General features: G+C 39.1%; 3 protein-coding genes across 5 annotated transcripts; 2 read left to right on the top strand and 1 right to left on the bottom strand.

The window, feature by feature from the left end:
* Nucleotides 1–10,355: 10,355 nt before the first annotated feature.
* On the top strand, nucleotides 10,356–47,436 carry LOC108675852 (serine palmitoyltransferase 2). 2 transcript variants are annotated; one of them, XM_018163896.2, is made up of 12 exons: nucleotides 10,356–10,480; nucleotides 11,904–12,045; nucleotides 17,674–17,846; nucleotides 33,220–33,374; nucleotides 33,906–34,051; nucleotides 34,374–34,576; nucleotides 34,861–35,040; nucleotides 35,434–35,595; nucleotides 36,258–36,384; nucleotides 41,233–41,368; nucleotides 42,348–42,477; nucleotides 43,120–47,436. In XM_018163896.2, exons 1-12 carry the CDS (start codon nucleotides 10,451–10,453, stop codon nucleotides 43,207–43,209), a joined length of 1,674 nt encoding a protein of 557 aa, XP_018019385.1. In that variant the 5' UTR covers nucleotides 10,356–10,450; the 3' UTR covers nucleotides 43,210–47,436. The 2 variants fall into 2 exon arrangements, with proteins under 2 accessions (XP_018019385.1, XP_018019384.1); XM_018163895.2 differs by lacking the exon at nucleotides 41,233–41,368 and adding an exon at nucleotides 39,101–39,236.
* A 2,605-nt stretch (nucleotides 47,437–50,041) lies between these two features.
* Nucleotides 50,042–61,264, top strand: LOC108675857 (5'-nucleotidase domain-containing protein 3). The gene is made up of 8 exons (XM_018163905.2): nucleotides 50,042–50,441; nucleotides 55,025–55,200; nucleotides 55,486–55,707; nucleotides 57,769–57,897; nucleotides 58,212–58,559; nucleotides 59,280–59,420; nucleotides 59,958–60,109; nucleotides 60,484–61,264. Exons 1-8 carry the CDS (start codon nucleotides 50,237–50,239, stop codon nucleotides 60,686–60,688), a joined length of 1,578 nt encoding a protein of 525 aa, XP_018019394.1. The 5' UTR covers nucleotides 50,042–50,236; the 3' UTR covers nucleotides 60,689–61,264.
* A 1,625-nt stretch (nucleotides 61,265–62,889) lies between these two features.
* On the bottom strand, nucleotides 62,890–64,972 carry LOC108675858 (transmembrane protein 222). 2 transcript variants are annotated; one of them, XR_007156663.1, is made up of 5 exons: nucleotides 64,690–64,972; nucleotides 64,171–64,381; nucleotides 63,741–63,871; nucleotides 63,366–63,552; nucleotides 62,890–63,038 (listed from the first exon to the last, which is right to left on the bottom strand). XR_007156663.1 is itself a non-coding variant. In XM_018163906.2 (4 exons), exons 1-4 carry the CDS (start codon nucleotides 64,848–64,850, stop codon nucleotides 63,474–63,476), a joined length of 582 nt encoding a protein of 193 aa, XP_018019395.1. In that variant the 5' UTR covers nucleotides 64,851–64,972; the 3' UTR covers nucleotides 62,890–63,473. The 2 variants fall into 2 exon arrangements, 1 of the variants encoding a protein (XP_018019395.1); XM_018163906.2 differs by having other exon boundaries at nucleotides 62,890–63,552.
* Between the last annotated feature and the right edge of the window lie 633 nt (nucleotides 64,973–65,605).

Here is a 65,605-nt window from a genome sequence, read left to right as displayed (position 1 = left end):
CGTCGTCTTTAAAATCAGAGGCTTCGTCCATGATTTGATCTTCACCATGCTTACCTGCTTGAACGAAGTCATGCACGCCAGACCCAGTACCCTCCATAACGTTTCTGATAGGATCCGTGACGCTAGTTGCAAACGAAGCTATGTTCAGCTGATCAACGTCTACCTTCTCAAAATCGTCAGAATTCAATGAATCACGATTATAGTCAGTGATATTGCGTGTTGAGTTATCGTCTGCCAAATTGCTTTCAAAATGGGAACCTTGCTGAGACATAGTATTTCACTAAATCTGAGGAAACACCAGACGCGCACACTCTCTACCAATGTAAAACGTACGTACACAACAGTCCAGCTACCTTCACAGCCAGTGTGATTATGTGAGAGTTCGGCTCGCTAGCCTCTCACCCACTCCGGTTTAACGGTAACACAGACATAGCTATCTCGCCATCATGTAGTGAAACTCTAACCTAGCCATCTAGTGGCCAAAATTTCATAACTTGAATCGGTTTCTTATGCTCGAAGATTTTCACAAAGAGCACTTAATAATTTTTGTTCTATCGCATTTTGCACGATATATTATATTTCAACTCAGATTAAAAGTGAAAAGGTAATTAGCTTTGGGAAATAATGTTAACATGAAACCGTTCGGGGTGAGCTGACGTTACTGCGTGTGCCTTTTTCACTCCCAGTCCCAGTAAATCCAACAAACGGATCGTAACCCTTCGTTTCCTATGAAACTCGATAAATTCTCTGATACGGCAAAAATATCTTTATTTGTATTTATTTTCATATACCTCATATTTTGTAGGCAAACTCATAGAAATTTCACTACGCAAACATTAGTAAACTTAAGACTATCACTGCAATATGCTAGATTTAATCTCCTTGCGTAGTAGAATGTACAGCAATGGCAATGATACACAGTCAATGAACACTGAACAACCCTAAAATTTCTCTTGTATTTGGATCCATGCGCTCAAATATTATGTTTAGTAAATCCTATTTGGCATCCTTGCCACTCCCTAAACGCAACAGACATTTTGAGAAGCAATTCAAAGCAAATTGGAGATATTATGATAACATCATATTAAATTTTATGTTTCTCTTTGCTAATATAATTACTATACATTATTTGAAAATATTCTAAACATATACGATGAGAATCTGTCTCTGCTCAGTATTCCAGTGTTAGCCCAATAATACAATTCTCTAAATATTCGAACAAAAAAACTATTAAACCATAAACTCTAATATTTCTTCCTCTGATCTCGCCCATCCATCCTTCTGCATGTCTCTCGGGCTCACCTGACATTCATAGGCGAGTTGAACAATGCATGTGAAATTTGTAAACAAACCTGAAATTCCAAATCTTATTTGATGAGAGTGCATTACAGCAACATTTTTAATTTGAACATATTAAATATGCGTCTGGGTAATGAAGTTAATATACATTTTTCTATCAAGTTTCATTGCCAGTTGCATTTATTTCATAAATAAAACGAATAATGAAGTGGATTTAAATAATATTTTAGAAAAGTTTTTGATTACCACTATGAGTGTTAAAATAAGAAATACAGTAGACCATCATTTTCATTATTAGTTCGTACCTGAAGTTAAAATTACTCATCGATAATGGTCTGCTATTGTGATTCCTGATATTCTGCATTAATCATTAGGCTCTTCATCGATCACGTAATTCGGAATAAACTTTTTATGCTGAGCTTAATTTAAAGCGAATGTTATTTATTTTTATCTGTGAGAGATTTCGCAGTTTCGCCTAATTTAACAACACTTCTCTTTAACTTCACATCTTGTCTGTCTGTCTGTCTGTCTGCTACAAATCTTGTAATCGAAATTTAACACACTTCTACTTATCCTATCGATCTGAAATTTTGCACACTTGTGTAAAGTTGGAGACAATGCATGAATCAAATGTCAAAATAAAAGATTTTAAGAATTAAAAAAAAATTTTTTTTTCAATATTAAAAAAAATGAAAAAATAATTTTGTCAGCTACAAATCTTATAACTGATATCTGACACACTTTTACCTGTCTGATTGATCTGAAATTTTGCACACTTGTGTGAAGTCAGAGGCAATGCATGAATCAATTAATAGAATAAATAATTTAGGCAGCATCTATAGGCAGCATTTCAACTAAATTTGCTTATTTAAGACTGATGGCCTCTGATGGGAGTCACAAATGTTCCTCAGAAATGAGGCCTCTGATGATCCACTAAAATTTTTTGTATTATAGCGGCGTTGAGAAATCCAAATGATCTTCTAGTCAGACCCAGAATTCTGATTGCCTTTTAAACCTGGATTTCAATGTGCTTCAAAATTCTCCGCTCGCCGTCAGTGATCACACCTAAATCCTAAAGCTCCGAATCCTTCAAAACGGTTACGATGTTTGAGCAATGCTCTCCCACTTCATAAGTTTACCTGCCTCTCTTGTCTCAAATTCGAAGCACATGAAGTGGTGTATACTCTTTTGAAGTGGTGTACTCCTGATGTAATCGGCCCGCCCAGTCCACTAATCTGTGTTAATCCTTCTGAAGTACGATCGACTGGTCGATCTAAAACCCCGTATACCTCAGTGTCATAGGCGTGCATTTTTTAATGAAGGCAATCGAGACTACCTCTGGGAGGTCATTAACAAACATAAGCAACGAACAAGATGGGGCAAAGAACGATTCGTTGCGACACGCACCATTATAAACTAGCGACGCCAAATCCGATTGACTGCCTTCTACGCATACTCGCTGCCGTCGTACAATTAAAGATTCCTTGTCTACGGCAAAACTCTGCCCCTGATATAGAGGGCTTCTAACTTGCCAAGAAATCGCCCGTGCGGCACTGAGTCAAACGATGTGGCCATTACCAAGTTTACTGCATCGACGTCCTATCCAGTGTAAGGGGATGCAATGTTCTTGTAATATTATATTAGTATTTCTCATTTAGGTTTTTGTCACCTCTGACGGGTCCTATGCAGGAATCCGTATAATTAAAAGTCATTCTGATTTGTGGTTCCACCACAGAGGTACGTGTTTGTTTTTGTAATCACTATTATAGGCCCGTATGCTAAATAGGGCACTAGCACTACAAAGTAGCACTATGCACTACGAAGTGTCCTGTTGGTATGCTAAATACGTCACAGATACTAAGCACTTCGAAGTAGCTCTACAATGTTTAGTGTCGCTTAGTGTCGCACTACTGATTGGTATGCAGAAAGACTTTGAAGTGCTACTTCGCTGTTAGAGTACTTTTATAGTGCCGCACTACGCTATGAGTCTATTGAAGAATGGTAGTTAAGTACTAAAGTAATTAATTATTCCCTAAGAAATTCTCATTCTTTGCAGAAGATTGATGTAAATGTCTACTTGTGATGGTAATGGTACTAGTGAAAATTGTGATGGTGAGCTGAAATTCGAAATGCGTCTGCGCACCTTTCCCATCATATATTCAAAGTCCACGCTTACCAAAGACATCGAACAAAAGAGAGAAGCATGGAAAGTTCTTGCAGAAGAATTCAAAATGACTTCAGAAAAAAAAAGAAAATTCAAAACATGGTATCAAAAACAAGAAAAGTATTTTTCACTTCTACGCTGTTCATCTGTTTCGCCAAGGAAAATGTCAGCCATAAGAATAACATGTTGTTCACTGAAGCGGTACACTTTTTTATATTCATGGCATGTTGTTCCTGAGGTTTTTACGCGATGATGCCTTTGCTGTAAGCCAAACAGATCCATAGCTGACGAAGTAAACAAGGTTAAATATACCGTACTGTCGTCGTGAAGTGCGGTGTGTAGGACACTTCAGATTTTTGTAGTGCGCGTTATGCTTTTGGCCCTATTTAGCATACCAACCGTATATAGAGTTCCATGCCGCACTATGGCTTGTAGCGCGTAGTGCTACTTCAAAGTGCTAGTGCCCTATTTAGCATGCCAACCGTAGTGTTCCATGTCGCACTATGGCTTGTAGTGCGTAGTGCTACTTCATAGTGCTAGTGCCCTATTTAGCATGCCAACCGTAGTGTTCCATGTCGCACTAGTACCGCACTACGGCTTGTAGTGCGTAGTGCTACTTCGCAGTGCTAGTGTCCCATTTAGCATACGGCCATTTATGTGTTACTCGTGCTCGTGTTGATTAGTGATTGCGGATATTCTTAGTAAAACTATTTCTATATTGTCATATGGGATCCGTACTATAGTTTTGCTTGGATTTGTTTATTTATTTCGTTAATTTTTTTTTAATAAGGCCTCCCACACTCACCATTCCAACAAAAAGGAATTAATTTTATTAATAAAAAACAGGGAATGTGCGTTTTCGTTTTGTGGGTGCAGAAAGGCTTCTAAATAAGGACTTGAACAGATCATCATAAGAAGTTGATAGTTGGCCTTAAGAAAACGCGCGATTCTAATTTAGGTTTTTGTACATAAGTTTTGCTTGTTTCAATTATATTTTTTTATTTATTCAGTTTTATTTATACTTCTTTGACACCAAGATTTTTACCATACAATAATATGTCAATCTCTGGGGCCACTATATAGGATTTATTTTCATACTGTACTTTTTATTTATTTAATTGGCCCTGACACGATCATCCAAAGCTTTAGTCCACTACTCAAGACAAGCCAATAAGTTTAATAAACAGGATCGGCTAGGAACAAATCCATGATGACAGTCCGACTAAAGATTGTTTGTTTGCAGGTGCTCCCCACTAATTATTAAGGGATCGATGATTCAAATAATTTACAATCAACAATCGTTTGTAAAATTAACAAAATTACGAAATAGCAAACAAAATTACGAAATCATGAAACAAATTACAAAATTACGGTCATGTCAGTCTTAACATTATTATTTTTGTTTAACGCTGTATGTTTTGTGAACTCAGTTTATAAAAGTTGTCTAGTGTTTTTGTTGACATGATTCGGTACATAACATAAACTTATTTATTAACCTCTATTTATGACGCATACATGATAACTGCAGTTATATATTGTACGAACGTCCGGTAAGATAACAAGAAAGATAGCGAGTAGGCTCCAATTAACCCCCGTGCTACAAAAGCGGCGGGTTACGTTTGGTGGTACAACTATAGTGACTACCATCAATGCCTTCCCAAACCCTCATCACAACATTCAGTAGAACGCGTGCAAGGGATGAGAGATACATAGGCCAGACATGCTGATAAATGCACGATTGCCGTTTTCACTTTTGACTATTGAAAAGTAACCATGTATTCTCCTAGCTAGAGTAAACTGCATCACTCCGCCTGGAACATTAAACATTACTTGCAGCTTCACTTAGAGAGTTGCAGTTCTGCAGCCTCCATGGAGTTGCCGCAAAGTTTCTGCATCTCTAGTATCTCTTTGGGATTTCCAGGGCGAAAAAATCCTCCCGACGATTTCCAAGACGAAAAAACCACAGACCCATTAAGCAAAAAAGTCCGTCAGTAGCAAAAACTCATCCCACTCCACGACTTTTGTGATTAATTAACTTCGGTTGATGTTAAACGGTCTCAAGAAGACCGAGTCCAGATTTCAGAACAGGACTTCCATCAACAAATTCATAATTTAAAAACTGAAATTATTTCTAAAATAAACGGTTTTTGAAAGAAAAATGTATTGTGAAAATATTCCTGTACATGAACCCAAACGAAATAATGTTGGGTCAATCATGTCCCAGTCGTCCTATACTTCATGCATGCTTCAATAGTCGCTTGAATTCCGACGCTATTACTCCACTATTGTTTGCAGTTTTTTAGTAATCGAAAAGACTCGTAGGTTTCATAGAGTTTGTTCATGAGTTTGATACACGACCCAGCAAACACTCGTGGTCTATTCAAGCCCCTATCACTGCACCACCCGAATATGGTGGATATTAATCATATTATTAAATGATTATATATTATCATATTTTTACCTAATTTTTTATAATATTTAAAGCAATTTAATTATGAAACATTGTGAAGCGAAGCTTGAATTAACGTATAAGTTGAATATAATATATTCTTTGATTTATTAATAATTCACATGATATATGAAGGATCGTAACTTCCAATTGCGGAGCGCGTTTGAATGTGAGGTTCTCCGCATAAGAGGGCAGGAGGCGTGTTTATACACGCAACGTTCTTTAATTATTGAATTAATTTAACGATGAAAGTATCATTTGATAAGGGTAATCTCAAAACTCAAAGATTTACTATTAGGAGATATACCGTAGATAATTGCCAGTGGGAAATAAACTCATAAGACGATTTATTAAACTAGAGGATACCGGGCATTTATAGGCCCGGTATTGCCTCTGAATTTATGTTGCTTATGAGCACCTGTTTCCATTGATTCAAACATCAAAAACTCTGCGTCAATCTAACGCTGCCGAATACATTTTCCCTGATGATTGTAGGATATTTACAACCTATTCGAAAACCGAGGAAACAAACACGGTCTTTACAGAGATTCATAGAACCATCGGTCATCGGAATGTTTCGAATAGAGTTATATTAGCGCACTAGGCAAAAATAATCATTCAAATACAGATATGGGCATGCATATTTCTTTCCTCTATGTTATCAATCCCTATAATAGCGAGCGTATAGCCCGAGGTCGCACTCGACACGCAAATTAATTGCTCATAAAAAAATATGTAGCCATCACATCTACCGGCATGGGTCTTCCCAGCTCTTGCTCCGGCTGGGTTTGTCCAGCGAGTTTTTCTACAAGACGAGGTGCAAATTACGGCCACCGAAAACGATCCTCCGTATAAAACCCTTTTCAAACATTCCATAAAAAGTATTGTTAAAATGATAGCTTTGTCATCTTACTGTGATCATTTTTTACTCAAATTTAATCTTGACTCAAAAACATGGAAGATGATGTATTTAAATTTTATGTTTCCCAACGTGTCGGCCGAAGTTCGATTATTTCGGTAATGATCGGAATCAGTATTACGACAGAAGAGCTAAATTATTTTTCATTGCCAAATTGTCTACAAGGCGTACTTTTGTAGCAAGTTAAGTTTTTAAATTACAAGCCGCAGCGCTGTTGCCGCGTTGTAAGCATGAGTTGGAGTTAGAAGCGTTATACGCATCAATTTTTGGAAGCTGCGGACGCCATGAGGAACCATCTACTTAGGTGATTTAAAAATGCCTCCACCATATAGAGAATTCCGTGAAATGCGAAGTGCTTGCGTTTCAATGTGTTTCAATATTCAAATCAGTTTACATTCACCGCAAGATCAGTATGTATGGTGATAACATTAAAATGGGTTAGGGCCATTATAGATGGCCGCACATACATTCATGATGAGAAATAAATGTTATTTGGGCGGAACGGAGGAAATATCTACTCTGTGTTCCTATCTAAATCCTGTACATAATTATAAATTGTTTTATATTTTAAAGAAATTCATTTTCAAAGTTATAGGCGCCCTTGAATCAACGAAGCAAACACCCAGAGCACTTGTGTATATCTTACGCTGTGCCGTTTTTAGTTTTATTTCTTAAGGCAAGGGTATATCGATGCTGATTTTGACTTACATGTTATTTTGACTTACATACAAGCATACAGGTATTGGCAGCAGAAAATTGAATCTAGGCAACCATGATGGGTCAATTTCATTCTAAGTTTACGAAATATGGTGTGACAACCATAAAAAAATGTGAAAAGCCATACAAATATTCGATTATTGCAGTTACTGGGCAGAAGTTGTTATATAATGAAGGTTTTGTTGAAGACCAGCGAGTGATTTTTATTAACCCTATGGCTGGTGAAAACTGAAACTCGTTTATTTGAAGTACTCTTTAGTCTTAAAATAATGATATAATTATTTTGGATAAAGAATAATTCACCTAAATTACTGATTGACACAATTCTGTATAATTTAATATTCATGCGCAAATAAAGTTGTCTTGGTTAGACATCATGAACGTCTCCGAAATTCTATCGATTTATCATCTACAAACGGCAGCGGGAGGAAAGACCTCTTATTTTTATTGTCCGTAACTCATAAAAGTTACGATTGATTTTATAGTAAAATTGATATTCATATATTCAGTTACATATTCCACATTTTTTTTAGGTTTGGTCAATCGAAGCAAGCAACAATCAAAATAATTTTTAATGAATATCTTTTTCCCAGAGTGTATTGGCGCTGCGTCCTGCATCAATGAAAAAAATATAACTCATTATTCACTGCAGTGAGTGACAGAGAGCGCATTTTCTCGTCGATGATAACGTGGATTCACGGACGGACAGACAGACGTGCAGACGGACGGACGGACAGACGGACATGGCGAGCGCAATAGTGCATTTTTTCTATAAATGAGAAAATGTGCTAAAAATTAATTCGCCAAATATTATCACAATAGGTACACAATTCCTAACAATATTAAACATTTATTTTAGTAAATTTTTGTGACGTGGTAACCGAATTAGAGGCCCTATACGCCGGGAGCGCTGAACAACTCAGAATATTCACACCTTGTAGCGATCAAACTCTCAAGCCGAGGATATATTTTCCATGCCTCCACCACCATTGAACAGCATGCAGGTCTGCCCTCTCTTTGTTACTCATTGAACACGATTGTATCAATTAATATCACTCTTCGTATATAGAAGTTACGTCAAGATCTTGTCAACTTCTGGCAAATTTTCTTATAGGCGATCTCATATATACTTTGATTCAATGGAACCATGAACTGCCAAGCCAAAAGAAACTCAAATTAATTTTGCGAACATTACATCACTCCTGCACGGTCCCACTCAGCTGTGTGAATTTCATAAATTTATAAGTTGACACAACAAAGCCACCTGCGATTACTTCTACGATTCATTCTACTTGCACAAATTTCTATTCACAGTAAATTACTTCAGAGTGAGGTTAAAATATTAAATGAAACATTATCAACAAAATTAGGTTTGAGTTGCTTTGTCTTGAACATTGAAGAGCTCGTCGTTGATGCCCATTGAAGGAATAACTTGCGAGTAACTTTTGCGCGTTGTTACGGCAGCGCAGCGCCTGCCCTCGATCGCCCGCGGAATTTGCGAGTCTCAGTGCTAATAACCCAACTGATAAGTAATAAATATCTCACATGCTGATTTAAATGAACAGCAGGATGAGTTCCGCTCCATATCTTCAGTTAATCATTCGTAATAAAATAATAAATAAGACTGAAAACAACGAATTGCCCTGACCGTACCATCGAAATCTTAAATATTGTTTAAAAACGGTGAATAAATCGATGTTATGAAAAAAAACAATGGCTATACATTTTAATTTACCGCAGTATTCTGAAATTCAGTTATTAATTAGTTCTCAGTTATATTCAGTATATTTTGTCGTCATACTGACTAGACTGAGCGTCCTGATAGGTAACTGAGATATAGTCTCAGTTAGCTGGCTTACGGAGGTGAGAAGCTTGCACCAGGACTGGCATGCTTCAGCGAGCTGAGATCGGGAGGTTATAACACAATAATTGAAGATGATGCTACAGTCTACAGATCTCGTTAGCACTCGTGAAATGATTTCAAAGATTCATTTTCATTGTCATCTAACTTTTAATTCTATTGAATTGCATCGATGCATCGTTGAAATAATATACAGCTAGATAATATTAATATAGACCAACCCAGGTCTTCTGTCATAATAAAGCACCGTTCGTTGAAGCGAGAGAAAAAAAAATTAACAAGCCATTCCTAACCACAACTGCTACACATGCGCAATTGTACGCATGCTTCCTATACGACCTTCAAAAATTTTAACCAATTTCCTGTACAATAACAGTGACTTGTTCCAGATACAAATGAAGATCATTCGAAACGTTCGACAAAAGCTTCTCGACGAAGGATTCTTTCAGAATTCGCCATTTAAGCAGAATAATCCACTAAAAATACGGTAAAAATGAAGAAGAATATCTAATTTTCTGGCAATGTGAACTATATGCTGTAAACACTAAACAAGCATACCCGAGCGAGCAACAAATTATCAACTTTGTGGGTCATGGAAGCACATGCAACCATTTAAATGTTAGAGCTAATTGCATTTGTTGTAAAATATTTCTCCATCGTTTTTTTTTCGGAACAAATAAAAATTAATGCACGATACAGTATACTCGGCTTATTAGCTTCAAGATTGAAAATCGTAAATGATACTCAATGTATTCAACTCCGTAACTATCGAAAGTTGCGCAATTATTTTTGTATAATCTGTTACCCAGTCGGGAAAATAAGTAAAAAAATCCGGTTAGTTCCTCTACAGTCTGTTATATTGATGGGGTTCTCCGGCTTCAGAAAGTCCAAGTCCAGGTTTTAGTAACCCGTAAACGGATCTATAGTCTCAGTTGACATCCAACATCAGTGGCTTGCTGACGGTTGGAGAGTGTGGTGGTAGTGTCTGTTAGCGCGCTTCTTTACCGCCTGCTAGGTACCGTTCACTTCTTGTGTTTCAACATGAAGGCGGAAGATATTATCAACCGAATTGTAAGTATTACTAAAAATATATAATAACGATTTTATATTTTTGTCAAATCTGGTAATCATATCAATGATAACGTTTTGGTCGGTGAAGAATTGACCGGACGGCGAACGTCACGACTCACGTGACAACGTGTCTACTGCATGAGTTGTAGACTTGTACTACCGTAGTCCTGTTCCTGTAGGCTGTAGACATACAGATCCGAACAAATTATTGCAAGAATAATTAGCAGCTGTTATTTTTTATGGTTAGTTCACAACTAATGATAACCAAATTCCTGTAATCATTCATGCCTATTTCATGGCTTATTGAAACAGATATTTCTTGAATTATACCAAGGTCAATTGCTGCTCTCATTTAAACAACAATAAACATCATTTATACTAGCATGAAAATATTTGAAGGTAATGTATGTGAATCCATTTTCTAAGCCACAAATCAATTTTCTCATGTGTAACTGTGAGTCAGTGAGTGTGAGATGGTTTACAAAGCAGTTTATATTCCTTCAACACTTCTTGTTTTCCCTACCTACAATATACAATACAAATTGTATATTGATCTTGAATCTGCTTTGACATTTATTTTCACACCAGGTTCATAAATTATCATTCATTACTGTACTAATCTCTTCATTCTCTTGTTAATGAAACTGGAGACATTTATCTGTGACATTTGTGCCAAAGAATTTTCCCTAATTTTCCATAGTCAAGATGCAAATTGCAGTTAATGAATATAAAAATTCTGGTTGTTATCCCTAGTGAGGCTAGTACCTACTGTAGTACATTTGAAATTATGTAGAGTTGAACACGCAACTGAAAGAGGATACTACGTATCTTACTTCAATTTGATTCTATATAATTAAGAATAAGATATTGACATTTATTGAAGAGACATTGTTTCTTTTATGATTTAAGAAAAGAGAAGAAATGGGCATTTAAATTTCTTAGCACCCAAATGTTTTTAAGGCCTGTTATGTAAAAATGCAGTTCTCTTATGGTTCAGTATCAATGTCAGATATGTAACAATTAGATTTATTTGATGAACTGGAAATATATGAATACATTTGAAACAATTTGTTGCTCATCATTGTTAAGATCATAGTTTTTTCTGATTGGAATATAAGTAGGTAAGATCTAACCAATCATAATTTTTAACCAGGCTCAAAGAATGCATGTCTGGTATACAGTTTAAGAATAATTCTCATACCTTAGACAGCATTTCCTGTGCCATCATATACCATATTTAATTTGAATTTTTGATTGATTTCATAATAGTTTTAGGTTATGTTAGAGAATTCATACCTTTAAGGCTCTAGGTTGCACCCCTAATCCCAGTTTTTTGTTTAATGTCATATACCTATGGTATAAACTAAGAATTTTTATGAGGTTATATTCTGCAATGTTTTGATTTAATTTTCATTTGTTTCAGAATTTAATTGAAAAGAAAGCCCCACTCAATGGCTGCCTCCTGCCTCACAACAAAACTAAATTCACTCCATCAGGCCCCAAACATAACTCCACCTCAAACTCCTTCATTTCCAGTGTTAAGCCTGATTGCTCCAAGTTGAAAGGTAAATACTTTTTGTATGTTAAGTGTTAAACCAGTCTGCTCCAAGTTGACAGGTAACAACTTAACTCTTTAAGTAAGTGATATCATAAATGATGATACTAACTCTAGCTAGTGTGTTGAAGTTAAATAATTAGACTTTGGTGCCTCCAATGACAAAATAATAATCATATAGTATTGCATTTTACATCACTTATAATGCAATATTTTTGCTATGCACTAGATTAAGTTTCATGCAAATTTTCATTGATGGACAATTTAATAATTTTGCAAGTATTTTGAAAGTTCCTAGCTGGCAATGGGGCCAATCATTTGATCATTCACATGAGACCTTTATTGCACAAGTTTAAATTTGCTTGTTGAAAGAGTCTGCAGTGTTTGGCCCTGGTCTTTAGTGGAGTTTTGTGATGAAATTTCATAATAGTTCAATAATGATGCCTCTAATTCTTCAGGCAATTTGTAAAAATTTGCAAATTTATAAGCGCATTTTTGTGCCTTTTTATTTGAATGGAAACAGTATAAATATTATTTGTATAATCAAAGTTGTGATGGTGCGATTCATTCTGCCTAATGAACCGATGGCGCCATTCTTTGTGCCAGTAAAAGGTATAAAATACTAGGTACTGATGTTCAAGTTCATAAAAGATTAACAGAAGGTCAAGCAGGTTTTAGCTCCATGTTAAATTTGTCTCATCGTTCCTGTTTATAGGTACTACTTTTACTTGAAAGATTCTTGCTATATTTTGTTACTACAGCCCTATACTTGGCCTAATTTTTAATGGAGGTCTTTATTGTACGTTATTGCTGTATATACATTTTGCCATGATTATTCTAGACAACATTCAATGGTAGATTAGTGGTGTTCACTAATCAAGCACCATATTCATTGTGCATTGTGCCAGCCTGTCAAAATAATGCGTCGCTGCCAGCAGTTGTAGTATTGGACGCAACCAGCGCGTCACGAGGCCCCGGCATGCGGCACACGTGCCTGAAACCTGAACGCCACCGACCAAAGGCCCTTGCACTGCAGTCGGTCCTTCAGCGTAGAGTTTTTTGCGCTCGAGTTTAGGAATCCCGAGCTCTGGGCGCTGGGATTTCCAAAGATTTAAGCGCGCACAGCAGTCACAGCTGCGACTAAGCCGCTTTTAGGCTCCGTTCAAGAGAAGATGATGCTCGAAACTTAGCTTTGCTAACATACGCGAATGCTGCAAAGTAGCGGCATTTTGGATTGATGCAACACTTATTCCCGTGCTCCATGCCGCTTCTTGAGCTGCAGTCTATTTCGGCGAGAAAACTCGCTTGCCCAGCTTCTAAGTAAGCTCGCTTATCCTGATTTGTACTTGCCAAGTTTTTCATGATTACGCAATGAATACTTTTTACATAAAAACGCGTGTATGATGTTATTTGCCCCGTCTGAGAGCAGTCTGAAGGTTTCGGTTGGTATTAGAGACAAAAGCTTGGTTATTTTCAACGTGCTTACAATAATACAATTCCTCGCAGCTATTTAGTTAAGAAAAACTTTTCATTAGTACATTGTATGAGGCATTCGTGTTAACTGAAAATGACAGATAAAAACATTGTATGAAATTTATTGAAAGCTTAGATCGCTATTTTAGTGTAAGGTGTTTTCATTACTGCACGTATGATTCAGTATTTACTATCATGGAACCATTGACAGGAGTGCACCGTTGCTTTTTATTCACTTATGGGTCTACACTGATGGCCCGTTAATCTGAAAGAAGTACCAGCGGGCTGCCAGCGTATGTTACATAAGGGAATAAAATGGGTTACCTTCAGAACATTTTACAGTTTCGACCGTCGTACGGGGAAATTACTTGAAATACTTGCTGCCGATAATGACGGGTGAAAATTACAGTTATTTTTTCGACAGTCAAGGTTACTGTCGAAGCACGTACACGTGTGATCCTCTTGTTAAAACTGGCAGTGGCGGCGAGTTTGACGTCTCGTAGCTCTGCTACTTTAGGGTAATGCATAGTACTAACGTTCTTTTATGCGCGTTCGTTAATAACAGAAGTGACATCACCACTTGAATGATCAAACTGCTCTGTTTATTATATTGAATACCCCATGTTTCATATCTGTCTAAACTCGTACATGTAGAATTATTTTCTTCGTGGGCTACTGAGTAAATTCTATGGTAGGCTCATGTCCTAGGTTTTCGTCTTACGATGACGCCAAGGATGAAGTTGCTAATACTTGAATAATTGTCGGGCAGCGTCAATCGGCTGCAAGTCGAGTGTTGTGAGAGCTCAGAGCTAAACTCTGCGGTCTTAGGTCTTTGATTTTCATTATAACCCTCGTGAGCTACGCCCAGTTTTGCTTATGTTATCATATATGCGTACACTAGACTTAGAATTGCGTTTTACTGTACTTCCGAAGAAATCTTCGGAATCGACGATAAAGTTCACTCAAATTTTAAACTTTATTTTAGGTTTCATGCCTGTAACCTACTGATTTCCCAAACAAACAAAATTCTGATCACAATTTTCTACAATAACTTAATAACACTACCAAAACTTTACGTCTGTTTTTTGTGTGATGGGTTTGACGTCGTACCCGCTTCGTGCTCTGACCATTTAATGGTCCATGTATCATTGGATGACCTATGCATCTTCGCGCTGATGGTTGTCTCTAGCTTTCCGAGTTTTTTCATCGTAATTTAATGCAGCTATTGAGGTGCTCTGACGTCTGTAGCGTCCTGCACTATTTGTATGAGCGTAAAAACCATGCAGATTCTCGACGACATTTTGGTGCACACATCACGTCATCGTTCATAATCATTGATCACTTGTTTGAATGATATTTTATCAGCTTAATTAGGATATCTTCCTCCATCAGAATTTGGAGCAGTTCCTTCTTGAAATATGTTTATATTTAACTCAAAACTAAGCACGTATCCAATTATAAATATCCTTGAAGCTTTTTTCTCTTATAAGTTTATGAGTTCTTTGGATCTTGTTTTGAGCACTTTTATGCATTTATCATGGCACGCTGGTTTTTGCAGCCTTTTTTCGAACCCATATTCAGAGGCTGGTGTTGGCTTCAGGCCTTAAAGGATGCGCAAAAACGGTCGAAGGGATTTCCAAGCCTCGCTCTTACTTGAATATTTTCGGACGTGAAGCCATTGTTCGAGACAAGTTCTTGGCTCATGACTGTTAATATGGAAGTACCTGCGCTTCAAATCAAGGAGATTTATTTAAAAATCGTTTGCAGACGGAAAGAGAAATAGAGGAGTTTCAATTTTTGATGCTTTATTGATGAACTTTTGTATATCAATTAACGAATGTATCGTATACTGTCACCACGGTAAGAGGGAACTATACCTAACTGTAATATAGTGCAGTAATATCCAGCTGGTAACTCATTCTATTGTAGTACAATAATCACCTACATTCGTCGGTAGCTTGGTCCAAATCCAAATAGCTACAAAATATGTGACAAAGTCCGTGATGTGAAAAATAGGAAAGATGCATGGTCATGGATGTCAACTCGAGCGCTCACACTTATTGCTGCATGTACAAGAGGCGATGCTGTGCACGATACGATCTATGTATGATTCAGTATCTGTTTGGGCTCAAAGTGTGCGCATTGAATTCACGAATTCTTTTCGCTGCGATAGTGACCATGCATATCTGCTTATCTGTTGGATCCTCGTTTTTAACCTGCCTTCAGTTCGTTGAGTTTTCGTTTTACCCGTCCTTAGTCAATTTTCTACGATGTCGATAACTATTTTGACTCGTACACGCATCTTTATTCTTTCACTGCTTAATTTCAGGCTTGATTGACCTTGTTTTCCATGTAGGAAATTTTCATTCTGAATATCGTAATAGTAGAGGTGCTAATAACAGATGTGCTACCACATTTTGAATACCGTGATAGTAAAGGTGCTATAACAGATGTGCTGCCACATTTTGAATACCGTGATAGTAGAGGTGCTAATAACAGATGTGCTACCACATTTTGAATACCGTGATAGTAGAGGTGCTAATAACAGATGTGCTACCACATTTTGAATACCGTGATAGTAGAGGTGCTAATAACAGATGTGCTGCCACACTTTGAATACCGTGATAGTAGAGGTGCTAATAACAGATGTGCTACCACACTTTGAATACCGCGATAGTAGAGGTGCTAATAATAGAGGTGCTGCCATCATGATGAGAAGACGAGGAAACTCGAATGCCTCAGCAGGCATCTCTAAGTTTACTAATGCTCGATCAGTGCATTTCAAAGCTTGGCGCCTTCACTAAGTCATGACAATTGTTCCCAGTTGCTTGCTGCAGGTAGGAGAACTGTCATCATGCATATCTAGTGAGTATGATATATTAATTCGAAGTTGATGAGGAATGACCTCTCGATCGGAGGCCGGGCCTTCGTTAATCGTTCAAAAATTTCTCACTGATTTCATACTTTATTTGGAATGAATACAAGGTATCTGAACGATCAGTATCAAACTTTACAAAAAAAGTAATCAAAAGTCTACGGAAATTTAGTGAAATTTTTAGGCTTTTTGGATGGATCAATACTCTCTACATGCAATTGGTGATTTTGCTTTACACGACCATAGATCAAAAAGTAAACAATTCACAACAGTCCTCTACAAAATACTTTGAACATTTAATTTGTAGTAAAACTTCTCCGAGTTTCACTTGTGTTAAGTTGTACCGGGTTGCGTTGAAGATTTTGTCTTTCTAGCTAGTGAAAATGTCAGTATCAGAGGATGGGCTTACTTAAAACTTGACCGTGTGGTTGCGTGCTGTTTAATTTAGTGTCGACTATTGATGTCGGCTGACTGAATGTCCACTCGTTCTTTAAATACTGTGGTCAGTGCCCCGTTGTGCACTCGATTAAAGTGTGCAGTCGTTTATGCATCAATTTTCAATCTCTGTTCGATTTAGCCGCCAAAGCAGCAAATGAAGCGTCGTTAACTCGGTGAAAATCCCGTTGTTCGGCTGAGGAATTATCAAGTGTGGTCATGTGCGTTGGCTGAAGCGATTTCGATCTGCCGACGGTATTCGTCGCTAATTTCCAGTAACGTATGAACTTATTGAATATTTAATATTCCGCTACGTTTTTTTACCGTATTTATCATCTTAACATGCGACACATAAACGCACGGTTTTGTTCTGCATCGCGATTCCGCCATGAATGCTTCTTTCCATAGTAAACGTTTCATGACGAATTATATGAAATAATTTTGTCATTCCCTGCCGCAATCTTAGTATAGCTGCTGGCATCCTAAGGATCGAAAGTTAATTTAAGATAACTTTCTTTACTCATTCGTTTTAGTAATTTTAACGGTTACGTAATGTGAGGCTGTTCTTCAATACTGACAAAAGACTGGTTTTTCTATTTTTTTTTATTCATGTAATTTGAAATAATTTTGACGTTATGCGAACAGTTTTATGTGTGTGTTCTTGTGCAGGATAATTGCACATTTAAAGATGTGCATGTTTCTCGTGTGAGTGCAGCAAATGAAGGTGTTATAGGCTGTGCATGTTTCTCGTGTGAGTGCAGCAAATGAAGGTGTTATAGGCTGTGCATGTTTCTCGTGAAGTGAATGAAGTTTTATTATTATATTAATTCAAGGCACCTCGGTAACTATGAGCAGGACTAGAGGTGAGCAGCGTCCCCTACGTAGACAAGCATGCAGAGGAGCTGCGTGGCGAGGACATACCGCTGCACGTGGCGTTCTTCACGTTCCTGTCGTACGGCGTGCTGCTGCTCGTCGGGTACATCAAAGAGTTCTTCAGTCCACCCTCCAGCAAGGAGCGCCACAGGGAGGTCAGTTCATTCTCTTCTTTATTATCTCCTAGTGAAGAAGTGCAGACCAAAGTTCGCTGCTAACCAGATTACGTTAAGTTGGTTTAACTTCCGGTCTGTTACGATGTATTCCATGTGTATGTCCGTGTTATTGTCTTAGTTTTAGATAAGATAACGATTCCTGGCAAGCACGCCTGACACAATAGAAATGTGTACAGAAGAATGGAGATCTTACTTGGCCAGAGTTTTGTTCATGTATCCTACGTAGAATGGTTATAGTCGATTTATTTATGCGTTACATTTCGCGTTGCAATGAACGTCGGCCTATCTCTATACGCGAAAAGTATCATTTGTATATCTAAAGAGGTTAAATCTTATTATTTTTCAGTATTACTGCATTGGTTCATTGAAATGAAAGAGAAAGCATTCATAGCTTGCCGTGACATCATTCCATATCTTACTGCTATACTGTTCCTATCCCTCATATATAATAGAAGCTTGATTGTTAGCCTCATGCAGCATCGCGCTCGCTCGTCCTTGTGTCACTTGTGATGGACAAATCTAGCACAGAGCTTTGTGTCTCACAATGCGCATTATATAGCTTCCCTCTCTCTTGTGTTTCTGTTCATCTTATGTGTTTTTGGCGAAATGTTAAGCAAAGATTGTAATGTTTTCAATTGGGGTTTTGGTGCATCTTTATGAATACGACATACATGCACAATTTAACGAAATTTCATGCGCATACGTCTTCTTTTTGGAACTTGATATTAAGGAACAGACGGAATGCCTGCAATGTTCTTGTATTATTTCTCGTTCAGGGATCACCTCAAACACTTTATTACCTCATCTCATTGATAATTAGTGATGTTCGGTCACGGCTTACCCTCCACTTGTTATTACCTCGTCTCAATTGTAATAAACAAAGCTCGGTCTCCGCCCCCAAGCAACAAGGCGCGTACGTGAACGCAAGTCGCGGGCTTCCCTTGCTCGCGAATTATTTTCCTGTCGCGGTTTGTAGTTTCCAGTGCGGTGAAAAATTCCTTGTTTAGATTTTCCTTCTTTGTAGATATTTCTCTTGTGCGTGATTGATTTTTAACACAAGAAACGACGATTTGAATAAGTAAATACATGTTATACGGGTCAATTGCTCTTAAATATTATATCCAAAGCCGCCTCACATAGATAAACGAATTCAATAGCGAGACTTTTCAACATTTTTATTTCTTAGGTATTGAGCTAGTATACATCGCAGTAAATTTTTGCTAAATTTTCATAACATCAGCATTGAACTGTTGATATTGACTTGTATGTTTTGATCGCTTTAACTTTTTCGTTTTATTGGCCAAGTGTGTGCGTTCTATTTATATTCAGTGCAATTATTGTGCTCGCAATAAGCGTGTGAAGGCCGCAAAAACTATAAACCTGACTGCTACGTGAGATCTAGGCTGTTATATGATATAATTTTGTCTTGATTTCGACCGGCCCTCAGTTTTCCTTATACACCGGAAAATTTCTCTCAATGGGATGTTCCAGTTATTTTCCTGTTAGCATTTCAACCTTCATCGCTGCAAATTATTCAAGTTTAAAATTTATTATTTTTCTTCCGTCCAAATTTGTATTTTGCTTCTCCTGGCTCATCGTTGCCCAGATTAATAGTGAAAACTACTTCTGTAGTTGGAATTTTTTTTTACACTCTTGATGTTGACCTTCGTTGGTTTCGCTAGAAAACAGCTGCGTATACCTTAACTCGCGTCGGGCTGCTTAGGTACAAGTGTACTACAATAATCTTGTAAAATTAGGCTTGCTGAAAGGGTTAATTATTATAATAATCACTCCCGCTGAGCCCAATTAATAGCTTCTTGTTATTGATCTGCATTGTAGTACTTATTACCTGCTAACAAGACTTGCGCTGAGTAATCAATCACCTGCTAGTAAGACTTGCGCTGAGTAATTACCTGCTAATAAGACTTGTGCTGGGTAATCACCTGCTAGTAAGACTTGTGCTGGGTATAATCAGCAGTGCAGGGCCGTTGCAGCTAAAGCTTTAGCGATGCGTATAGCAGTGTAGGCCCGTTGCAGTAAAGCTCTATCGATGCGTATAGCAGTGCATGGCACATTTCAATGGCATTATGCAGTAAAGCTTCATCGGTAGATTTTGCCAGGTGAGAAGAAGTAACCGTCCCGTCCGTGTTTACATGCACTGAGCGCTGTTGACGCGCCAGCTCACGCGTCTGATCGATGTGTGTGGCACTGTCGCGGTCGGTGCTCCGCATGCCACCGTTCAAATGCCAGCGGTGCCATGGTGATGAACTTCACTTTAATAAGCGTTATCGTACCATGATTGATAGTTTGGTATTTTGATGCGTGCTGCTATTCATCGCTGTAGTTTTGTTGTATAACCTTTCAATTTTTTTGCTTACCTATAACAGGTTCATGGTCTCTCCAATGCAGTCGCCAATGTTTCTTATTTATGTTCGTTGTGTCATCGCTCCTAACTTATTCTTCGGTTGCAATGCAACTTTGAAATTTCAAAATGCAACGCATGATTGAAATTTCAAAATGCAACGCATGATTGAAATTTCAAAATGCAACTTGGAAAATATTTCAACCGATTCGGTTGCTGAGCAGGCATAAGGTTGTTGCTAGCTTCTTTTGTATAAACTTGAAAAATAACTTATAAATTGTAAAATACGCATCAATAGGATACTGAACTTTTGTTTTCATGTCACTGAATACATGCAATAACCGGCGGCTCTGCCGAAATTTGAAACACGTAGCGTAAGTTTTGCTGGAGAAACCTGCCGACGCGGCCATGTTTACATCTGCTTGGTGATGTCTGCGTGTGCTCATGGATACCTAAACCGTTTACACGATGCGCCGACATTTCTTTATAACGTCTAAAAGTGCCGACTCAACCATTGATTTATTCTAATACTCGAGGACAGGTGAAAATGATCTCTGCGAGAAAAATCATTATCCACAATCGCTGCCCTGCAGTAGATGGGACGTTTGAGTCAGAAATCAATTCTTTCGTCATGATCTCAGTATGTCAAAGTTTCAGCTGTCATTAGCCGGAGCTCTTTTTTTTGCACCGGTCACTATAACATCTAACTAACTGGTCGTAGCCTAAATATCCACGAGGCTTGGAATGCAAGCGTGAGGAGGTCGAGCCTACATACCTGCTGGTGGCCTTCTGGGACATCGATCGCTGCTCGGCTCTTGCAGGCAGCAGGTCGTGCCGTGCTGTCTCCCCTACACAGCGTTCCTCACCTCATGTGGCGCACTAAACGCGTCTTCAGCTTAGTTCCTATGACAATTAAGATATTGACAAATTATTGACATTGCATATATTTCGTTCAGAGACTTGAGTCACGGAAGAAAGTCTTCGAATCTAGCCCACGAATGCGTTTTTTTAACATAAGTGGCCTGTGCTTTTCGCTTGAAGTTCTAGACAAAATTTGGTTAATTTTTACCGATGAACATGAAAGATCTGTAAGTGGAGCGCATTCCTTTACTTCCTCTTTAGCCTGAGTTAGGTTAACATAGCATGGTTAATTGTTCACCAATCATCATAGATCCCTGACCTGGCTACCGTTTATATGCTCGCAGTGTTGCGTAACTTTCTCGTGTGATGATATTTTAGCTCCAAGAATCTGTCTTCAATATGTACTAGCCTGCACGTATTGTCGTCTGCACGTCACTCCAGAGCGGCGCTGACATCGTCTCTTACTTTTTTGTGTGGGCGAGGTCAGTCTCATTATAGCTAACAGCGATGCCTGGTCTCTACAATATATATATAGTGAACTGTTGCTTCTCATCTTCTTTATTATATGTGAATGCTTTCATGTTCGCTTGTACCATCGATGCAAGATCATGCGGTCACGAGCTCATCATCTCATTCACTGTTTTTCGTTAGAAATTTTCGATGATTTTGCCCTGAAGGATTTAGTTGTGTTTTGTCTTAAAAATTCCAGTGTCAGGTCATTCACGGTCTCGATAGTTCTGCAAACGTCGAATTATTTATTAAACGGCTTTGAATGAGGGAAACGGTCGTTAACCATTAGCACGGTGTAATGGTTCTTAACTATAGCACGCAATTTGTGATCGATCTATCTGCAAGGTTATTCTAAATGATGGACCCTATTTAATAAATTTTAATTTATTTAAGTTAAAATAAATAATTTATACACCAATGGAGAAAGAAAGATTCAATTTTTTTACATGTGTATAAATGTTCCAAACGCTCAGGAAGTGACCGATTTCGCGTTTGAATAAGTTAAAAAGTTCCAATTTTAGAACCAATTAAGCGTTAGATTAAGGTAAATAAAAAAGTGGAATTTTTCTCTTTCCGTTGGTGCAAAAATGATTCATTTTGAATGTATTCTTAAATAAATAAGAATATATAAAATTGAGTCCATCATCTAAAATACCCCTGTATTGTGTAGGTTTTTATTGCACAAATATGCTGTATATGATAATGCCTATCGCAATATTATTGATCTAGATATACCGTGAGGTGTTGCTCAATTGTTTGTTCAGCCTAATGAAGATAAGGCTTCATTTGCATGACTTGGCATTCTCAGGCACGTAGGGGGTGGATGTATGTCAGTTGTCTGTTTGGTGGTCGGTGGCTTTCGGTGGGCTGGGTCTGTCTCTGTTTTTTTTGGTTCTTTTTTTTTTTGGAAGTTTTCTATCTTTTGTAGTGCTTGGGTGGCTTACTTTTGTTCATTTTTCCTGTTCTTGTTTTTTTTTTTCTTTTTTTTAATTTCCACCAAGAATTATGAAACCCATTTCGGAGGTTACCTTTTTATTTCATCTTTTAGTGAAATTGGTTCTTAAATGTGACAGACATAAGACGAAGTGACGCGTGTGCACACGTGATAAGTACTACTAATACCGTCCCGCCTTGACCTTCGCTGCACGTTGCTCCTGACAGCTTCAATTGCTTCAATTGTAACGGCAAGTTGTGCGCGCTGCATCTTTGGCAGATATCCATTCCATTGCTCTCAAAAATATAGTTTACGACTTGATTTTAATGTAATGCGATTTGGCATTACATTAAAATCAAATCGATTAAAATTGATTTAGCATGTAATGCGATTTGGCCTTTGTAATGAGTAAATAGACGGTTGTAGATACATATATACGCATGACAAATGCACTATAGCGCTCCCACAATGGCTCCCAAGCCGCGTGGTCTAAGTTCGTGAGTAATGTGTTGCGCGACAGTTCAGCGAGTTAACCGGCTATCATATATCCCAAGATCAAAATAATGCTTGCTTGGCAAGGAAGAACTTTTATTTTACGAAAAGAATTACTAAGTATACCTCTTAATTTTACCGTCGCTAAATTTGTCCCACGTTAAATGTGACCTCTAGTCTTTCTCAAGCGCGTCGGTTCAGAATTGTTGGCTGATGAGGTTTGGCGCGTGTTTGTGTTCTTGCGATTTGTTGTAACCTGAAGCGCTGACGAATGCTCGTGTTCACAGCCCATCCCTCACACTTGCAGATTAGTAACGGTTTAGTAAACGCATCACTCACCACCATTTTTGAGCTGAGACGGAACATATATATTATGTACAATTTTCATCTGCGACCGCTAACTTTCATTTATTCTGCGAGAATTCTATGTTTGTTATTGTTTTTGCTATTTTATGACATGAACTTTTGTTCATTAGTCTTAGAATTACGCGATAATCTCAGAAGTGATTTTGACTGGTGAGAGACTAACTCTATAGAGTTGGTCGCTTTTTCGTCTGCGATTGCGCCTGGCATATCCTATTACAGCTTCGATGTCTGCTTTAAGTTACTTATGGTGTGTTATGGCGTCGTCAAGTCAACGTAAACTCGTAAAATTTTTTTCGAATATGAGTTATTTTTTTCAGTAATTATTGAAGGGTACACTCGAAATTTGGATTCTAAGATTAGGCTTACCATCCCTTTGAAAAATACAATCGTTTAGGGGTTAGGGCTTCTGTTTAGCCTTATCGATGTTTTGTTGGCAGATTATGCGTAGTCTGCCAATATAACCGCGATGTGGTGATCTGCCTGCAGCTGGTGCATGGGAGCTACATTTAGGTCCTGGCCCACGCATGCGTCGCTTCTGCTCGACATCAGCAAGACTTTATTATCATTAACTCCGCAGACACTTCATTTCACTTCTGACGAAATCAAACACGTTCATATCACACTTACTTGTACTTACAGCCAGCTCTAAATTCAAGAATAAAGGATTGAGAAAAAATTCCTCATTCAAGAATAAAGCATCGCAGAAAAAAATTATTAAATTGTGAATAATTGAACAACAGGGAGCAGTGAGTATGATGCATAATCTTAATTATTTTATTGTGTTAACGATGTAAGCAGGGCCGGGGGGGGCATGCAGTGGTGCATGTGGCGGTTGACGCTCGACGGCGCATTACGCCGCATTATGCGTACAGCGGTCGCTGCGCCGATCACTTAATCGCGAGACCTCGATCATTTGCGCCTCTGGATTGCAAGACCTCACTGGCCTCTTGATTGCAAGACCTCACTCGCCTCTTGATTGTAAGACCTGACTGGCCTCTGGATTGCAAGGCCTCACTGGCCTCTTGATCGGAAGACCTCACTGGCCTCTTGATTGCAAGACCTCACTGGCCTCTTGATTGCAAGACCTCACTGGCCTCTTGATTGCAAGACCTCACTGGCCTCTTGATTGCAAGACCTCACTCGTCTCTTGATTGCAAGACCTCACTCGCCTCTTGATTGCAAGACCTCGTTTCTGTGCCTCATTCTCATAGATCTTAACTACCGGCTCATCTAAGGTCGCAAAAATATCGGCTATCCCTGATGCTCCAATTATCTATCTGGACGTCATTTCTTACTGTGTCGTTCGCTTGCCCTGTTCAAAATATTGAGGTATTAATTTGATGTCTATTGTTGGCACCTCAGGGTTGCTCATAAGTCAACCATATGTGCCCGGTTGTGACTCGTGATTAGTTTGCAGTGTCAGGTACAACTCGTGCAACTGCAGCATTCCGCGCCTAACGAGACGTAGTACTATATAAGCGTTTGGTTGTATGGGCAGGGCGCTGTGCAATACTTATGTCACTATCCAGTGCCCATAATAAGCAATTTCTGTGATTCACTTACTGGATTATACGTTTCGGCTACTTTATGGTTAGTCCATTGTTGGATCACACGTAATTCCCTTACTCCTGCTTCTGAATATAAATCTGAAAGAATTTCAAAACAATGTACTGTATACTTCAAGTCCATTTTGTACTCAACATATAAAACAACTGCTGATCAGTGAGCACTAACGTGAATTGAAATCAGCGACAAATCTAACACGGAATCACGTGGCTGCTACCTGCAGTGCGTGTCAAGTATCAACCCCTGTGATCAATACATCTCCTATCATCGTCCTGTTTGATTTAGTGGCGTAAACGGATGATTCATCTAACGTTGATATATATTCACGTCGTGTCTGATGTTTTTTATTACATTGTCTTCGTCTCTGCTTGACGCGGCCCTTATACTATGGCTGCTAGAGCGTCCTGATTAGTTTCTTGAGTATATTTTTTGCAAGGTCCTCAAATTTCAAGTTTTACAACTTCCGCCTGGATAGCGGAAATGAGGTCTGACGCAGTACCGGCGTTCAGCAATAATATCATTAGGAATGAACATTTATATTCCTGCGAATTGAATATTTTCTATAAATTGATTATGTTGCACTCGTATGTTCGTTGGTGACTTGAATATCTTTACTATGGTGAACTCAACTATCACCAGCTCACAGTTAACGTTGAAAGGAACACTCATTTCGACCTTGCAAGTCCAGCATCTACGTCAGTCCAGCGTTGCAGATTGCATTACTCTCGATCCGAACTTTTTGCGATAGTAAGACTGCAAGAAAGACCGCTTTTTACATGGGGCCTATACAACCTTCATCCACCCTGCGCTACTAGCCCGCGTCGACCCTGCTTGGTGCTTACTACATCCCTGACCTAGTCCAGCTGTGCTTTTTTGCGTCTCCAGTTTTTGGAAATTTCTCTCCGACAAATTAATTTTATTGCATAGATGAATTCTTCATGTCTTGTCTTGTTCGCATTTCTCAAATGACTGTCGATGGAGACCTAGTTAATTCCGTTGGCTTGGGAGTATGGAATTTTTTGAATAATTTATACCGTACTTTCTTCCCCTGATTCACCCCTTGTAAAAAAGAATATTTAATTTTTTGGCGAAGGATATAGAATTTGTAAAGGTTTTCTGCATTATATCGTCAATTGCAATCAAAATCATGTGTTTTAATCGCTGCAATTTCTTGTTTGACTTAGATTGCTTCATTTAAAGTTGTATTATTGCTGCTCACTTCTAGTAAAGCACTCTGGGCGATTGAAATTCTCAGCAGAAATGGATGAAAAAATGACATGCTATATTTACGAAAGAGCATAGAATCACTGATTAATAGTCATGCCTAAAGAAACTGAACCGGAATCATCTCAACTGGCAACAACTGAATACAATTGTAATTATGCTGCAGCATTTGTCGTACAATCTGCCAAGACCTGTGACGAGACTTGCCGAGCATCTGCAGGATTCCGAAAGACGGTGAAGGTGAGTTGAGCGCGGTCTGTTTTTGCCTGATTATGTCGGTACGGCGAACCTCTTTCCTTTCACTACCGCGAAGACGCTGCACGATCGTCGCTTTCTGACACTGTGCTGCACTCGAGAATGAGTTATCATATATTTAATACAAATTTAACTTTGACTAATGAACTTTGGGAATATACAAGAGAAAGTAGTTTTTACTTGAAGAGTAATCTTTATTTTCCAATTTAAGATTTAGATTGTTCTTATTATGCTCAGGCTTCCAGGACTCAGAATGACAATCTTTTATTCATGAAAATTTGACCACAATAAAATTGAGACGGTCACTTTTTGTCAGCAATTATTTCATGTCATTATATGAAATGTTGGAAGACTGGAACTGATTGGGTGATTCTTGGGACATTTCTACTTGGTACGTCGCCTGAACTTGCGGGATTAACTTGTGTGCCTGCCGCCTTCTGTAAGAATTACATGCGTATTTAGCGTCGCGTTTTAGCACGGCTGATTCCTTTGTGTACGCGGCAATAAGTAGGTCACACTTCTATGCATTATACATCTATTCGAGGCCTCGACCTGTGCATGAGATTCTATTGGGGCCTTCATTTACGTTGAATTCTGATCCTGCGCCTTGAAATATAATGCTGATATGTGTACGGCTGCGCGCCCCAGACTAGCTGCTTTTCCGGCACGTGCTGGAGGCTTTCAGTGAGACTTTGATATTCTGAAGCCTACTAGTGAGAGGAGAATATTTCTGCGACTGTCCTTGAAATGGTGTGGTGGTTTAGCTATGTTGGGGGAATAATTCAGTGGAGACTTGCCCATCAACCCTCATCCCTCAAACATGAAATTAAATCAAGAAAAACAGTATACCTAGTTTTAAAATCAACTTATGTGCAATGTTTACAGCACATGTATTGATATTTTTAACGATTCTTATGTCACATCCTGACGCTGATGTTCAGAACTAAGAATTCCAAAGAAAATGAAGAAATCAGTTGCATCACTGGCATTATTTTGTTCCCGTCTTCATTCTTAGATGTCACTGATGATTTGATCTTGAGCATCGAACAGGAGGTGGATCTGATTGACTGACCGCAAGTTTTATTTCACGTCATCCAAATAGGCCTGCGATTTTTCTTGTAAACAATTTGATCAGATAATTTAGTGTTGTTTGTCTAAATTAGAACGACAATTTCTAGATGATTAACTTTCGGCAGATATTTAGCAGGATGTTGACTCAGGCCTGTATCAGCGTCAGGCCTGTATCCCTGACGATTGACCATCATGCACTTGTTGCGCGACTCCATTGCCTGCGTCGCGCTCGCTTCGCCATGTCTCTTGCTATTGACTTCTATCTGCTGCCTTTTGCGGAAGCGCGTTCCTATTTGTTTGCAAACATTTAAATTCATTAGACTAGTCGATGAGTTGTAATAGTTTTGCACTATCTTTCTATGTTGTTAATTTATCATTCGATATAGCCTGTACGTAATGCCCTTTTAGTTTTCTATTGGCCGATCATATTTCCTTGACTGACCGTCCACAGTCGTTGAAGGTTTATACGCTTTAGCTTAGGCCAGTTGTTTGCTGCACCATGTTTAATCGCCGCCAGCTTCACCGGGCAAACAAGGGAATTCAACGAAATACCAGCTTGATAATCAGACGAAAACAGAGCTTATGTCAATAGCTCAATATGCTTTGCGCGCGATTACTCGTGTACTTGACATCTTTTGTGCTGCCACTAATTCACAGAAAATGAGACGTTCAATCGTGCGATATTATTGCACGGCTTTATTCTTGTATTTCATAAGCTTATTATTTCATTTAAGTTTTAAGTAAAAACTACGTTTTACCGAAGACGGAAGATATAACGGAATCAGAGTCATGCCTAAACAGTTGATCATCACATCGATGAACTTCACAAGGAACTGATTGAGTGACTTCGATCGGGATCGTTTGTGTATTAAGGCACAATTCTTCATCTATACTTCCACTGTACTCTTGTTGCATATTATTGTGATGTTTTCAGGCACCTGTTGGGTAGACCAATAAGCTAGGAGTTGGGTAGACCAATAAGTTAGGTGAATCTGGGTTGACCAATAAGTTAGGTGAAGCTGGGTAGACCAATAAGTTAGGTGAAGCTGGGTAGACCAATAAGTTAGGTGAAGCTGGGTAGACCAATAAGTTAGCTGGGTAGACCAATAAGTTGGGTGAAGCTGGATAGACCAATAAGTTAGGTGAAGCTGGGTAGACCAATAGGTTAGGTGAAGTCGGGTAAACCTACTATAAGTTAGGTGAAGCTGGTAGACCAATAGGTTAGGTGAAGCTGGGTAGACCAATAGGTTAGGTGAAGCTGGGTAGACCAATAGGTTAGGTGAAGTCGGGTAAACCTATAAGTTATGTGAAGCTGGGTAGACCAATAAGTTATGTGAAGCTGGGTAGACCAATGGGTTAGGTGAAGCTGGGTTGACCGATAGGTTAGGTGAAGTCGGGTAAACCAACAAGTTAGGTGAAGCTGGGTAGACCAATAGGTTAGGTGGAGTCGGGTAAACCAATAAGTTTGGTGAAGCTGGGTAGACCAATAGGTTAGGTGAAGCTGGGTAGACCAATAGGTTAGGTGAAGCTGGGTAGACCAATAGGTTAGGTGAAGCTGGGTAAACCAACAAGTTAGGTGAAGCTGGGTAGACCAATAGGTTAGATGAAGTCGGGTAAACCAATAAGTTAGGTGATGCTGGGCAGACCAATGAGTTAGGTGAAGCTGGGTAGACCAATAGGTTAGGTGAAGCTAGGTAGACCAATAGGTTAGGTGAAATTGGGTAAACCAATAAGTAAGGTGAAGCTGGGTAGACCAATAGGTCGCTGAAGCCTTGCTCGGGCGTAAGCCGTGCAAGAATGTGTGACGGACTCACCGCCCGAGGTTCCAATTGAGGGATTGGGTCAAGTTCAGGGGAAAAAGATCTGAGATTCTGTCGAAGTTTTTTACTGTTAATATAAGGTCAACTTCTGATGAATGAAAGCGCAAGCTTCTTTATGGTTAAGAAAACGTTTCCCATTAAATATCCCGTCGCCATTACTGATCACAATGAAAAGTATTTACAGTAGAAGTGGTCATGCAATGTACAAGATCCTACGTGGTACGTGTCTACCGTTGTTACGCCGGCCAGTTTTTTGGTTGTGGTTTGACCTGAAGTTTTTGTCTACTTCAATGAACTTCAGTCAAACTAGGCGAGGTAAACGAAAGTTGTTCGGTTGTCTGACCAGCGCACGTGGAGTGAGACAGTAAAACATCTACAGTGAATGTCACGCATTAGTTTGACGTTCAAGCTTGATTGTTTTGCAAGTGCAGGAGAATCATAAACATACGTTTAGATTATTCATGAAAACCCCCAAAAATTTTCATAATTAATAATTTAAGTATTATCTTTTGATTTATTGTTTACAATACGTCTACATCGAAATGCAAGCTGTTGTTCTGACCATTCGTATTGACCAGTTCGCTCCGATATTGTGTACAGCTTTATGGTTCTGCTTCGTCATGTTGCTTTTAACAAGCGGATGATTTCTTGCGAAATCATTTTATTCTTTCGCGGGTCAGTGTCAAACTGCACCTCGAATTTCGTTCAGGAGCGATGGCTGTGACAAACATCTTGGTCTACAACTGCTCATGTAAATGGAGAGCCTTGAACGTGTTTATGAGAATGGATGCGAAATTGACGATGCATACGTGTTAGTTTGCAAGCATGAGTCGCATGTTCATATTGAACGCCATCTGCTATATTATAAACAATCAGCGCTTTGTATTGGTAGAAAATTCAAGATAGTATATATTCTATTGTAATACTTGACTAGCATTGACGATCGAAATAAAAATACAATTTGTAGGGAGAGGCGAGTGACGTGAGTGTACCGCATCAGTAACACTCTTCGCAACACTTCCAGAACCTTCATTGGAGCCTATGCATACCTCCAAGATATAATGCATTAAACTGAATGCGTGCTTATAAGTGAAAGTTGATTCTGAATACGACAATGCCAGAGCGTGAATGCCGTCATAAATAGTCGAACATTTGTGAAGGCTTTCAGCCGTAACTTATTTACGGAGACGTCTTCTGTGACGTTTGAACGCAAATTGTTTACTGGACTCCGCCCCCATGGCATAATGTGACCTCGTGCCGAGATGTGCCGGGTCTCTCCATTGGTATTTAAGGGCAAGAAAGTTCCTGTTGTCGCGTGGGAGGGAAACAACACGTTACCTTATAAAGACTTGTTTCTCATATCCACGTGCTAGTGAGGTATTCATGGTCGTCCTATTATGATGCATGAAGGCAGGCTCACGGAGTCAACATACTTGCTATTTTAAAATATTTTTAGAACGTAAGTTGAAGAATACAATGAAACGCCCGCAATGCTTGAATATATCCCTCCATGACGAACACAAAGAACACTTATTATTTAACTGTATTTTTTTGTAAACAAAGAGGTCTGTGAGGAAATGAACGTTGTACGAGCCATCGGCCACTGGAGTGCTTTTGCGTGTGCAGGTTGGGATTCGTAGTCGCGCAGTGAAAGTATTTCCCTGCGAGCGTATTTATCCCAGCACCGCAGCAGTCCTATTCTGTGTTGCCGGTTGCGTCACTCTACACGCATACTCGTGACGTCATCTCACATCCTGAGACCTCTTCTGCTCCTCCTGCTGCTTATCACTTAACTTTGCCACCAGATTTGTAGCGGATGTATATAGATTAAATGCGTTCATTGCAAGCCTCGTACCTACCCAATAAACGTCGTGCTCGTCTGGTGTTATATTTGCCTTGATTTCTTCTCAGTGAGCCACGTGGAAGTGTGCGCAGTCCTGAGTTATTGCGTCGAAATTTTTTGATTGAATCAGGGACGGGCCTCTGTAGTTTCCGTCTGCCCATGGGTTCAATAAAAAACTTGTCGTTGACCATGGGACATCAGATTGTGGTAATCGGCTATAGTGTTGAATCATGGCTCTATCGTATTGCATTTAATGTAATTTTTTATGCCATTCTTCGTCGGCTATTATCATTGCTGCATGTCATCCTAATCATTAAATTTGTTCTAGCGAAACTGAAGTTGAAATGTTTAGCGAGGCTCGCTATTAATTTACAGCCAACGATCGCAATTTAGTGGCACCAGACATTGCCACGTGTGTAGACCGTATGGCGAGTCGAGGGCTGTGCTTTTAATGAAAGCAATTGATGACCAGGAGCAAGCGATACTCGGTCTCTATCGTGTAGGATTGAGAGTGCTTCTTATTATGTTTTATTGTATTATTTTTAATTATTTCTTGTTATTGAGGTGGCCGCTCAATCTTGCTTGCGCTGGTCGCTTAAGTTGTTTCCTCATTTGCGCCTTGCATCTACACTGGGCGGCATTCTTCCTCATGATAGCGACATAGTGTCGTCATGTTCAGCATGGTTTAGCGCGTGTGAGAGCCGCTAGAGAATTATGTAGAATTTACTTGAACGCTAAGTATTTTGTACGAATGTCCTTGAAATGGTATGTAAATATATTCGTGGGCCCTTTACAGTCTAATTGGAATTAATAAGTTCGACATCTTTAGTCGCAATCATGATATTAAATTAATGTCTACGAATTTTAAAATCACTTTCAAATGTTGGTGCACTTATTAAAGAACGATTGCCGCAGAGTTTTTGAGCTTCTGTCACTGCAAATGTTCAAGCACACAACATTATGAAGGTTCAGAAAATATCCGGAGGAAATGCCTGTGTTGTGGAGGCTTTTTTTATTGTCCCAGCTGAATTCGAGATAAAGCTCATCGATAAGAAGGCGGCTTCTTTGCTTGAATATTTCCTGATACGCACCACACCTGAAAATCATGTAGGTCATAAGTGCCTCGTCTTACACCAGGTCCATGATTATAACACGTCACGCATTATCACTTAAATCTTATAGTATTATCATGCCACACTAACCTGTGTTGATCTCTAACTGAATCGAATTCATGTTGCATGAGTTGGATGCACTCAAGTGTTCGTAGAGACTTGTATTATCTAGAACTCTGAATTACGGATAGCAATGGAAGTGACAGGGTAGTGGGTAAATTTGTTTACAAACACAGCTGTTTTTCTCCTGCTAGTTAAATTATCGGGACAAACCTGAGACGTGTGCAGCAAAATATCAGATACTTGTGTACATGTGTACATGTATATCGCGACATCATGAGCGCCACAGCTTTGTGCGGCTGCTTATCAGCTCATCGATAGTAGAACGAGACAAAGCACTCATGACGGAGGTCCTGTACTCATGACGGAGGTCCTGTACTCATGACGGAGGTCCTGTACTCATGGCGGAGGTCCTGTACTCATGACGGAGGTTATGAGACATTGTGTTATCTGCAGGAGACAATGTGTCAAATATATGCAAGCTTCTCTCTAGCTCAGCAGTGTTGATACTTAACGCTCGAAGTACCCAAGGCATCGGGCAGAATTTTTTGTTGGAGGCGTAAACAAAGAAAACTCTTAGTAAATTCCGGCAGCGAAATTCATCTGCAGCCCCTAAATATTTACCTCGATCCTCCCTAGTTGGTAGAAATTGTCACGATAACATCGGTCGTGTCCCTTTGTGGATAATTTACTATATAATATACGCAGTAAAATCGTGTCCAATCATACGAGTTCAACGCGGTATCTTGTTATGAACGATTTTCTCCTACTTTGAGTAGTTTCGCATGTCCAAGTTCATAGCAAATTACTGAACGTTGCCATCAGAATATCTTCATCTTAACGCCTTATTCTGACGCCGATATCACGTTCCCCCAGGACTACGTGCCGCTGTTCGTAGGCTTCGAGAGTTTCTATTTCCGCAACGTGTACCGCCCCATCAGCGACTGCTTCTGCCGCCCCATCTGCGGCGTGCCTGGCGAGCGCATGACCGTCCTCGAGCGCACCTCCCACAACAACAACTGGGACCATGTGTACGTGGCACCGTGTCATTATCATTATTATCGTGTCATGCTTGCCAACTTATCATGAAATTTAGATATTTCATGAAGTGTAAAATTCAAGTTTGAAGCTTTTTTTGGAGCTTAAGTTTTTGTTCGTTTCTGGACTGCTTCAGATTTTGACGCCAAATTCATATTGGATGTAATTTTTAACGTTTTTAATTTCAATTTCAAATTCGAATAGTTCATAACAAAAACTTATGTTCAATAAAATTGATTTTTTCCATCTCTTAAAAATTATTCTCAGTTTTGGCATAAAGTAATTTTGTTTTGAATAGGAATATATTTAAAATTGCTACTGTTATTGGTTGCGTATAGGTATTCTTCAAGTTTCCTTGTTCCACGTGTGCCTTTTTTTCTGCTTGCACAATATACAAAAATTATTCATTTTTGTATTTCTGTGCACAATATTCATTAATAGAAAAATTTTTTTTCGTACTGAAATGTTCTCGACGTACTTCAGTATTGGCAGGAAATTAATTTACTTGTGCGCATATTGCACAGTCTGACTGGCCGCAAGATCGACTCAATCAACGTGGGGTCGTACAACTACTTAGGTTTCGCTGAAAAGACCGGCCCCTGCCACGACGCTGCCGCCCGGGCCATCTCATCCCTCGGTGTCGCCGTCGCTAGTGCCAGGACCGAGATGGGTGAGCTGGGTATACGGATGGGTGAACTGGGCGGTGGGCATACGGATGGGTGAACTGGGCGGTGGGCATACGGATAGGTGAGCTGGGCAGTGGGCATACGGATGGGTGAGCTGGGAAAAGGGGTTGGGTCAACTGAACAATTAAGATGGCTGAATGGCGGCGAAAAGTACTCTTCATCAATATTAAGCGATCAATGCCCACTGAAGTAGGTGTAATTAGCATTTGCCGACGCTGTAACTGTTTTTTATAAAGCCATTCAGGCAACAATTCATTGTATACACTTCTCCTAAAAATATATAAACTTTTCATGACTGGCTTGCAGGTACTCTGGAGATCCATCACGAGCTGGAGGCGCTGACGGCGGAGTTCGTGGGCACGGAGGACGCCATCACATTCGGCATGGGCTTCGCCACGAACGCCCTGAACCTGCCGTCCCTCATGGGCCCAGGCTGCCTCGTGCTCAGCGACGAGTGCAACCACGCCAGCCTCATCCTCGGCCTCAGGCTCTCCGGTGCCACTGTCAAGGTAACACATTACAGTAATATAAGTCTACCTCTTGTTTTTTGAGTGCTGCATACAGAACATGTCAGTTCTGACAGCTAATGTTTTTTACTCTTCTATAGTAGTTGTTCTTCAGTTCGGATGGTATGCCGATGTGGAATAGGGATGCTGTTGGCAATGTACGTATTGTTTGGAAGTAATGCTGTAGGGAATGCGTTATCTACTGATGACGATCGCAGTTGGCAACAATAAACTAGCAATAACTATGCAGCAATAAACAAGCACTAACCACGCCCGCCGCCCTCCAGGTATTCCGCCACAACGACTGCAATGACCTGGAGCGTCGCATTCGGCGAGCCATCATCGACGGCCACCCGCGCACTCGACGGCCCTGGAAGAAAGTCTTCATTATTGTTGAGGGCATTTACAGCATGGAGGGCTCCATCTGCAACCTGCCCCGCCTCATCGAAATCAAGAAGAAATACAAGGTGGGACTCACTGCCACCCAAAACTCATAGACGGTCGTGTTCAGTTTAGTAGAGGATGCCATCATCAATACTGAGCAGTGATTTCACCTAACAACGAGTATTGAGTTTTTTTGAAGTCATATTTAATGTATAATTGATCCTGAATTGATCCTGTATAATATCTGTTATCTGGCAATATTGTATTGTTAATTTATCTACCGTCATCCCGTTACGTTTCCAACGTAAAGATTTAATCTTGCTTTCCTCTGGATATCTTATTTATTCTTGAAGTTTCATCAACTATAAGTTAAACATAACCTCGGTTGTACTGCCGTACTCGCGAACTATCACAACCTATACAAACAACCTATCACAACTATCAAGTCACGTCTCACTGTCCCATGCCCCGCGCAGGCGTACCTTTACGTTGATGAGGCGCACAGCATCGGGGCGCTGGGGCCCCGAGGACGCGGCGTGGTCGACTACCACAACTGCGACCCCAAGGACGTCGACATCCTCATGGGCACCTTCACCAAGAGCTTCGCCGCTGCCGGGGGCTACATCGCCGGCTCCAAGGTCTCGTCAATACGAAAGGCTACCGAGCAAACAGTTCTAAATTAGTTTCATCTTTCAAAGCTCTGCAGTTGGTACCCGGCGAAAAATACTGGCGTTTGGGAAGAAATTCGTCGAGAAAATATATACGGTTTATAAAATTTATTTTGAATCACAGGTCTTAAGAGTAACTGGGAAATTCACTGAAGAACCTGCGTCGAACATCAAGTTTTAGTCGAACTCAAATTTGATGACAAAAGTTAACACATGAATAAGATGTCCTGCAGCCAGTCGAAGTTCAACATCGAGAAGAGTTTTTCAGATACGAACGCAATGTTGAGAGATAACAAAATGTACGCCTACGCCAACACTCAAGTTACCGCACAACAAAACTTAATTAAATGTTTTTTCCTCGTAGCCTAGTTGTATCGCGAGTTAATTTATGTGTGGTATTTTCCGTAGTATTCTGGCCGATCTACAAATTATTTAATTTATATATAATATAATTTTCCTTTTTTTTTAATTTCAAGCAGATCCTGTTTATGGTACAGGATCTGCTTCAGCAGCGGTACAATACAATTCATTGTCAACATTAATCTTCGTTAAACTTACATCCTTATTTTGTAACTTCCTATATTTTGTATCGGAAATGATGTGCACGTTATTAATTGTGTGTTGTCGCGCAGGCGCTGATCCAGCACCTGCGCATGAGCTCTGACGCGCAGCACTACGCCAGCGCCATGGCGCCCGCCGTCGCCCAGCAGATCATCACCTCCATGAGCATCATCATGGGCAAGGACGGCACCGATGAGGGTAGGTTCCTTACTTCAACTGGGCATTACTGCATCATTTGTGTCACTGAATCTTGCGTGAAATCTTTTCTTATTCGAGACAAATACACTGAACGTTGTCTTCTAATGTTTTACATGAACATTAGTTCTTTTCATGAACTTGATCGCTCTAATTGCCGATTATATAATTGAGTTTGTACTCATCAAGAGTTTCACTGATCTTAGATCGCATTGAATTTCTTAAGTTCGTCGGTCGTTAATATTATTCATGTCTTTTATAATGGCCTCTTGTGGTTGGTTTGATGACATATGTTTGTATGTCTTGTTTTGGTCGCGATGTTGAATGTTACGAGAGGTTTTGTTTTATCTGCTGACCTTCCGGACGGAAGTGGCAATGTTAGGATGGAAGTTAGCTGACGCTGGGAAGTATTAACCGTCTTGTAAGTTCTCTTCCCAGCCAATATAAATCTTCTTCTCCAATATAAATCTTCTTCTTCTTCTTATAAATCTTCTTGTTCTCCAAGTCTTTTCGATTTAATTAAAGAGACAGAAAATATTCTTCGTGGTTTTCTACTGCAAAAAAGCCCCTAGTAGACTCGTGCAGAAATATAAGTACAAGATGACAATAACAAAACGCTACTTGCACAGATGCTGCCTCTGTACCTTAATGCCTGGTGAGCGACGATCTCACTTTAATGGCTTCTATATTTACGGCGGTGTCTACATTTGGTCAATATCTACGAATTTAATTATTTGTTGTTCTAATTCACGACTTATTTTATACCAACTCGAACAGCTCCCCGTCATCTACCAAACAGTCTGACGTCCTTGCTATATATTTACTTCTTTAGTTTGTATCGCTCTGTTGTTTTTCCGCTACCATGTCAGGTATAGACATCTTCATGATCCTATTTTTGAAATAAATTCTTCTGAAGAATGTGGACGCTTGCGTTTGTTGTTGTGTTGATGCATGGACTCAGAGATGAGCTGCGTAGCGAGTGAGTGACGGCAGTGAATGTGATTGAATTAAATCTTTCTTTTCTTCATGACACTCTTTGTGTTCATTTATCCATTCCTTCTATTCCCTGCTTCTCTATTTCCTTTTTTTGTGGTTCTTGTTTTTATTTCATTCACGTGACAATATTTTCTCTGAAAATGCACGCACAATACCTAACCATGATGAGACGGAATCCATTATCAGATGTTGAAATTTTTACCTATCCTGCGAATTTCAGTGACCTGCCGCTTAGCTTTTCACTTGCATTCAGTTCACCGCAACCCTTTTATCTTTTTAAATCTTTTCTTCCCTTGTACATCTCTGATCAATGTAAATATTTGCTACAACAGAGCCCCTTTGCTAGTATATATGTTTGTATTGCTGGTATAAAACGGTTTCCCCTGAGCTGGATTTAGCGGAGTTTCTCTCTCGGGGACACGAGGGTTAAGCTTCCTCAGTCGCGTGTATTAGCTTGAGCAGACTAGTACCAAACCCGTTGAAAATTATGCTAGTAATTTGTATATCTGCCAGAATACAATGGAAATACCCCATAAATAAATTATCTCGCAATACAACTAGGCTGTGATTAAAATACATTTGATTGGGTTTTGTTGTGCGGTAACTTGGGTGTTGACGTGTATTTTGTTATCTCTCAACATAGCGATCGTATATGAAAAACTCTTCTTAATGTTGAACTTCGACTGAATACAGGAGATCTTATTCATGTGTTAAGTTTCTGACTTTGTGCGTGGCTGTTTATATCCTTCTCTTCCATTATATTTCTTTATTTTCCTTTGAAACATTGCAGTTTTCACCAAATCGATTTTTTTAATTTTGGCCATTTATTATTATTCTTCATGTATTTGGGTGTCTTACTTCCCTCCGTACTGACTTTTAGTTGAATTTGTCTTGCACTCAGACGCATAATTTCATCCGTGAACTTTTTTACTTGAAGTTTTCTCTTCCGACGGGACTTCAAGTTACTCTTCATCCGTCCTTCCTAAAATCTGTACTGAAAATTTTGCTTGATATTCTTTAGTACCGAAGTTCGCGACGCTCCTCTAGAGTGACTCTCACGAAGTATCGTCTCTGAAATTAATCTTTCACGCTCATGCAATTTCTGTTGGTACGTCTGCTGCTAAACTGACTAACTGGCATGAAATTCTGACTGAAATGTTTCAAAACTCCTATTGTTTATCGTCAGCGAACCTGTTGAGGGCGTTTGTGCTCATTTTTGTAAGTGAACTGTTACAACAATGCTTTTAAACTGCAGCTGCCATCACCTGCTCATATTTCTACGTATCAAGGATTCCCAGCAGTAGATCAACGTCTAAATACTTGCTCCCTTCCCTTCTATTTATGTTCGTCCATTTTTATGTCTTTGTTTGAATTTGTTAAGTAAAATTGCATTACTTCTGATGTCCATCTCCTTTGAAAAGCGACCACTATAAAAATTTTGAAGGACAGGAAACTTATTTCCATGATTATGTTTATATTCTAAAGTGTTTTTACTTACCTATTGAACTGTTGTTGTCTTTAAACATAAGACCTGGGTGTCTTCTTGATACACAGAGAAATCTGAGTGGTGTGACTAGAGGTGCTGCTGGAGGAACGTTTGTCTTGAAATTAATTAAAAAATTATGTTTCAATTTATTGTTTGACTTGTTGAGATGAGTTGCGTGCTTCAGTTGTTGTTCAAGAGCGCCATGCATTGACCCGACCTTCCGCTTCACTTCCATAGGACAACGTCGCCTCCGCGCTCTTAAAAGGAACATCGCCTATTTCCGAAAACATATGGAGAACCGCGGCTTTTTATTGTTTGGTGACCCTGATTCCCCTGTCATGCCTCTGTTAGGTCTGCCCAAAGGTCCTTTATCGTGAGTAATCATTTTATTTGTGCTCGGACGGTCGTAGGGGAGGGATAGCGCTCAGGTTTTACTGCTTCTGCCGCCCACACACCAATACCACAGACGTGCTCTGTACAATGCATTCACACAACAATTCTACAACAGTTGATTTGTCTTGGAACTTTGTAGAGCCAGGCAAGTCAATCAGGCTGTCTCAGAATTGCTTACAGGAACAATTCAATTAATCTCCAGTCCACATCATCATCATTACCTACGTATACATAATACCTCTGTATTCATGACATGATTGGTAACAGCGGACGAAGATTGTTTGGTATACACCTGGTGCATGGAACATTGATACAAGGTTGACACACGGTACAATAAAATCTATATTCATCTACATGAATGTCATAAGGCACAAAATTGTGGTCAAGCGCTTCACTGTGAGGTCAGATTTAACGAACATTCGCATTTTGCGATCCCACGGCGCTCAGGACTTCTATGGAATTGTCAGAAGGAGACACTAGCGTTATTGCGGTAATGTTTCTACTCTGCTCGCATTGTTTTTTTTTTTAATTTCATATTTTTATAAGACAATCTAAGTAACAGGAAAGTAATTTGTGGTTTTTCTATGTAACCCCCTTCGTCTTGTTGCTTCACGCTGCATTTTCAGTCTGATTGTTTTCTGTTACATATTACCTTTTGTGTCTGTGCGGCCACACCGGTAATTATTCTTTTATCGGAGCCCTGCAGCCACTATACAGCGTACACTATTGATGTGGCTGTCACTATTTTTTTTAAGTCACTGTATACGGTAATGATCTCATATCTACACGTTCTGCTCTCTAATTTCTCTTGTGTTGCAGGTATACTTATTCGAATAATTTCTAATGGTAACTAACTTATTAACTATCGATGCGACGCATGTATTTCATCAGCATGTATTCCAGTTAATGAGTTCAAATCCAAATCCACGCCGGAGGCAGGTTCTGTGATTCGGTGTGTTGAAGCTGCGTGCTCGCTCGTTGGTTGAACGGCTGCGGGGTTGGGCAGCCAGATATTTCTTTAGTCCCGTGAACGAGGAGCTGTTTTGTTGATGTTGTATGTTCGTGAATGATAAGAGCGGACAAAAATTGTTTGATATACACAGTGTGCATATAAGATTGATTAGAGGTTGACTGAGTCAAGCGGAATGAACCAAATTCTGGAGTTAGGTTCCGCATTCGTGTTTGTTGACCAATGCTCCCAAATGACGAGCTTTCAAATGATAAATAAATTCTTATGCTTGAATACAATACTGAGTGAAGTTAATTGAGCTACGTTCTCATGATGGGTGTAGCATCAAGTATCATCAATACTCATGAACTTTCATCGGTGCGTTTTGATAAATTTTATCGGACAGCATAAACCGTGTCGTCAGGATTGAGATTGTGGCTTATTTTAGAGGATATTAATTCACTCGTTCCTGAAGTTATTTCATTGTCTTTTATTTTCTTAAGCGTATCTGGAAATTCTACTGCGAGTGCAAGTTCGCAGTAGAATTTCCCGCCCAAAGTTGTTACTTTGGCCGGCTTTTCCTGACTTACTTGTCAAAGATCACTTGTACAAGATGCATGTTCAAGCCCTACCTTGATTAGTTTTCTCGCCATAATTCGTTAATTTTGGTTGTGTTTGGCTGTCGATTTTGTATGTTTGGCCTTTCGAGTGGTTTGCATCTTAAATGAGTGGCAGCATTTTCGAGTGTATGACCGCTGGCCGTGACCGTTTGATGAGACGAGTGTGTGGTGTATGCATCGTGATGTGAATGAGTGAGTGAGACCATCTGGACGAGCGCTTAGCGCGTACGGAGATGCACGCGCATCAATTCGATTGATTTTGGATTTCTGCTGTTGGATTTCTTCTGTGTGGCTATGACATGTCTTGCTATCTCTCGCGGGTGTTTCATTTATCCACTACATTTGTCTGGTGTCAGTGTGGTCGGTGTTGCATTTATCGACTGACTCTGTTCCGTATGGCGCTATAGGCAAGCGACGCATTGAGACGCTGCACCGCAACACCGTCTACTTCAGACATCGCCTGCAGCAACTCGGCTTTAAGCCATTCGGACACCCGGACTCGCCGGTCGTGCCGATAATTACTTTCCTGGTCACCAAAATTGCGTGAGTATTGTTTTCTCCATGACAGTATAAACATCAGCAGCTGGCAGGCATCTGCGACGAGATGTACGATGCATTAATAAGAACAGCGTTCGAGGTGGCATAGCCAAATGGTATAATTTTAGTGCGTGTATTTAGTGTAAGTCCAGCTTAGTCTCATCACCCTCCTGGCTTGTCCTTGCTGATACCGGTCCTGTAAATGTCGCGTAGCGCTTATCCCTTACACGCACCCGAGATCACGTGAGCATAGCTTCTCCCATGTATATTTGTCAATTTTGTGAGCGTCGAAGCATCAGTTCTGCCACTGGCCATGCCAAGATGCTCAACTCGAGGGCGCCCCTCAATGAATCTTCCGTTATCCCCGTGCTCGGCCTCCTTATCCTCCGTCTCGCTTATCCGCCGTTTGCCGCCGCTCCATCTTTATTAATTCCCAAACCATTCAAGAATTATTCATTTCTCGAAGGGTCTTAACGCTTGTTACCTCGCTCTAGCTAAGTTAATTTACCATGTGATCATTTGAATCATACGAATCTATTCTTTCATACAAGTATTTCATTCATACATATAATAAACACGCAAGATGCTCGGGAAAACTGGTATTATAATGTGACGCTTACAAATGCAGATATCGGAGTCATGGTTACTAACTCTGCTGGAAATGCATGTGCTGCCAATACACTTTATTCTATAAATGAGTAATAGTTGCGGTCTAATTATATAAAGGTATTGTCTTTATTGGATCAATATAAATGATAAGCACTCTGATGAAATGTATTTTTTGTTTCTATGAAGTAATAAGCCATTAATAATTCTAAAGCCTTGTTCCTTGAATAAATATTGTAATATGTGAATAAAATAATAGTTAAAGAGTTGTGTAAGTGCTTCAGAAAATTTTATTCATATAGCATTATAAACCGAGAAAAATAGTATGAAATGAATGGACATAAGAGTTGTGAAAGAATGACAACGCCCCGGTACTTAGGTTCTTGGTGCGGGAGCTGAGCAACCGCGGCGTGGCGTCCGTGGGCGTGGGCTTCCCAGCCACCAAGATCACCGGCGCCAGGATGCGCTTCTGCCTCTCTGCTGGACACGACAAACAGTCGCTGGATGAGGTCAGCTTACCAGACTAGCTTAACTCTTCGTCTAGTTCTAGTTATCTGGGGCCGTACTGTCAAAAATAGTAACAGAGTTAGTTACTCTGTCAGCCAATCACTGAATGATTTTCAAGCTTAAACTAGCCATCATAGTCGAGAAATTGGCCGCTATGTCTACTTAACATGTTTTGATAGTACGGCTTCAGGACTCCTACATTAGAGTAACAATTAGCATTGATCCCGTCAAGAGAGAGCCAAACAAGCCAAGCAACGAGAGCTAAACAAGAGTGTTACGCTGCAGTTGCCGACGCAAAAGTTGAGATTACAACAACCTGTACTTATCTTATCTACAAGCCGAACCTATCTCATCTACAAGCCGAGTCCCTACCACTTCGCCCCCCCACGCTAGTGGTAGGGACTCGGGTTGTAGATGAGGTACAGGTTGTTGTCATCTCAACTCCTGTGTCGGCAACTGAAGCCGAACACTCTTGTTTGGCTTTTGAAGATTTTCACTCCTCTAACTCGCATTATACCGTCCATCTTACTTTCTAGTACCCTCGTTTTATACCGTTAACAGGTCTCAATATTCTTATTGAAGTTGCATGCATAGGAAATTACTAATCAATTGTAGTTAAGGTACTTAATGGTATCGTTGAGCAGGTACTGAAGCACCTGAACGAACTTGGCGACGTGCTCTGCTGCAAGTACAACAAACACAAAGGCCGCGCTGATCTACAAATTGAGTGGTAGGACCTGTCATGAACCTTCACACAACCTCCGTCAACTCTACTGCTGCTGCAAGTCTCGTATCGACGCTTCGTCGTGTGTACTGCTGCTGTATCGCCCGCATCCGACCATGAAATGTTTAGCTCCACTCGACGCATCTTACTAGGAATTTTCTCTTCTCGGTTACTTGCGCTTGCCGCTATTATTCCCATCTTTTCGGTTGTTAGCTGCATATATTTTTTTGCAAAATCATAATTTGCTGCGTTTATATTAGAAGTTTAAAGCTATTTGATGTTAAACTGGCGGTAACTTTCTATCTTTCATGAATTGTCATTATATCACAGTCGTCCCATATGTTTTTTGAAGTAAAATTTTTTTGATATTCTATGGGAGTTATAGCATTTGAAAATGCTGTGTTTCGCATATTAAGTATTTCTAGAATTTCTGTTGTGGAATTTTCCGATTGAGATCTCGTTTTTGCTCTGATTTGCATGCGTGCGGCTGCTGATACTCTTGTCTCTGTTTCATCTCACTGTCGAGATATGCTCGAAGTGGTCCGTGAGGAACGTCCGTCTCTGGTATCATAATGGTTTATAAAAAATTAGCAATGGCGTTAACTTATCAATAAGTATCAAGATATTTCTTAATTATTCAACTTCTAAATAGCTGGCAAATGTTTGCACTTTGTTGCTCGTAAGTGTGTATATATTTTATCAGACGACGATCATGAAAAACTTCCCGCTCGATGTTGACGAAAATAATTGAGCTACTAAAATTATATATGATGTACTCTGAGGTTTAAAAAGTATCGTGGTTGACAGTTTTGATTCTTTAATATTTTTATGTCTGTCACCTTAGAAGATTGTGATGTGTTGTTGAGAGAATTGTAGCATCTTTTTGAGCAACAAAAGATTGATGCGCTCATGTGTCACAACGAAATTACCACCTGAATTTTTATAGAATCGCGAATTATGCAAGCTTTTTTGCGTTGATATTGAAAATCAATGAAATGAGTTACAAAATAGCCGTTGCCTGAATAATACGTGCCTTAATATTCCTCTTAAATGGGGTTACAAGCGATTCTGTGATCTTCCTAAGTTGAGGACGGACATCACCTTTACTATTTTCCTGTAGCTTTGAATTTCTGGGCCTTCTTTTAGCATTAAATGTAGTATATTAAATCATGGATTGCATCGTGGTAGTCTTAGAACGCCAGTCTCGGCGGGCAGTGAAGTGATTACTTGGCTAGCTCCGCGATGGGATTTTAGTTTCTCGATTATATATATGCGGTGTTTGCAATTGATATCGTTGTTAAGGTATAATGAAGGATGCACCTCAAATAATTCTTACGTCTCAAAATAGACGTTCTTTTAATTGGACGAGAAGAACTCACCAAGATCCATAGTTAGTCTATCATTTTAATTCGCCCTGGTTGAAAATGTATGCTCGTTACTGTGAACTGTAAAACTTTGAGTGAATTGCTTGATTCGTTGCTAGCCAACCTGCATTCCAGCAACTGCTAACCCATCCTCGTCCCAGTGCCCACACCTCCTTCTATAGCCCAGCATGGCTGTTGCATTGTCTCGCTGTTAGCAAAACAAGAAAATGATTTCATTTGTTTTCATTAATTCCCTACTGAGGCACGATTTTTTTATGCAGTAGTGAAGAGTTCCTCGGCGTGGTTAAAGTTGAACTTGTAGTACTAGTGAACTGAAGACATTCTAGAATTTCTGTTGATGTGTCCCGAACGCTTTGCTGTACATTTAATGCTCTCCCTTAATCTTTTTTTACACTCTGCTTGTACATAACTCGTGTGTTATTGTTGTTGTTTCTGGAATTGATTGATGATAAAACGATATCCTTGTTATAGTTTACAGTGGGAATACTGCTACGTTGTAGTATTCGAATTTAACGGTTTTCGAATTCATTATCCTACAATGCAGTTCACACAACTAATTAAAGGCTATTTTTTTACTCCGGAAGAGATTATGTTGATACTTGTGACACATTGCCCGATTATACCCTGAATGGAATGCAAATGTTGTGTGTGAAGTGCTGCGTAAATTTAATCTCGTTCTCATAAGCGTCGCGTTGAGTGTTGCTGGAGTTCCGCTTTTGCTCAGATCATCAAAATATGCAGCATATGCAACGCTGTCAGCGCATCGTCCTCAGGATGATGTCGTCAGAGTCGGAACGGACGAGGGTCCTGAATAACAGCCGAGTCCACGTCAAAACTTAGACGTATCCTTGTTATAAGACGGCCGCTCGTTCTTGTGTCAACTAGACTTTTGGTATGAGCGTCGCTGCCGTTTCGACGCCCTCTTGCAGACATGTCACCGGTGCAGCTCGTGTAATGTTCTTCGTTAATGTGTGTTTGTAGTTTTTAAGTTTATATTTCATATTTTTAGTTCCTTAACATTAACCGAATGTCCCCAGGTTCACGCATCATCAAGGATGATTTCTTGGTGCTCCTGACTATTAGGCGGAAACAGTAGAATGTTTATTTTGGTGAATATCCTAAAATGACTTCTTGGTGGCCAACTCAAAGAATTGCTCTGTTTCCTAGAATTAACCAAGCCCTATAATTTTAATAATAAATAAAATTTGAATGAGTATTTGTTGATAGCACTGAAGGCTGAAACTGCAGCAGGATAGAATCTGGTCGCTCTTGTTTTGTTCGCCTGTCAGTTTTCCTACAAGAATATTTCTCTGACTGCAAGAGTTGGAAATATTGTGGTCGCATCTTTTTCATTTACCGCACCTATTCTTGCTTAATGTTATTGCATTAGCATTCCTCTGCGCTGCCGTTCGTCCGCCGAACGATTCTTGCTGCATCTTCCTAGAAATTCGATGTTTTCTGTCGTATGGAATGCGGGTAGTCCCATAGCAATCATTTAGCCATTGTGTGAGGGTATTCTAATTTGTATGGTATTATTTACCCTGACTTGCAACTCCACTTATTCAAGTTTTTCAATAATTAATGTAAGCCTTCTTCAATACTTTTCTTGGCCTGGAATGTCTTTTCAATTATTGACGACAATAGATTCAGTGGTTCATCCACCATACTTGGCTGTTCATAACAGAAATGGGTTTCAATGCCAACGCTAAAATCAAATCTTGAAATGGGATCTGAATGTGGCACGTGCGTCTATCGCCCTAGCGTCTGTCTGTGTTTTTTTTTTTTTTTGCTCGCTTCCTGCGTTGGTCCTCGTATGAAGCGAGACATTAAGTATTTAACAAATATGTTCATTTATGGGTAAACCAACCACGATATTTTCGTGCATGTTACGTCTGTTGTCCCAAAATTCTTAGCATTCTGTAACTAGGCATTCATTCTCGCCTGTCTAAAGTTTAAAGATTTATTGACCTTTCGAGCGTAAATGATTCACGTTTTCTATTCCTGTGTCAGTCTACACAAGATCTCACATGTGTATTCGTGTGTCATTGTACACATGTGTTTCTGCGTCATGGTACCCATGATCACACATGTGTTTCTGCCTCATTGTACACATGATCACACATGTGTTTCTGCGCCATTAAACCCATGATCACACATGTGTTTCTGCGTCATTGTACACATGATCACACATGTGTTTCTGCGTCATTGTACGCATGATCACACATGTGTTTCTGCGTCATTGTACCCATGATCACATGTGTTTCTGTGTCATGGTACACAAGACAATGTGTGTTCGTATCCCATTCACCGGGCACCGGGAATGATTACCTATTGTACATTTATCTGGTAGCGCCGCTAAGATTCGCCATTCCTAATTTATTGATGTATTTGACCCGTACCGAATCGTGTATCTGTTATTGTAAGTCATGTATCCTCGCGATAAGTTAATATGAGAGAGACGGCCGCGTTATGATGCCCAAGCATATCATTGCTCTGAAAAAGACGGTAATTGTCAGTGTAAGGGAATAATTTATTTACTCATTCATGACGCGTTAGGTGATCAATAATAAGCGACGTGTATTGCTTAAAGGTTTCAATAAATGTCAACTGTTTTAATGGTTAGGATGTTTATTTTAGACTTACACTCGCAGAGTGAACGCACTGGAGCCTCTCAATTAAATTCGATGTAGTCTGCCATTCACTAACTAAGCATGTATGTACTCCATGCATTCTCAAGTGTCAAGTAAAGCATTCACAACATTTATATCATTTATTTCTTTTCATTCAAACCCATTGTGATGAATTCAGGTACTTTTTCGGGTTTGGAGTTTGATATATTATTAAACTAGCCTTTAAATTACGGTATTTTTTCATTCGTGCGGTCAGTGACAAACCCACCGCCTGATCCTTATTACGTGAGCAACGTGCATCTTGACACAGCGCTGAGGACGTGGCATCGCCTTGGGGTGTGCATTGCAAGAACTGCTGTCCGTAATATTCCAAAACAGTTCCCCAGTTAGTTGGTACCACGAGACTGGATTGCAGGAAAAGTTCCAGGATAAAATCATGAGCAAGGACATCACGTCTATTTGGACGCATGTTTCTTCTTCAAAAGTGCCGCGTCAGGCGACGGATTTGCAGAATCAGTTTCTGAGCGTCATTTCGCAGAGAGTGACCTGACCGAGTTCTACACTTCAACTGGTCTGTCGTTCAAGAGGCCTTTTAGAAATGTCTCTTTCACAATACTGATCCCATTTGGCTCACGTTATTGCCGTAGATTAGAAGCTTGTACCCACCCTTCTGCGCAGTCACTAGCTGAAGAACTTATTGGTGGAAGGAGTATGACGCGTCACTGAGACTTTCATCAAGAGATCCTAAAGTAAGACTCAATAGGTTAATTTAAAACATAGCGTTCAGACTTCAGCCAACTGTTGGTGATGTATGGTGTAACGTGTGTGAGGTTAAAGTTGCTTTCATATGTTGCTGAGTGAACAGCGCCAGACGTACGGTACAGCCTTCGCATGCGGCTGTGTGGAGCATGCGGCTGTGTCAGCATGCGGCTGTGTGGAGTAAATGCTGCTTAGAGAGAAAAATAAATCATTCTGGGACTAGAAAATTATATGTATCAAACATAGTGCAATGACAATAAAACAATGCCAATAAAATTCAGACAACCTAGTATTCGGTCATAAATACTCAATTGTGATGTTCTATATAGTGAAGAATTGGCCTGAATAATAGAAGATAACATGGCCCTCCAAAATAATAAGACTGATATTCATTTCAGTTTTTTTCGCGTGATCGAAGTGAGAAGACACAAGGCTGAAGATCCAGATTTTTCAGGTAACAAAGTTCAGACAGGTATTTGCGTGGCCACGGCATTTTTGTTATAGAATAGAATAGAAGTGTCGGCACTGAAAAAATAGGCCCATGGCCTGTTGCCGATTCTTGAATTTTTCGTGACTTGATTCACAAGGGATCTGGGCCTTTTGGAACCCGATCTTTCCATAACTGACTTCCATTCCGTTCAGGATGATTTTTTTTTTCATTTTTATCTATGACTGTTTTACTCTATTAGACAAATCATCTCCAAATGCTGCTCTGACATTCGTTGCATATTTTATGAATATTATTTCGAGAGGCATCGCTTTTTTTGTTCTCACTGAAGCTTTCTCAATAAAACTTGTCGGTCGATTAAGAGGAGTAACTAATCGACAAAACGACCTACAATCACAGAATACTCATGCTTACATCTCATGTCTCATTTCAATTTCCAAACCATATTATTCTTTGTTTATGTTTAATGGCTACGTACACGTTTACTAGCGCTTTAGCTATCTCGCACCGGAAGTCAAGATCTTAGTTATCGAATGTTGCTCAAATCGAAGACCGTTCATAACCCACAAGGGGCTGAAGGTCATAATTGTCCAGCCCGCTGAAACTGGCGCGAAAGAAGCAGCTTTATATATCAAAGGCAAGAGGGACAGGTGAAAATCAACAGCAACTAAGACACTCGATCAAGAGGTCGTTTACACGGGACGTCGGCTATCCGTACGAGAGAGACAGAGAAGGGAAATGTAAGGAATTCTGCCTCAATGGTAGCTTAACCCCACAACTGAGACCCGCAGTCAGATACCGCGAGCTCAGCAGTTGGGCACTCAGGAACAATCCTCCTAGGAACACAAAATCCCATAGGACTTCTGACGAGCACAGACACGCACCAGACGACCCCCTTTAGAGGAGCAAAGGGACATGCTTTTAGAAGTATGTCTTCGACGGAACTGAATGACGTTCTCATGACAACCATAGAACGTAAAATTAGAAATATTGTGCATCCAGCAGAACAAAACCATTGTAATTTTCTGACTAAAAAGTATATTTTTAAATACAACATGGCCGCAAAACCCAGTTTCTGTTTTTTGAAAGGTATATATATATCCGTGCATTTTGCCCGTAAAATTTGCGTGTAAAATATTCAGTATTGAAATAAAAGTATACATATGCATTGTTCTTATTGCACGCACTTTGTTTCATTGAGGTGTTTGGCAAAAATAGAAAGACGCTAAATCTTGCAGTTGTTCAGTAATAAGAAGCACTATCATACAAAAATTATTGTTAGCCATTGTACGCTCTCTATTTTTTGCGCAAGTATCCTTCTCATTTTTTGTAATTTGCAATTTCGCTTCTATTCTGAAAAGCAAGCGCACAGGTGAGTTGTAGAAGTGAGGAACAAATTAGGGTTTTAAAACACCGCTGCCAACATTGCGGAAAATTGGAATCAGCATTTTACGATGAAAGCATGTACTTGCACATGTAAGAAAAATTTATGTCATAAATCATGTAGAGCCGGTTGAATTTATCTACACCACGATTAAAAAAATGTTTTGGTATGCGATAAGTTCGTGCAAAATCAAGGAATTGTTTCGCAAATAGAATTTTTGCACAAATTCAACGTTTGTTTGTCATGTTGATTGTTGACATCTGTGCCCTCTGGCTCAGTCAGCTGTTGGCAGCTCAGCAGGTTGCGTGTATGTGACAGAAGGCACATCGGAGTCAGACTTTTGGCACGCTCATAACAAGTGTCTGGCAAGTAGCTACTGTCAGCTCGTTCGCGTGACATATCTTTTTTTTTATTTGTGAATTTTCAACAGTATGAGGGGAAATATTTGTGTCATTGCTAGCCGGTTGGTTGGCGTCAGTGCCGAAGCGTGTGGATCATCTTCTACATTAACACGCTGTAGAGCTGTGACCTCAACGCGGTATCCTAATCCTGCCATTGGCATGGAAGGACAAAAGCGTCCGTACTCGCAAGAATTTCTACGAAAAAGTTACATTGATCACAAAGCCTTGTGGGAAAGTAAGTGATGAAGAATGTCTTACAACAACACATTGTGTTACAAATTAAAATTGAGAAATATGTTAGGGACCCGTTAATTTATAATTCCCTGATCCTGATGATACCTGCTATTTCAAGATTTCAATCAATATCTTATGTACTCACTACTCACTAGCAACGTTACTTTGATACTTCTTGGTTTAATTATATTTATTGGACTTGATAACAAAAGTCAACTAAAAGCATAGTGGCAAACCAGAGATTTTTTAGAATTAGTTCATTTTTAACATCCTCATTTACTCAATATTTGAACCAATTTCTTATGTATGATAATGCTGGTATCCATGATACTTTACTGGTCTACTTGGAGGACTCAAAATTGAACTTGAGTGAGAGTCTAAAAAACTCTCTGCTTTGCCACTATGACTAAAAGTTGGCCACTAGTAAAGGCCCTATACTATATCAGTATTAGCTAGTCTGTATTTGGGCATAATAATTGGCATAGGGTAATAAATAGGCCCACACTCACCACAGTCCCACTATGTACAGTATACTGTTACACTTACTGTATACACATAACATTACACAGCAAATATTTACAATCATTTTGGTTCTTTTATGTGGAAACCTATATTATATTTATTAATAAAATGGTTGTTCAATTTTTGAGTTACAGGTTCAACTATAATTTTAATTATCAGTTTATTATCATTCAATGATTGCTACTTTCTACTAGTTTCTAGACCACAGAGCAGAGGAAACCAATAATCCAATATTCATCATTAAATGATATGATTTTAGAATTCTAGCTCACAGGGAAAAAGTACTCTCTAGTACTATAATAATACTAATAGTATTTCTTAAAAATTCATTAATTTTTATTTGAGGTGTATATTAACTTGACACTTTGACTCCAATTGCTTCATCTTGTACTATTATTTCATTTTTTGTACTCTTTTTAAACAGGGTTGCCAGACAGTCATTTTTTTCCAGACAAATTCTGTGATTTAGTTTTTCTCAATTGTGTTGGCCGGCTAAAATTTATGATAGGGGTACTTCCTAATTAAATTTTAAATACTGATAAAAAAATAAATGAAATTTTTATAGCGGAACCTACAAATAAACTACTAGTATATATTGATTTATTGGCCTTTTTTGTTCTTGGATTTGGCTGATTTTAGGCAACCTAAATTATGTACCTACCACTACGTCCTGGAGAAATAAATTTAGTGGTACGCATATGTACCACTTCTGAGTCAACTTGTTGACCTTCTACTGCCTGACATGAGTAACCATAGCTCTATACTCACAGCCTACTTTCCAAAAGGGTTGCGTTCTAGTGGGTGCAAAATGGCTTGCATGGTTGCCGCCACTTACGACAACTTTGAAATGTTCTCTATTTTGTACAAATGTCCTTGGGTTGCTACACTGAGTACTGAGTAGTGAGTACACTCAGTAGTTTACGTATGATTAAAGCTAAAAGTTATATTCCTGGAGAGTGATTTATGTCAGTAGAGGCTTAAAACTTACTATTGCACATCTCATTGTCTATTTTCTCAAGTGCTAATTATTTGACATTAGATAATTCTAAATGGAATTGAAAAGTATAACTCATTTAGATTGTGATATTTAGTGTTGATCATAATATTTTTCCATTGAAGTGTGTTTTGTGAGATTGGCTAAATCCAAGTCATTTAGGCCATGGCAATGTTATACAACTTTGGATCTTAATTTCCAATTCATCAACTTCTTTGATGAATTGGAAATTATTTGAGTTTTTTGTTATATAATAGAATATTTTCAAATATTTGTAAGTGTATTCATGTACATAAATCATATTAGGGCTTTAATTGCCAATGTATGATCCTCATAAGTCATAGTGGCTGTCAAGTGACTGAAATGAGAGACTTTTTAGCTGTGTTTCCTGCAATGTTTTAATTACCTGTACAGCTTCAAGATTCAGTTCAATCAAAGTGTATGATAATGTTGGTAATTATGATGTTATTGATGTATATATACTTGATTTGTTTACTCAAAGAAGCCAAAGTTTTACTTAATAGTGTGGCTGATGTTTGGAGGCCCCAGTAGGACTGTGGTGGCAGCCTTGTGATGGGACGTAAGATGAAGTGCCTTCATGAAGAGAAGAATAGGAGGAGCTCTGAGACATAAAGTAAGACTGCAAAGCATTGAGATGAATGTTTGAAAACAGAATTTGTATTGAAACCTTAAGATGAGAAAATGGAGAGGTCAGTGTTGTATTAAACATACTCCAGTCGCCAGGTGCCTATTGCTGAAATAGATTCAGATAAAACGCTATGGAAAAAGAAAAAAGTTCAAGAGTGAGGGGGTATAAATAGGTTTATGGAATGGAATTATGGAATGAAAGCCTCAGATTAAACCAAATGAAAGCAATGCTAAGGCGTGAATACTTGTTTGATGAGAGGAGATTGGACCAAGTGTTTTCTGCATGAAGTGCATTGGCTGTCACCAAATATACTGAGGGCCTAAAAGAGAGGGTAAGTGCTGATGATGGCTCTCCACCACATGATGGTGGTGTGGTGGAAGCTGATCTCCCATATGGTGGAGTGTGAGGTGTATGAGCAAGCAAGGCACAAGGGAGGAGATTCTGAATAGATGGGGTGAGTCACTGGAAAGTGTGAGAAGAATGGTAAGACATAGACTGAAATAATTGAATATATTACCTGTTACCTGCCAGAACCACTATTGTTGTGATTGAGAGTGCAGTGAAATATTAATGAGCATGTGGAGGTTGAGAAAAAGAGAGATGGGAGGAGGAGAGCAAGAATGATGATTTAATGAATTGAAAATAAAGCAAAAATTAATCTAATCAGATTTCAATTCTTTATAAATATTTTAGGTTTTGGTTAGGTGAGGTTTTGATGAAATTTTACATATTTTAGCTGATAAGTGTAGTCTGGGAAGAACATTTCTTTTCAAATGGACAGTATTTCTGTCTCCTGGAATGTTTATTCTTGAAATATATGACAATGGGCTACATGGCTACGGGCTACCCAATTTAATGGTCTATTCTGTGGTCACTGTGCAACACAATTTAGAAGAATAGCTACCAAAAAGTCTCTTGTCTGTCATTATGATTATCATGAAATGAAATACATATGACAATGACACTTGAAATACATGACAATGGGCTACATGGCTACCCAATTTAATGGTCAAAAAAGTCTCCTGTCTGTCATTATGATGAAAATATCATGAGCAGCTGCTCCTGCTTATACATAATTTTTGGTAATACTTTAGATTACGGTAAGTGCATCCAAAAAAGGTGTTTTTTTTAATTGTATGTTTTTTGGGGTGTAGATTAAGAATCTGAAATCTGTTTTAGGCGGTTGGCATTGGAAATTTTTAATGGAACTTGTTCCTAACTGGACCTAACCTGCAAGGTTTTCGTTAATTTGCTAGGTTTTTCCGGCTGACGGACGGACTCCAAACATAGAAGAAACCTATTGGCTAGGTTTTTCCGGCTGCTGGACGGACTCCAAACATAGAAAAAACCTAGCCGATCAACAAAAACCTCGCAGGTTAGGTCCAGTTAGGAACAGGTTCCCTTAAAAATTTCCGATGCTGACCGCCTAAAACGGATTTCAGATTCCTAATCTACATCCCAAAAAACATACAATTAAAACAACACCCTTTTTTTTTGGGTGCACTTAATCTAAAGTAATACCTAATTTTTTTCTATGAGCAAATTGTATAACATGTGTTATCAAGATCATTATTTATAGTAATCATGCAAGCTAATTTTATTACTAAAGTTCATGTTCTAATGTTAATGTTTATGACATCCATTACACATACGTACCTATGTTGTAGAAATCTTTCTATCATCAATGATATTAACATTTGAATTACTTTAGCACTTAATTCAAGAGCAATCTACTAAACTCTATAATATTATTTATAAATGCTTTTCTTTGTGTTTAAGTAAAGAAAAAACTTTCAATCTTCTCAAATTTTACTACAATTTTATTGTTTTTGGTTTGTAAAATATATTTTTTCTATTGAAGATTAGCAATTTTAAAACATTGTCAATAATTCCTTATTGGTATATACTGGTGGTGTTTGCCTATCCCATAAATCTCCACTCCACGTGTTATTTTTTATAGAAAGAGGCAGAAATTATTCCTTAAAATTGATTGCATTTCCATCAATGATACAAGTTGCTATCATATGACCTGTATTAAAAATATTGGTTATGACTGTTTGTTTTGACTTGATTATATGATTGTAGGTACTATACTTATCTCTAACTTGTGGTTGTGCCTTTTACCATTTTCTGAAACAATTTAAATTGTATGCGTGTTATTTTAATTTTTTTCCCTGACTTTGTGGGCTTAAAAAACATTAATAGGATAATTTTTGATCAGCTATTGATTAAACTGTAAAACTTCTTTCTTGGGCAAGGGAAATACTAATATTATGTGATGTACTTTTATGAAATAATTACGTATGGTATATGCCTCCGAATTGTGGTGTATATCACAATTCATGTGATAGTATCATGTCCCATGATTCTTCATCTTAATAGTGTTCTCATGCTTATTATTTCCCTCTTTAAATTGCAGGGAAGAAGCTTCCTGAAAATGTGGACAGTAAGAATGTGTTTGTCTCCAATGAACTTGATCTGCGCACAGTGGATGTTTATGGTTTTGATTATGATTACACGCTTGCAAATTATGAAGCGAGTGTGGAGCATCTTATATATCAACTTGGACGTGATAATCTTGTCAATAAGTATAAGGTGAGCTGATTTTATTTCTACCAACCACAAGATGAATGAATCTTATCAATCTTCAGGAATGGATTTCGTATCTATATACGGTACACTTTCTAATTGCTTGCTGACTGGCAAGAACGGTACTGATTCAGTTGTGGGACTTAATTCAAATAACTACTTATCTGGAGAGAAAAACTTGTTTGGATTGTGATTTCAGCCTCTCCATCAAAAATACCTTGAATTACTTATGTTCATGATCTGTCATTTGATATTGATTAAAAAAATTTCTAATTTTAATTATTGTTACAGTACCCTGAAGAGATCAAAGAGTTCAGTTATGACCCAAAGTTTGCTGTGCGAGGCCTCCACTATGACATTGAGCAAGGGCTTCTCATGAAACTGGACCAGTTCCAGCAAATCCAAATGAGCTCCATTTATAGAGGCCTGACTCCTCTCTCCCAGGCTGAGGTGGCAGAAACTTATGGATCACGAGCACTGCCTCTGTCCTATGTAGAAGGGCACCTCAGGGGAGTAAGTTCTCATTCTTCATTGGATCATTGTTAATGGATTCTTTTCTAATATTTTATTATCATTTTAGATTGTTATTTTTCATTAAATGCTTGAATTAAACACTTTATTGAAGTTACTTTGCTTTTACTGATTTTAAAATTGTAGACTCTATTGCACTCTACAAGTGATTTGCAGTACATTCATTTGCTATTGAGCTTCTTTCTTGAAAGTACCTATATCCTACATTTATTTCACTGCTAATTGATAGACACATACGTATATGAATTTGGGTGCCAAAGAATATGCTTGTCTGACTCTACATTAATAAGTATTAGTAGGTATCACTTACTAATTGTTTTACTGCGTAATGAGTTCATATGATGAAAATTTTATTCTTTCACTTGTGCCTCAACCAAGCATCTATCTCAACACCAAGTGTGGGCTTTCTAATGCACCCTATGATGCTTGTCCTGTGCTGCTTATCAATGATTCATGTTATTCCATGTTGAATGCTATTTATGTATGTATGACCATATAACCTTGAGATGTTGGAAAGTAATTGCGGTGTTCAAGGGCAATTGCCAACTATTTTAAGAGGCAAGATGTCCTTCAAGCAACTTGTTTATTGCGTGGTGCTGACTTACTTATGAACCTTGCACCCAACTGCTGGACACTCCCTTTAATATTTGGGTAAGTCATAAGGGCTCAGAGTTTGCGTCAATAATTATTGTTGTAGATGAAACAAATGCTCTTGCAAATCATTCTGTTTCTTGTAAGCCTGATGTTTTGCTGCACGAAAATACCTTTTTCAAATGCCTACAGATCCATCTCGTTATTTTGCCTTTATTGTCAGCCTGTGAATACTAAGGAAATTTGGTCAGGTCTTGCTATATTTTAGTGAATCTATAGATACTAATGGTGTAATTATCGTGTACTGATCCACATTTGTTTTGTGATCAAATGTCAAAACATTTGATCAAATGTTTTGCACTCGACATTTTTGAAAATCAAATGCATAGATGTTTCAGCAACATCATGTTCAATTGTTGATGCTGGATATTCACCCTCATAGTAGATATGACATAGTTTGTGTGTTTATGTGTCTTTTCAAAATGTCATCTTATTTGTATTGACATGAGTAGAAGATGAAGAAATTAACACCCTGGTCGGATTCTGTGAACAATAAGTGATGTTAAGACTTGTGTCAAAAATGAGTGTTTTTGGCTCTATCCTTTGCATGATGTTTTCCTAACATTAATTCGTTATGTCCTTGCACAGCTACACTGAGTTAAAACCAATCCCGCGACCTACTTGATGCTTCTAAATGTGTGCACTATTGCCACGTTTTGCTGCTCGCATGTCTGATGTCAGTTCATGAGGGTAGTGAGAGGTTGCGCTTCTTTCAACTGTTCAATGCAATATGCATGATGAAATAGTTTGCTCGATATGATATAGGTATATTATTCGTTTTGCACGACTACTAAAGTCACTTCCAATGAACAGGATTCTTAATTTAATTCCACTTTTGCTATCTTTAGTTTTGCTGCCAAACAAAATTTTATTCTTTTACACATTGGCAATACATTAAAAAATTTTTTTTATTACATTCCAAAAATAATAACGTTCCAAATGCCTCATATGAGGTCTTTTAAATATATACCTTCTTTCCCTTTCCTATTGTATGGGCATATGTGCATTGTTATATGAACTTATTTTCAATCATTTGGCGAAATTTTTCTTCTCTTAGTCATATTTTAGAGTTTAGCAATAATTTGTTCTAATGAATTCGGTGAACTTGATGTCGCGTCTCTATTGCTCCCACCTGAAACATTTTATATTACTAATGTTGAGCAGCTATGAAAACATATGCCCCAGAAGCCTACACCTGCCATAGCATATTTATTCATTTAGATGAAAACCACTTATTGTGGGTTTCAATGAAGTTCCAGTCTGTCTTGTCGCTTGCAGCTCTCGCCTATTGTTGTTTGTCGTCTGGAAAGTTATTAAATTCAACTTAATGGAAAGGAAAGGGGTATTTATTTGTAAAGTAATGCATTTGTTGTTGAATTCTGGACTGAACAGAAGCAGACGATGGCTCACCTGGCAGACCTGTTCTCACTGCCCGAGATGTGCCTGCTGAGCCAAGTGACGCAATACTTCATGGACCACAAACTTCCTTATCACTCCGTCTCGCTCTTCAATGATGTCAAGGTAGCTTACTACAATGTCACAATATTTTTCTTCCTTGAACGGTCGGGTCAGGTTCCCGTCCAGTGCTGGCGTGTGGATTATTTATTTCCTTACAGAGCTCCAACGAATTTATAATGTTCTCAGTGACTTGGTTTATTTATAATGCCCTCAATGACTTGGTTTATTTATAATGCCCTCAATGACTTGGTTTATTTATAATGCCCTCAATGACTTGGTTTCGGTAGAAAGATGAATTAGGTTTTTAATGAAGCAAGTAATTTGATGATATGAGCTTTCATAATCACCTAGTTATTGTTATTGAATATTTTGCTCAGGAAAGCATAGGGAGCATACATCCTGAAATGCACCGCATCGTGGCTGCCGACATTGGTAACTTCCTGAAGAAAGAACCCAACTTGGAAATATTTTTCCGGCGACTAAAGGAGCACGGCAAGGAAGTGTTTATAATCACGAACAGTCCCTTCCACTTCGTGAACGTGGGCATGAATTTCCTGCTAGGCCCCGACTGGCGCGACTACTTCGACGTGGTCGTCGCCGGGGCCAAGAAACCAGCCTTTTTTGTGGACCGCATGAGGCCCTTCAGGGAACTCGACACCTCCCCACAGGGGGTACAGTCCTGGGGACCCGTCGAGTGTCTAGAAAAAGGCAAAATATACCTCGAGGTTCGTAGGGCTTCCTTGTTAATTGAAGAGCGTTAATTATCTGCATCCTTTAGATAACGTGCATATGTGACATTTAGATAGTAGACCTCACAGTTTTATCGTCTTGAAGGCAAGGTTTTTATAGTTGGTTATTCATATATCAGGCATTAAGGAATAAGTGCGAGTAACAGCTTTGTACAGTTTTTTTTAGATTGACACTCGTTAGCGTATCTTGATGCTTTAGAGTACCAAGAGTGGAGCAGAGAGGTGCGGGTTCGATCCCAGCTCTGTGCGCCAGTTTCTGGTCAGAATCGGCGAGGAGGCCGGGCGATTAAGCACAGCAGAATTGTAGCAGCGAATTGCGAGTTCGGCGACAGTTAAGAATCGGCGATGTTAAGAATCGGCGACAGGCCTACGGCCTAATAAACGGTGAAGCCGCTATTATTTATCTGAATGCTTTAGATAGCTTGCATATGTGACATTTGGATAGTAGACTTCCCAGTTTTATCGTCTTGAATGCTAGGTTTCTGTAGCTGGTTATTCATATATCAGGCATTAAGGAATAAGTGCGAGTAACAGCTTTGTACAGTCGTGTGCAATTTATCTTAGTTTTGTACTCGTTAGCGTATCTTGACCCCTAAACTTGGATCTTTAATCTTATGCGGACAAACTTAACAGAATTCTGCACTTGAGTGCCTCATATCGTTTTGTTATAAATTGTATTGGAATTTATGTTCTCAGGGGAACTTATCAGAACTGCAAAGGCTAAAAGGCTGGCGAGGAGAGCGCGTCTTATACTTCGGTGATCATCCTTATAGCGACCTCGCGGACGTCACCCTGAACCACTGCTGGAGGACAGGGGCCATCATCTGGGAGCTCGAGGTAGGCCTGAGCAAATCAACTCCATAAGTGCATGAATTTCTTCTCGTTTTGCACCAAAAACTGCTGGATATATCCCAGAAATTGCGGATAAAGGTTTTATAGTCACCCGATCAGGTACGAGGTTCATTCGTTGACGGAAATGACTCGTGCTTCAAAACCGGGAATCCCGTCGAATTCCATGTTAAATGTTAAATCGAGGAATGTGTTATGAGAACCCACTAAACCAAATCCCTTTCCTGCGCAAATGACAACTGAGCTAACAAATAATAGGAACGAATCGTCGCAATCGATGGATACTTAGCATTATTCTAGTAGCATCGTAGTTTAGAATAAATTCTATCCAAATTCATTTATTTGTCATTGTAGAGTTTGCTGGAGTGATATTCATACGGACCGCATTCAGAATTATTAGCTTTAATGTAATGGCTGCAGCATCATTTTCATTCAGGAACGGAAGTTGCATTTTACACATTAAATTTTTATGCGGGCTCTAAGGGTGAGACTTGGTTTTATTTGCATGTACGTGTTGCGTGTCAGCACGAGACGGAGTGCCTGAACAGCGAGGAGTTCAAGAAGACCATCGGGTGGCTGCAGATGCTGCAAGGTCTCATCGAGAGCAGCCAAGACTACGAGGATCCTGCCAGCAGGGAGGTCGTCAGGGAGTGGGAGACCGAACGCGACCAACTCAGGTCAGTTGCTCGAAAAAGCGTCTTATTATTTATAAGCCTAGCAACTCTAGACCTGAGGCTTGGCTCGCAACTTGAAGAATGAGTCATGGTAGTAGGCATGTTCAGTTCGCTAAGAACTGTCCGTGATTTTCACGACAAAAACTAATTATCTTGCAGGCCAAAAATTGACAATTTCAATGAAAATTACAGCAGTTTCTAAACGGAACAAACTCCCTTATTTTGATCTGCCATTTCTCTTAATGAAAGGAACTCTCCGCAAAATGATTTTGTATATGTTGTAGAAGCATACCATCATTATAGCATACATTGCCGATAATCACGGATTATCTTCTAATTAACGTCCATCTAATCAAATGTTTGTTTTTCATCCGAAGACAAAGAACGAAGGAGCTTTTCAACTATCACTTCGGGAGCGTCTTCCGCACACACGACAACCCGACGTATTTCTCGCGCCGCCTCTTCCGCTTCGCCGACATCTACACGTGTCGCCTCACCAACCTCAACCACTACTCCATCAATCACACTTTCTACCCTAGACGCGGTGTCCTGCCGCACGAGTACAAGAGTCTATTTGTGTGAACAGAATATAATAAGTCAGGCATACAATTTTACGTAATCTGTTGTTGTAATTATAGCAAAAGATATTAGTTCTAGATATAAATATCTCGAGTTGTTCAGGGAGCTACGTTACCAGGATCAACCGCACCAAAATAGTTTCGTCGAGAACGCAACAGTATTTCATAATACTCTGTTTAGCTGTAAGTCCAGGCGATATGAAAGTCATGAATCCTGATGTTGAGTTGCATGCAAACCTAGTCTTTATAGTGTAATCTTGTTAATTTTTTTTACGTAAAAGCAATTCACTAATCCATATGCATGCATGACGCGACAAAACGAAATCAGCTGTGCGCCGTTTACTTGCTACCGTGGCCCGTGGGCGGAATAATATTTTAATTATCAAGTTCTTCCAAAAACTATGGCCTTCAAGACCTCAGAGAGATAAAAACGCTGAAAGTTACTCTTTGCTGTTTTTTCGTGACTGCTTCAATCTATGTCTATCCGTACGTTGTGACCGTCCAAGGCAACACATAATTTACAATTGTCGGTGAATATTTATTTTCAATTTTAAATTGTTCAGCGAATATATTTTTTTGTGATACTAAGGTCACAAATAACGATTTTTTTATTGTAAGTTAAGTTAACAATATTTCTATCATGGTTATGAACTTACTTCAATTTAGATATGACTCGGACCTAGAGATGAAGTGTTTGAAATGATCTTGTCTTGTTTAGACGTGATCATTTTAGTTTAAAAGAGGTTGATGCTGTTAAGACGAGAAATGTCTTCCGGTTTAACTTACATAGACACTCGCTTCCTGCCAAAAGCCCGATTCCCATTTGTGTAGTTTACTCGCTTCCTGCCATAAGCCCGATTCCCATTTGTGTAGTTCTGCGGGGGACGCAGTATAGACCCCTACATAGCCCTTGCCCACAATTCAATATCTATTCATTTCCGCTCGTAATCACGCTAGAGGGCATATTAGCCTGTGTGATTAAGTGCCTAAAGCAATAGGTGTCATTTCCTTTCCTGGATATGAATCAATCAGCCAACTGACATCAAGCCACCGAAGCGACAGCCGTGGGCAAATAGCCAAACTATTGCGTGCTTGTATTAAACACAGCCTGGCGTATTCGCGGCTTTTGAAAATAAGCGCCCGACATAACAGCGCCGTTACGTCACAGCCACTGCTTCATTGCGCTCTACTCCACAGGCTAAAGCGCAAACCGCCGTCCCGATCAGCAATGCGCCTCGCGCGATGGAGGGACCTAACCTAACTTAACCCAACCAAACCTAACCTAACCTGGCGCACAACTGATCAGCAATTGAAGAAAGCCTTATGGCTGCGAAGGGGGAGAGCCGGGGCATGGCGTTATAGGGACGGCGGTTTGCGCTTCTGCCCGTGGAGTGCGGCGGGATTACGCTAGTCCTGCAATCAGCAGAGCAGGTTTACGGTGATCCGGCGTGGTCTGCGGCCAGTAAGGCTTACGGCGTGTGTAAGAAGTGATGGTATGGGGTAAAATTCTGTGGAGTAGGACCTGTTGACAATTGACTATTTTATTCAGCAGGCTGTGGAGTTAGGTAGGTGTTGCTTAAAGTTGGTGTAGGGAGATGACTCAGTTACCTACAGCTTTTTGGGTGTGAGCCGAGTTTATTTTTTGCATTATAGGGTAGGCGTTGACGCCAGGGCTTGTTTACGAGCTAAATTTGTGGTGCAGGGCTGCGCTCCCGTTCTGCGGCATCTCGACTTGTAATTTGTTTCGTCGATCAGATCACAGGTTGCAATGCTAGGAGCAAGTCTGTATCGTGTCGTACTCCATTACTCTAGGTCGTAGTGCACTAACACTATTAAACGTTCAACTCGGACTCCCTTCAGTTTTTCTCGTCTATGGAACTATACATGAAAATTCTTATTGAAGTATACGGTAATGCAAATCTGAATACGATTTTCCTTTAACGTATGACAGCAAAACGTTAGGAAATCTTTATCTTGTGAACCTAATTTTCCGATTATTATGCGTGTTTACTAATTTTGGTACAAAAATATTCGTTTGCAATTATTATCTACTTGTTCAACAAAGTCGAATCAATTCATTCTCATTGATGAACTTTATTTTAATTTCGCGAGAATTTGCGGAGCTCGGTACGAAAAATCACGGAATGTTTCATACAACTTTCATTTAAATCGCGCAACTGTCATAACTGGAAGCAAAGTCATCTCTCAGGTAGCATAACATTTATTAATATATATTGCACGTAAAATATACACGAGAAGTTATATACTTACACTAAAGCGACGTGGAATGGGTAGGTAAATGAATAACGTTCTTGATGAATGATGACGCGTTATTGGTGGTGATAACGAGTTTCCTGTTGTGGTAGAATGTTTAGTCTTCAGAAGCAAATATAAGCCTCATTGGGCTGCGTGCTAATGAGAAAAAATGAAATACTCAAGAAAACTTCTAGTGCCTAAATATTCTGTCTTTGATCATAGGAACATTTGTTACCATGTAAATATAACAACCGCAGTTAAGCGGCAACACACTAGATTTATACTAATCGACAATAGCATACCTGCAACAAACACAAATAGAGACAAGCACATCAATAATAATAATAAAGATGGCGCATCCGCACCAAATACTAACGAGCCTTTCTTCCACAATACATTGCCAAAATTTGTCTGGAAATGCACACATCAAAATGTTTGTCGGTGCATGATGTTCTTGTCACGCAGCCCTAGTTCACTAGGTATAGCTGCTTCAGGTGAGAGGGGGCCTTAGCACGCTTGGCGTTTCTGGTGTTTCACAGAACCAACGTGAAGGTGACAATGCATGAAACAATTACCATAAACGGAAGCCACGTCTTCAGGAACGCCCAAAAACTGATAAAAAAAGAGATTCTTCGTTAATTGAGAAATGTTCAACAATATAATTAAGCTCGTGAACATAAAATAATTCCACATGTCAGTACGGTGGGTGTATCCGATTGCCTACAGCTTCTATATTCAAAATCTTACAACATTCCATTGATGAATCAATCACAAGATATCAGTGTGAAGGCAAATTTCACCTGACGTATCTGCTGTGGACAAGCATTAAGAAGCAAAGTTTGACCATATTCCAGTGCGATGAATTTTCATACAGCATCAGGTTGAGAGCCATAGCTACATGGGAGTGGCAGTTGTCACAGCACAGGTTATGCTGTCACGTTAAAAGATGTGCAATTTATAATATATTCAGAAATAATTCAATAAATGCCCAATATAAATAAATACATTCAAGTTGGTTTCAGGCATAAGTAGTGAAATCTGTTTATAGATCCACTCAGAGTATCCATCCTTATCACTTTTACAAGATCAAGGTATATCACAATTTACTCGGTGAACAATTCTTTTTGCAGTTGAATAACTAGCTGTTAGCTAACATGCATATAGTTTGTAGCTGACTATTTACAGCAATAATCAAGCATATTCTCAGGATTCTAAAATATTTGCACTCACCATTCTATTCCTGTACTCCTGGGATGCTGTGAAGAGCATCTTGTTGTATGCCTCCGGACCGCCTTGTGCTTTGTAGGGATCAAGCTGCCAGTACTTAGTAGGCCAACCAAATGCCATGTTGTCTTCACTCACATGGTAGGGACCAGCAAAATCATGAATAATGCCATCAGTGTCAGCAATCCCCATATGGCCAATGAATGGAAAAATCCACCTAAAAATAAACTTTGATTTTAAAGTTTGTTACATTAAAATGATATGGTTGGAAAAATTGATTTATGAAAATATATTTTGAACTTATGTCAGAATAACAAGGTTCAAAATGACAGGTAGATTGGTACCTATATGAACTCTCAAAAGAAGGAAGAATGATTTTTTGTAGGAAGTTAAATTATACTATTCCTTTCCAAGTACGGTATTCCTAATACAAGCTGAATTTATACTGATAACATTATAGAAAAAACTAGTTATGATTTCTGAAAAATGATCATAATATTGTAGTCAAAGGTATTATATAATTACGTCAACATTGGAAGAGGAGTCCAGACAATGCAGGCAGGAAAACGGTGAAGTTTAGGATTAAGCTTTGGCACGGAGTATTTATTTTGTCCCATCCTGTTGTCTGAGTTCTCTGCAGGAACACTTTCTGTAATATGACCTTCCTCCACACAGTTGTCAGCCATCAGTGTGCAAGAATATCCAAATTGTGCATGGAGAGTTTAGGTCTGCTGCTAGTTACTTAATGTTACTCATACTCTGAAATTATATGAAAATCAATAAATTAGTATTCAATATCAAGGTTCTTTCTCCAAATTGGGGCTTTTTTTAGGTATGTGCACAAAAATTTTTTTCCCTCTGATCTTAATGAAAATTATACGGCCGAAAAGAGGAAAATTTTCAGACGAATACCATATAAATATAAGTGCAATACAAATAAAAGTGAAAAAACAATTTTTTTTCCATTATTAAATTATATCTCAAAAATGGATAAATTTTTGGCACTTTTTTAAACAATACAATATCAAAGTTTAATTTTAGCTTAAAGTGATACCCTTTGCAAGTCCCAGCCAAGCATGTAGTCAATAGAAATTTCTCAAAAAATTTAAATTAAAATAATGCGGATTTATTGTTTTGTACAAATACTTTTTTCACCCCAAAAAGTGAACATGTTGCATTGTTTTTTGTTGCATTGAGATTTAATTTCTTTTGATAGTATTTTTGAATACTATGCGTCTCTATACATAATTTAAATCGCTTTTCCTGTTAAGTTTGTGTACTTACATACATTTAAATACGATTTTTCAAGTGTACGAATATTTATTTCCCCCCACTGTATGTGCAAACAAAAAAAACTCTTTCCTCTGATCTTAATGAAAATTAAACGGCTGAAAAGAGGAAAATTTTCAGACAAATACCATATAAATATAAGTGCAATATG

Source organism: Hyalella azteca, unplaced genomic scaffold, assembly GCF_000764305.2.
Source record: "Hyalella azteca isolate HAZT.00-mixed unplaced genomic scaffold, Hazt_2.0.2 contig4874, whole genome shotgun sequence".
In the NCBI taxonomy this organism is placed as follows: domain Eukaryota; kingdom Metazoa; phylum Arthropoda; class Malacostraca; order Amphipoda; family Hyalellidae; genus Hyalella; species Hyalella azteca.
The sequence above is the reverse complement of the archived record's forward strand: the minus strand, read 5'-3'. Positions and strand labels throughout refer to the sequence as shown.

Bases quoted from the DNA above. Each gene is read 5' to 3' on its own strand.
- LOC108675858 (XM_018163906.2), bottom strand. From the start codon at position 64,850: ATGGCTGACAACTGTGTGGAGGAAGGTCATATTACAGAAAGTGTTCCT. The intron at 63,872-64,170 runs GTGAGTGCAAAT...TTAACGTGACAG, and splicing joins AGGAGTACAGGAATAGAATG to CATAACCTGTGCTGTGACAA. The intron at 63,553-63,740 runs GTGAAATTTGCC...TTTTTTTATCAG, and splicing joins GTCCACAGCAGATACGTCAG to TTTTTGGGCGTTCCTGAAGA.
- LOC108675852 (XM_018163896.2), top strand. From the start codon at position 10,451: ATGAAGGCGGAAGATATTATCAACCGAATT. The intron at 35,596-36,257 runs GTCTCGTCAATA...GTTGTCGCGCAG, and splicing joins GCTACATCGCCGGCTCCAAG to GCGCTGATCCAGCACCTGCG. The intron at 36,385-41,232 runs GTAGGTTCCTTA...ATGGCGCTATAG, and splicing joins CAAGGACGGCACCGATGAGG to GCAAGCGACGCATTGAGACG.
- LOC108675857 (XM_018163905.2), top strand. From the start codon at position 50,237: ATGAGGGGAAATATTTGTGTCATTGCTAGCCGGTTGGTTGGCGTCAGT. The intron at 55,708-57,768 runs GTAAGTTCTCAT...TGGACTGAACAG, and splicing joins TAGAAGGGCACCTCAGGGGA to AAGCAGACGATGGCTCACCT. The intron at 60,110-60,483 runs GTCAGTTGCTCG...TTTCATCCGAAG, and splicing joins ACCGAACGCGACCAACTCAG to ACAAAGAACGAAGGAGCTTT.